The 72,089-nt window shown below is 37.4% G+C and overlaps 1 protein-coding gene and 1 long non-coding RNA gene across 2 annotated transcripts; both read right to left on the bottom strand.

The window, feature by feature from the left end:
- Positions 1–15,367: 15,367 nt before the first annotated feature.
- Positions 15,368–53,420, bottom strand: LOC132639894 (receptor-like protein EIX2). The gene is made up of 6 exons (XM_060356279.1): positions 53,274–53,420; positions 52,136–52,340; positions 50,056–50,170; positions 44,501–44,646; positions 40,830–40,919; positions 15,368–17,973 (listed from the first exon to the last, which is right to left on the bottom strand). The coding sequence occupies exons 1-6, from the start codon at positions 53,418–53,420 to the stop codon at positions 15,368–15,370; spliced, it is 3,309 nt and encodes a 1,102-aa protein (XP_060212262.1).
- A 1,611-nt stretch (positions 53,421–55,031) lies between these two features.
- LOC132642814 (uncharacterized) lies at positions 55,032–64,326 on the bottom strand. The gene is made up of 4 exons (XR_009583348.1): positions 64,103–64,326; positions 61,642–62,438; positions 60,259–60,362; positions 55,032–55,307 (listed from the first exon to the last, which is right to left on the bottom strand). It is a non-coding gene; the product is annotated as an uncharacterized LOC132642814 (long non-coding RNA).
- Positions 64,327–72,089: the final 7,763 nt, after the last annotated feature.

Genomic DNA, 72,089 nt, shown 5'->3' with positions numbered 1-72,089 from the left:
GACAACCGGAGACATCGCATGGCTACACGGCCTCACCTGCATAAGCCAAACGGCTATACACTTATTTTACTCCTTACTTCATTTCTTTATTTCATCATCTACTTTGCCTACTTTCATAATTTTACCTTAAAATTCGCAGACATCATCAAGTCCCGGAAGACAGCCGGAGGCCTTATCACTATCATCTTCAAATGCAACTAGAGATATTATTGCATCCTCGGCATACGCATCACACATTCATTCAAGTCCCTGAAGACAACCAGAGACAACATTGGCCACACGACTTCATTTTCATTCCCGCACTCATATTTACTATCATTTACACTCTTTATAATTTCAACTTTGTTACTAATTTTGACATGAATTTCAGTTTTGGCAGAAAATACAACCTGCGGGGACTCAACACAACGTGGAACTTTATCTTACGCAGTGAACTGGGACAAATTTGCTGAAGAGGAATACCAAACTCACAAGCAAAGGTCACAGATCTATTCTCGAACTCAATTGCGCCTATGTCCCCAAACACGTGATACGTAGGTTAAATTCTCCTTTCACATCCTCCGCTAAAACTCTACTGAATCTACTCTTTTCACAATCTCATATTCCTTTCTACATCCCCAGCGTTTCCATAACTCAACACTGGGGCATTTTTGGAGAATTTACATCGTGTCTAGTAGATTCCTACTTAAAGGTGTGTTGCGCAATTAGGAGGCTATAAGCATATGTTCAATTCTTGAACGTTCTCGTCACCTGTCTACAACCCCCCGCTAGATTATGAATCCACAAAAACTTTCGAACTACACATGGCCTGATTCTCGTGCAGCCCGAGATATGTAGGCAACTCGAAACTGAGATTCGGCCATAATTTTTCCATAATTCCTTCGATCCTCACAATATTTTCCATCAATTTTCCTAAACCGTACTTTTTGATAAATTCATATTCGTCGGTCCAAACAAAATTGGCTATTGCGTCAACTTCTTCGCCCGAAGATTCTTACATCATCTCCAGTCGAAGAGGGGCATCTGTTGACACCCAATTTTGTCTCTCTTTTATTTAATTTACTCGGGTTTCTAAATTTACTTAGGAGCTAAATACTTTATTTTCACTACTATTATTGACGCTACATTTTATTTTCAACATTACGAGCATTACTTTATCACAAATTTTAAATATTCGTCATCGTTTCATTTTCGGGTGTGGAATCGTTAAATTAATTACAAGACAACATTTTTTGCAAAATCTTTATTTCTTCTACATATTAATTATTAATTACATAGTATATGTTATACTGGTTATCAAATCTGAAACCCGAAAATAATTAAATAGAAGAGGAAGGATCAATAATTTTCAGTCAATTTAATGACCCGAAATACAAATACAATATTATTTTCCTATCCAAATAAACAACCCACATTTTAATACCCAACCCACATTTTCAGCCTAAATTATTGGCCCATACTCTAATTAATTCAACCAGCCACATTATTTCCCTACCAGCCCATTACCTAAATCTACCCGGTCCAGTCCAACCATTTACCCAACAAACCAGCCCATTACCCCTAAAAACTTTCGGACCAACTACCCGCCTAAAATTACCTAGACCAGCCCAAATAGTCGTCCACTACCCGGCCCACTTATCCTTCATCCGGTTGAAAACAAATAAAAACCCTACTTCTATTTCCTTTTCCCCTTTCTCTTCTTCTTTTTTCCGCCTCCTTCATCATCATCTCTCTTCTTTATCCTCCTCTCTCTTCCACCCCCACACCCACGTTCCTCTCCACCACGCCTCTGCTCCCACTCTCCCCTGTCTCCTTCACGTTCTCTCCACTCACCTCTCTCCCACGTTTCATCTCTGCCACATCCACGCCTGTCCCCCACGCTCTACCATCCACTCCTTCTCTCATACGCTCCTCTATCTCCTCACTCTATAAAGGTACAAGAATTTTAGGTAGAAAGGGGGGGGGGGGGATTTTTCGGATTTTGGGAATTGATTCAATGTTTAGGGACGCTCACCATATTCTGACCATGATTTCACATTTTTCCGGTGAACTTTAGCTGGATATTACACTAAATCACCCTATTTTCATACAATCGAAATTTCGGATTTAATCGGAGCATCCACTGTTCGTCGTCTCCAAACGTCGATTCGAGACCCGAGCCCCTGTTCACAGCACACAAAGCAGGTCGGTGCTACCCTCCTCTTTTCCCTTTAGTTTCGATCTAATTCTTATCTGCGTCGATGATTTTTCTTGTTTGCATGTTTAAAGTGTTTCTAGTTTCAAGTCGGGTGCTGCGATAAAGTTTTGTATGTCCGATGTCACAAAAATAGAAAGTTACATTTTTTTTTCTTTTGATAATGGTTGTTTGCTCATTTAGTATATTCAGTGTTTCACTCGAGAGTATGGCTTAAGACCTCTGTTTGATATTCATATGAATCGTTTTCTGTGGTTAGTGAAGCTTAATTTAATTTTTTGATCAGTGTAGCCCTATGCTCGTTTAGGGTATTAATCATGTTGTTTGCTGATAGTTGGTTCAGATGAGGCATCGAATCTTCTTATATGTATGACTAAGTGTATCAGGTATTAACTAGTAATGATAGTCTTGAAATCATGTCGCTAGCTGATAAGTTGGTATTTTACCAACTTATCTCTTCTTTAATCTTATATTTTTGCTATATTTGCTTGAGAAAATAGTGTATTTAATATCATTTACATCTATTTTACAGGTCTTATGTGATTTAGAAGTGATCAGAAGAAACCAAGCGAAAATTTAGTCAAAAAGAGGCCAAATGGGACAGTTTTGCAAAACTGTCCAAACTGGACAGTTTTGCAAAAACGGGACAGAACTGTAAAAAACGGGCAGAACTGCAAAAACTGAAAGTTGGGGCATATTTTGTCATTGTTTTGACTTGGAAAAATCTGGGCATAAAGAGAGGCTTAGGGCAACAAAACATGATCATCTTTGGCAGCTTTCACAAAGTGGAGGCTAGGGTTCTACAAAAATGTTCTCTCTTCTTTTTAATCCTTGTTGATGGAAATCTCTTGGTGACAATTAAGATTGACACTCTTGTTGTGCTTATTTATTCATTTGCATTGTTCTTAATCAAGTAAGTTTTTGCTATTTTAATTATTCTTGTTCTTGAATGTTTTCAATGGATTAGCTAACCGTTGAACTCGCCCATTTACTTTGTTTGAAACTCGGAAGAGGAAGAACGGAGTTGGGATAGAATAATTAACATGAATTTGGGGCGTTAACCCTCATCTAATGGAATTTGACCTAGGAATAGGCAATACCACTTGTAGCCATATTCGGGTGTTCTTAATGCTCCTAATTGCTTGAGGGATCTTCAATTGGGTAGTCTAGTTAATCTTCGGAAGAAGTTAATTTAGAGTCATTATCCGAGGCTAAATAACATAAACTTGCTATTATTTATAATTCGTGAAATAAATTGGATCGTTACTTGAGAAGTAGTTTCCTTTATTCCACTCTTGTTGCCATTGATCAATTTTACTTGCTTTCTAGATTAGAATTTATATTTCCATATTTTATCAAAAACTTATCAAAAACCACCATTGATGCGTTCGGGCATAGCTATTGTTAGTGATAATTCCTAATCTGCTTAAATCGCATACATATTGTTCTCTGTGGGATTCGACCCCAACCTTGTTGGGTTACTATATTTGACAACGTCCGCGTTATACCATTAAGAGGTGTAATTTGAGCGTATCAAATTTTGGCGCCGTTGCCGGGGAACAATTTGGCGTATTCGGGTTAGTTTGGGATTTAAGCTAACTTGCTTTGGTCCAAACTTTCTTTGCTTTATATAAATAAATAAAAAAACTGATCAGTTTTTGCCAAATTGCACAGTTCTGCAAAACTGTCCAGTTTTTTATTTTGCAAAACTGTCCAATTTTTGCTAAAAAAAAAAAAAAAAAACTGTCCAGTTTCTGAAAAACTGTCCAGATTTTGCTTCTGCAAAACTGTCCAGTTTTTGCATTTGCTAAAAACAAAATGGCATCATATAATGAAAATTGGTTGGATGGTAGTTGTTCATACTTTGATGACCCATGTCCATATTGTGGAGGACCTCACTTTTGGCAAGATTGTGAAAATGCTCCCGGGAGAGAGATGTGTGCACCGTCTCAATCCTATGATGGGAATATTTGTAATATATGTGGTGGTCAAAATGGACATTGGAGTGATTGTCCTAATTATTTTCCTTCCCCTCCCCCAAGTTGTTCTAATGAAAATATAGTTGTGCTTTTGAGTTTGATAGGAGCAATGATATGGCAAACAAAGGGCAAAGTACCGGATATGAAGGTATCATGGAATTGCTCCAAGCATACTTTGACCGGGAAAGGGAGGAGGAGCGAGAACTCGTCGGGCAATCCATTTTGGAAATGAACAAATCACTTGAGGATGAAATTTTTTCAATTTCCATGGATGTGCCTATTCCTCAAAATGAAGTAGTTGAAGAAGAGGTTTCAAATTTACAAGATGAGCCCGAAAATTCTTGTGACCCCAACAAGAGTTGTGAAATTGAAGAAGTGGTTCAACTTGAAGAAAATGAGCCAAGTCATAAAGAAGAAATCTCCAATACTCGAAAAGAGGAAATTGAGGAAATGTTGAGTGGCATTATGGGGAGAAATGAAAAATATGGGAAAATTGTGGCCAAATGGTGGGAAGTAGTTCAATATGGAGATGATGAAACTATTCAAAACATGGATTTCACCACGTTAGGATTTTTACAAGCTTTGGACGATTCTCACTATGAAGACAAACTTGACAAAGTGGATATTATGAGCCAAGATTGGCTAATGAATCAAGCTCAACAACTTGAACTCTATGGGGATCACCGTGATGGCTTTTCACGAATGATAGAAGAATTGCTAAAAATGCATGTGGAGCAAAGTCAAGAAGTGGAGTTACTTGAAATTGCTATAAAAAAATTGGAGGCCGAATTGAATGCAAAGATTGAGGCATGTGACGCTCAACATCAAAGGCCATGGATAGTAGTTTTAAGTTGATTTCCAATGAAGAAGTGGTCACTATTGATTTTCAAGAGCTAATGATAAATTACCAACCAACAAATCCAAAAATAGTGAATGATGCCGAGATTGAAGAAATGATACTAGAGTTGCATAAAAAAGTTCATAAAATCGTTTTTGAAGACTCTAGTTCATTTATGGGTAAGGATGTCAAAATTCATGCAAATTTGAAATTTGAGCGCGTTGGACCACATTCGAAACATTTTTCAACATTGTGCTTGGTTGATGATATGGAAGTTGAACCAAACAAGCCAATGGAGAATTTTGGATATGAAGAAGAAAGCGTTTTTATTTTGAAGTTTGCTATGCCAAGAAGACAAAAGGGCATTCCTCACTCAAAGGCCAAAAAGTGCAAAATGCGACATCCGAGAGTTGGCCTCTTTGCTTTTCTACCACCGCCTCATGAGCATCACCGGAATCTTGATTCAAAGTTGGGGCGCAAATTCATATCTTCCAAATGGAGGGAAAAGTGGTAAAAGGTAACCGTCGTGCCGCGACATTAACTTAAGCGCTTGGTGGGAGACAACCCATCGTTTTAAAAATTTTAAATTATTTTTGAAATTTGATTTTTTAGAATAGTTTTGTTTATGGTTTTTGACTAATATGCAAAGTTTCAGAATTTTTGGAGTTGTTTTGAGCAGGTCGAATTTTCGGACAGCCCCAAACCAGTAGCTGCTGAAAATTGCAGAAACTGTCCAGTTTTTTTGCAAAGCTGTCCAGTTTCTGCAAAACTGTCCAGTTTCTGCAAAACTGTCCAGTTCTGAAAAAACTGTCCAGTTTCTGCAAAACTGTCCAGTTTCTGCAAAAATGTCCAGTTCTGAACTGCAAAACTGTCCAATTTTTGCTTCTGCAAAACTGTCCAGTTTTTGCTTGTGCAGTAAGGACACTGCAATGTTTTTAGTTGGGGGTGGCATGTGGTAGCACGCTATATTTTGGTTATGCTTGATTGTGTGCCCTTGTCGGGTTTATTTTGTGACTATTGGTGTGACTGTGGATAAACGTTACAAATGGAACTTGCTCAAATTCTTGAAAATTTCGTTCTTTTTGCATGTTGTGGATTAGTCACTTTTGTTATTTTATTTCCGTTCTTAGTTAGGTAGTTTAGGAGTAAAAATGGTGTTGGGATGTGATTTTTTACCCCTTGGCTAATTTTTGGCTTGCTTGGTACCAACTTATTTAAACCTTAACATATGAACTCTTGATTTTGGAAAAAGAAAAATGATTGAAGTAAGGTTTCTTGTTGTGACTTTTAGATTTAATTTTTTTGCTCTTACTTTCACTAATTAGTCTCTTTAGGCTATGAGTGACTTTTTGAGTTCATTTGTTTCAATTGGTTCTTGGATACATATTCTACTTGAGTTTTCATGTGCCATGTGTGATGAGGTTTATTTGTGAGTTCTTTTGCATTATTTGTGGTCTAGAACTTGCCCGGAATGAGTTTCAAGGCGAAATCCTAGACTACACTTGGTTTGAAAAATGATGTTAGGCCTTCCTTGATCCGCTTTTGTTGCCTTAAATTTCCTACCCTTGCATATTTTCCCTAGTCAACCCCTTTTGAGCCTTTAACCTTTTCTTTGACAACCATATTGCAAGCTTTAACATTCTGTTCTTCATTGATCCAACTTTTGGTACCCTACCTCCTTAAGTGCGTTGAAAGTGCAAACGTAGGCTAAAAGCCTAAGTTTGGGGGTGATAGTTGGAAAAAGTTGTGATGTGGGAGTTACTTTAAGGTGAAAGAAAAAAAATGAAGTAGTAAAAAAAAATGGAAACTTCCTTGTTATTTTGAAAAAGAAAAAAAAAAGGAAGGAATAATGAAGAGTTGTGAATAAAGGGAAGACTAGTTGGTGAAATGGAAAATGAAGAAAAGGGTGGAAAAATTTCAAAGGAAGTGTGCTTTGATTGTTGAAAATTGTAGTGCTTAGGGAGGTTTTTGAGTCACTATTTCCAAATTATGTTCCTACCTTAACCAAAAGCCTACATTACAACCCTTTAAGTCCTAATTGATTTTGAACCAAGTGTGTCTATATTAGTGGAGAAATACATGAAGGGCAAGCTTATGGTACTACTTGTGCAATTGAACATCTTTGTGAGAGAAGAGAGTTAATTCTTTCTATTTAATATCCCATTGTGTTTTGACTTACATTTTCTAAATGTGGGATTCTCTCTTGAGTGTGAGGGCACATGAGAATTTAAGTTGTGAAATTGTTCCATTTTCCAATTGAGAGGAATGAACAAAAGAAAATTGTTTTGTGATAAGGAGTCAAATTTTGAAGCTTTAGTGTCATGACTTGATTGCTACTTTGATCAACTTGGTGTTTGAGCACTTGAAAAGAAAATGAAGTTTTTAAGAAGAAGTTGGTGATTCATATGTTTTGAATTAATTGTTGGTACCAATCAAAGTCATGTTTTTGTGCTTAAAGTAGACTTTTTAATTTGGTATGATGTTGGTGCACTATTGAGTCAATTCCTTAAAAAGATATTTTATGTTTTGAATTGCTTGAGGACAAGCAATAGTTTAAGTTTGGGGGTTTGATAAGTTGGTATTTTACCAAATTATCTCTTTTTTAATCTTATATTTTTGCTATATTTGCTTGAGAAAATAGTGTATTTAATATCATTTACATCTATTTTACAGGTCTTATGTGATTTAGAAGTGATCAGAAGAAACCAAGCGAAAATTTAGTCAAAAAGAGGCCAAATGGGACAGTTTTGCAAAAACGGGACAGAACTGCAAAAAACGGGCAGAACTGCAAAAACTGAAAGTTGGGGCATATTTTGTCATTGTTTTGACTTGGAAAAATCTGGGCATAAAGAGAGGCTTAGGGCAACAAAACATGATCATCTTTGGCAGCTTTCACAAAGTGGAGGCTAGGGTTCTACAAAAATGTTCTCTCTTCTTTTTAATCCTTGTTGATGGAAATCTCTTGGTGACAATTAAGATTGACACTCTTGTTGTGCTTATTTATTCATTTGCATTGTTCTTAATCAAGTAAGTTTTTGCTATTTTAATTATTCTTGTTCTTGAATGTTTTCAATGGATTAGCTAACCGTTGAACTCGCCCATTTACTTTGTTTGAAACTCGGAAGAGGAAGAACGGAGTTGGGATAGAATAATTAACATGAATTTGGGGCGTTAACCCTCATCTAATGGAATTTGACCTAGGAATAGGCAATACCACTTGTAGCCATATTCGGGTGTTCTTAATGCTCCTAATTGCTTGAGGGATCTTCAATTGGGTAGTCTAGTTAATCTTCGGAAGAAGTTAATTTAGAGTCATTATCCGAGGCTAAATAACATAAACTTGCTATTATTTATAATTCGTGAAATAAATTGGATCGTTACTTGAGAAGTAGTTTCCTTTATTCCACTCTTGTTGCCATTGATCAATTTTACTTGCTTTCTAGATTAGAATTTATATTTCCATATTTTATCAAAACCTTATCAAAAACCACCATTGATGCGTTCGGGCATAGCTATTGTTAGTGATAATTCCTAATCTGCTTAAATCGCCTACATATTGTTCTCTGTGGGATTCGACCCCAACCTTGTTGGGTTACTATATTTGACAACGTCCGCGTTATACCATTAAGAGGTGTAATTTGAGCGTATCACTAGCTTACATGTGTGTCCTACTTTGAAGAGTATGATAAAATCATGTTCGGTTAATAATCCTTTCATGAATGCAAGTCTGGTTAAGGGAGCTGTTTGGCATGTTAATGATGTTATTACCCCAATCAGGTATGCGTATCTTGAAATTAGTCTGTCCAGATTTTGTTTTATTGGTCGAAAGGTCCAAATTTGTTTGCAAAAGGTTCTGTAGAATAAATATATGATCATGATGGCCTAAAGTATAATTTGTGTAACCGAAATGATCCTATATGTTTGAGAACTAAGATTTAAAGAGAGCTGTGAGTCATCATATAAAAAAATGAGACTGCAAATGATGTATGCACAGTGTGATATCCTACAATTTCCCTCTTCATCTCTGTTTATCTATGCCCAACAAATTGGTCCTGAAATCCTTTGAATTGTCTCATACTTGGATGTTGGTTTGTTAACAGTTAGCTTTGATTCAACCCTTGCATTGTTTTAAAATATCTTACTCTACATACATTCTATGTGTATCACATTGTATGCCATTATCCATATCATGTCTTCATCCACCAAACTTCCATTTCCTGTTAACAATATAGCTATATCTTATGCTCATGGTATGATTATTTGGTCTATTTGAGGGCATGCTATCTCTCTGGTAACCTCATCAGCAACCCTGTCTATCTGAAACACTCCCATTTTACATGTCATTTGGTTTGTTTCTGTTCCCCTGCTTATTTCCTTGCCTGCATCACAACCAGATTTATGCCCCCTCCCCTTGTTAGTTTGATTATCACATTTAATTCGTTTAACCTAGTTGTCATGTCGTCTGGTATAATTTGGTCCTTGCCATCGCTCAGCATGATGCTGGCTGCTTGTTCAGATTTCCTGGGATTAAATTTGGGTTCTAGTTATTCAAGTAGTTGAGTTCTGCATGTCTAATACCATGTCCAAACTTTATGACTTCATTTTAGCTCAAATATTTGATTGATATATTACTGTTTGGCAACTGGATTCATTTGTACTATCATGTTAAAACTAATGTATTGGCAAGAAGTTCCAGCCATATGTCCAATACCTGTTCATTCTGTACCATCTTGTCCTATTTCAGAGGATTAGTTCATTTCTTTCAATGGTCCAAAACATCTAAAGTAAAAGAGAGCTAAGGTTTCCCTCTCTATCGACCCAAATTATTAAGCTAAACACGGTGTGATAAGCCCATGTGGGTTCTATATGTTTTTTCTGTGAATCATTTACTTTATACATGTTTAGTCTTATTTATTGGTTACACACTAATCCTTTTCTTTCTATTTCTTTTTATGCATGAACATCGCATACGAGTTCGGGGGACTCGTCTTCTCTTGTATTCGGCGTTGGGCTGAAAGCCCAACTAAATTATCCTCCTGTGTCAGCCCAGCCTGCAGCACAAATAGAAAACAAAATTTGGGCCAAAGCCCAACAACAACAGTAACGCAGCAGCAGTCCCTTGAAATGGGCTGAGCCCATTTAACCTATTTGCTCCTCCATTTTATTTTTTGTGCATTTAATTGGTAATTGTATGATTGATACTTTTACTTGTTTATTTGCTTAGATTAATTAAACCTTAGCGAAATTAAGGGTTTTAGTTTAGTAATGGGTAGTTAATTTCACAAATTACATTCAATTCTATTTTCTAAATTATTTATAGTATCTATAATATTTACTTGGAGTAATTGATTTTTCAAAATGGTATGCCTACATATTTTCAAGCTAAAAGAATCAAGATTCACTCTTACTACCTTAGAGGTTTAAAACGTAACAAATCTTACACTAACGTTAATTTATTCTAAGAAATAAAAGCCAATTAGTTTTAACGGATAGCTTTTTTCACTTTAATTCCTTTCCAACACTTGAAATACATATTTGTTTGAAACAACCTTAGCGCAATATACATTAAACTATTAGTCTTTATATGAAACCTTTAAAATTTATTTAACGTCAATCTCACAATAACTCTTTTAATTTGTGAGTCGGCATAACTCACTTTTCCTTCAAATACACATAAACATCACATGTCCTATTTCCTTTTAGTTTAAACTAAACTTTTCTTTTATACAACTTATTATTTTTACATGTCTTATTTCTAATAACATTATTACCTTTTACTTTAAAAACTTTAGCTATATTTATAAGTTATTTCCCAAACATTTATAATACTATATTTACCCTTAGCCTAATTAATCATAAGTCCGGTCGGTTAACCATTGTTAATGGGTCTTAAAGGGTGCCTAATACCTCCCCTTTAGATTAATTGAACCCTTACCTAGAATCTTAAGTTTTGCAGACCTTAAACAGAGTTAACTTTAAACATAACTTTAATAAACTTTAGGTGTCCTAATTCACCATAAATAATTAGGTGGCGACTCCTTAAAAACAACAAAAACAGGAATCTCCAATATGTCGTACTTCTTACTTTAACTCGAGTTAAAATGGGGTATGACAACTTATATATATATATATATATATATATATATATATATATATATATGTATGTATTTTCTCATACTGCGCCGCGCTATAGTCGGCCGGGCATGGCACGTAGATGTGCACACCACTGCAGTGGGCATGTTATGATATTGCCCCGGACGCGGACTAATGATGATAACACTGAACCTCAATGGCCGGGCATGATACTATATATGACACCGAGCCTTAATGGCCGGGCATGATACTATATATATGATACCGAGCCTTAATGGCCGGGCATGGTACTATGTATATGTATAAAATGTTTTTTTTAAGGCTAAGCATGCATGGCATCCGCCTTATGAGGCATCCAGATGTACAGGTTATCTCTCATATTCCATGTTACCTTTCATATCTATATTATGTTGTTATTCATGCCTTATATACTCAGTACATTATTCGTACTGACATTCCTTCTTGTGGACGCTGCGCTTATGCCCGCAGGTAGGTAGGGAGACGGATCAGACCCGTAGGTCTTTTATCAGCGGATTCTCAGGAGCACTCCACTTACTTTAGAGCTGCATTCTATTTGGTATTGTCCTTATGATCATTTGTGTTCTATGTAGAGGCTCGTAGATGTGTGTGTACAGTTAGATGTTTTATAGCTTCACCGGTTCATATTGTTGTATAATATTTTGGTGGCCTTGTCGGCCTTATTTTGAGCTCTTGATACTTTACTGTTAACCTTGCCGACTTTATGATATACGTTATGTTGTGGCGACCTTGTCGGTCCGCATATGTACATATGTGCTGAATGAGCGGATATTCCTATTTTGGGTCTTTTCTGCGTGCAGGTATTTTTTGAGTTATGATTTATAATGTTCAAAGTAACGGATAAGTCAGGTCGTTCCCAGCCTACGGGTCGGAGCCCGTCATACTCATGATAGGGGTGTGACAAATTGGTATCAGAGCAGTTCGTCCTAGGGAATGTCTACGAGCCGTGTCCAGTAGAGTCTTGTTTATGTGTGTGAAGCTCGCCACACTTATAAACAAGAGGCTGCAGGACATTTAGGAACCATTGACCTTTCTTTCTTATCTTAGATCGTGACATAGAGCTAAATCATAGGATATGAAGTCCCTGATTCTAACCCCAAATGTTTTGATCATGGATAAACAGTTGATTATGCCGCTACGAAGAAATTGCTGAGAATTGAAGTTGTTCATTCGAAAGGTATGTTTCCTGTTTTTTTAATATGGATAGACGTTGATATAAGAACTTGAGCAAGATATTATGGGCATTTGTGATTGCTCTATGAGGCATTGGATGAATGAGGTAGTAAGAATTATAGAGGAAACTCTGCCGAAATTTTTACAAATTGAATTGTTTGCATGTCTATAGAGAAAGAGTAAAGGGAAAATATCACCATCAGCCGTTTGGTAAGTCATGATTAAAGGAACAACTATGCGATGCTTTCAAAGAGAAGTTTTAGAGTGATTTTAATTTAATTTAAAGGAGGAACCCTGGAGGAAAAAATGATTAGTAGTTACGAAATTGGGATGAGTTGCATCCGAGATTTCGGAGGATTGGGACCTATTAGAAACATAAAGAAAGTTGACATTAGGAACTTAAATACAATATTACGATTTATAAATTAGATTGGTTAGTAAGTGATAACAAAGAGATATTGATATGGGAAAGGAAGTTAACGAGTACGGGAAAGTTCCACCCTAGAAATATATATATATATATATATATATATACACACACGATGCTGATGGAAGTATGCTTCCTCATTTCTTATGATTAGTCTTGGAACCATTACCTTTTGAGTTGTCTAGTGAATGAGTCAGTATGATACCAACCGATATTGATCCAAAGTATGCCTGCTAGTTCGGGTGGGGTTACAAAGCTAAAAATTCCACCCCTGGATTGTCACTTTAGGACCAGAAGGTCCAGACCATTTTCTATTCCAGAAGGATGAGTTTATATATTAGACAGAAGGAAATAAGTGTTTCCTAAATTGAAAGAAGACGAGAAGAGCTATTTAAATAGAAAGAAAATAGGATGTCAAGACAAACTTTGAAGCTATACAGAGACTATAGACTAAAGCTGTCCAAGCACTGTAGTTCATTGATATTTATTTCAACTTTTCGCCTATATAACATGCACCTTTCTTGAAAAAAGAGGTACCTTGTCACCAACCAAAACTCAGATTTTGTAGGAGAGTTATTAGAAGTTGGCTGGAAAATATAAGTTTGCCAAATAATATCACTGGAAAATGCGAGTCCAGACAACGCGTAAAAACTAATAGCGAGTTTGAGATTCAGGGACAAAGTTAATAGGGACTTGCCAAGGCTACATGGACTTCAATTTCTTGCTTTTCTGGAGCCTAATTTTCTCTTTGGTATAAATTATTCAGTGGTCTCTTTATGCATCTGATCGTCGTCTCTATTCCCTTAACTGGATGACCAATTCATTGACATGGTCTACCGTGCTATTTTGAATGCCATCATACATGATAAATAGAGGAACCTTTGCGCTTCACTTGATGAAATCTCATTAAGTAGTGTTACTGGCAGAAAGATTGCATCAAGTTTATCTCTGTTGGGTTCCTACTGTTTATAGTCTTTGAGACTCACTTTGTATAGTATTTTAGGCCTTTTAGTTTTACTAGTTTAGATTTGGTATTTTACCTTATATACAATGTTTGTGGTTTTTTCCATGTGCTTTCTGTTCACTAAGCAATAAACAATCATGTGAAAGCTGGTGGGAAAATATTGTCCTTGCATTTTCAGACTGGATCAAGAATCTGGTACAGTAGAGAGCAATGGTATTATTATTGTTTGGGAGACAAAATAGTCTTCAGTTCATCAATGATCTTTTCGAATAGTTTTGGCTATAATAATAGTCCTCTGTTCACTTTTATTTGGTCACGATGGATTTTGTACTCCCCTGAAAAATAATAAATGAAGTGCATATTTACCATGATATCCATGACTATTAAGCATTTCAAAAGGCCTTGGGATGATTTGGGGAATGGACAGTTAGTATTAAGGGTAAATGTTTTACCGTAAAATAGGATTTTTTTTCCTTTGATATGCTAAAGTGAATAAGTAAAAGTGAAAAACTATATTTCAGATAGTGAACAAGTAAAAGTGAACGTAAGAAGTATTACAGTACTCTCTTTCTTATTCTATGTGATATTTTTTTCTTTTTACTTAGTCCAAAAAAATGACACATTTATATTTAGTGCTCTTTCTATTCAATTTATAATATGTTCTTTCCTTTTTAGTCAGTCTCAAGAAAAATGATGCCTTTCATATTTAATATAAGTTTAAATTTTTAACTTTTCATTTTACCTATAATGAGGTGATTTATTGTCATATAAATATTTGTTGCTCATTAAATTAGATCACAAGTTTCTAAAGTATTCTTTTATTTTTAAACTTTGTATCAAAATCAATTATCGTCACATAAATTGGGATGGAAGGAATAATAATTTAAGTTTAAACTTCTCATTTTACCCTTGAAAATTTATGACTTGTTTTACTGTAAGTTTCAAAAATATTTCTTTTATTTTTAAAATTTTTCTAGTTACTCGCTTAAATTGAGAAAAAGGGAATACTTATTTATGTAGCTTTCTAATATATAAAATTTAATGCAAGAATTTAAGAAATAAACATCTGAATTGACTTAAATATTTCCTTCTCTCATTTTGGTTTTTCGTTAGGAAAGTTCAAACTTTGAAATGAAGTTTCTTCCCATAAGAAGTATTTTATTTCCTTAGTAGGTCATTCAAACACAACCAAATCAACTAGGACAAATATTGGTGAATCTATAATACTCCGAGAAAATCTTAAATCTGAAAAATTGTTTTGTTTCAAAATATCGGTAGAGCGGGAGATCGAGGGACACTATTGAATTCGTTGGCTTAATTCTGAAAATTGAATGATAAGAATTTGTTTTTCAAACTTATTGAACTACCTGTTAAGCTAATTCTATTAAATTGAAAAACCTGATATTGTATGACAAAACACCTTAACAGTTGTTCCATTGTGAGTTTTGAACACAAAATGAAACAACTTGATAACAAATTTGTACATTATTTATTGAAGAGAAGTGTAAGTAAACAAACTAATTTTTGAGAATAGTAAAATCCTTGGCCATATCTATCAACATATCGGAGCCTTTGCAAGCAACATTTCCCAGCTACGGTCTAAGAAGCGAAAATAAGCATGTCTCCACGATCTCTTGAAAAGCAGTGATCCACTTACACCCTAAAAGCTTAGTGCAAATCCTATTGCCATTGAAATGTAGAACCAATCCACTTCATCTTTGTCACTCTCATCTTCTTCATACTCATGATTTGGAGTTTTACCACCTGAACTGCAATTCACCAAGAGTGGAAGCCCGCAGAGTTTGTTTCCTTGAAAACTCGTGGGATCAAAGCTTTGAAGTTGAGTGCTCAATGGTATCATACCTGATAAATTGTTATCAGATAGATTCAAGTAGCTCAAAGTGAACAAACTCGAAAAGCTTTGTGGGATTTGACCATAAAGTTGATTTTCCGAAAGATCAACAGATTCCAATGCTTTCATGTCCCCAATGCCATTTGGAATCCTACCAGTTAGGTTATTTTTGGAAAAATTAAACGATTTTAATCCTTCAAGACGTGTTAGACTTGTAGGAATATCTCCAGAAAGATAATTGCTAGACATATCCATACTTGTAAACAACACCAAAATGGTGTCATACTGGTACATGTTGCCTTTAGTCATCACCATTGCGCTCTCTCTCAAAACTCCAATATAATAGGAATAATTTAACTCATCAAAATAATCTTCCACTTCCGTTTTTCCTTTGACCATTGCACTGAAATTGCTAATACACCTTGGTATGATTCCAGTGAATGTATTGTTTGCAAGGTCTAAGATCTGAAGATCTTTGAGGTGACAAAGTTGTTGAGGCAATTCACCATCGAATTTATTGAACCGAAGGATAAGGACTATCAAGGTTGGAAACCTCAATCCCAACCAAGATGGTAATTTCCCAACAAATTCATTCTCAGCTAAATCTATTTTATGCAGTTTTGTGCAGTTTCCCAAGGATGAAGGAAATGGACCATTAAGTCTATTTCTTCGAAAGTCCAAGGATCGCAAATTACTCAAAACCTTCATGGATCTCGGTATGCCTCCAATCAAGTTATTGTCCCTCATGATTAAAACTGTCAACTGTGGCCAATTCATCCAACAGTCAGGAATTTCTTCTGATAAATCGTTTCCCCCGAGGTTTAAAATTTCCAACTTATAAGATCCATTCTTTGCTTCACACAAAAAGTTAGATAAACCTTTTGAAAAAGAGTTGTTCGAGAGATCTAGCTCAGTTACAATGGTTGAAATCAATGGCAGTGGTCCACTAAAATTGTTGGAACCCAAGTACATCAACCAAGGACCCCCTTGTCCATCTGACCAAGAAGGTGTTGCGATGATTGGAACCTCACCAACAAATTGGTTGTGAGAAAGATTGAGAAATCGAATTTGAGAAGACAAGTTCCAAAACCAAGTTGGAACCTCACCTTCTATTCCACCATCTGATATGTCAACTTCCCATATCAACTTCTGAGTTCGGAGCCACATGGGAAACAAAGGGCCTATATTCCAGCCGCCTATTTGAATCCTCGTCGCTTGAAAAGGTGGAATCCAGTTTTCACTCACTTTTAGAGTCAGATTATTTCTAGAAGCAGAGAAGTATGATAATTGCATTAATTCAGAGAAATGACTTTCTGTTACAACACCTTCCAACCTATTGTTAGAGATGAAAAAGTATTCTAGCATTGAAAGTTGGCCGAGACTTTTTGGAAGAGTTCCGGTGAGTTTGTTGTTTTCTAGTCTCAATTCCCTCAAAGAAGAACTATTTCCAATTTCCGCTGAAATGAAATTACTCCTACCGTTGAATAATTCAGATACTTCTCCATCAAATAAATTATCTGAGAGAACAACATATTCTAATTTCTCCAACTTTCCAATTACATTTGGTAACTTTCCAGAAAGCATATTATTTAAAAGGTCAATACGAGTTAATGAGCTCAAATTTGAAATCAGACTTGAAACTACTCCCTCAAGATGGTTTTCACTAAGGTAAATTGACTCTAGATCTTTGCATCGGTAGAACCAATTTGGTATAGTGGAGTTGAGGTTATTTTCAGAAAGATAGAGATGTTTAAGTTTTGTTATGTTTTCGCTCTTACTCGGTATTGCACCTTTAAGTCCACTCCCACTGAGATCAATATATTCAAGTTTATTTAGATCAAACAACCACGTGGGTAAAAGACAATTGAAAGAGTTATCAGAAGCCCTGAAGGATGTGAGAGAAGTCAAGTTAACTGGACCGTCAGGAAACGGGCCAGTAAATTTACTACTACTGAAATTAAGAGAAACGAGACTGGCGAGGTTGAAAACCCAATTGGGAATAGGAGAACTAAAGTTGTTCCAAGAAAGATCGAGGGTTTCAAGTGAAGAAAAATTGTGATGAAGTAGGGGTGTTATATGATGAAGACTACAATTGTATAAACGAAGATCAACCAGAGAAGGAAGCATGTTAATAACCTGTAACCATTCAGTAGCATTGCTAAGATCCACGTTGCTCATCTCCAGCTTCTCAAGATTCAAAAGACTTGGCAGCCCCTCAAGGCTATTGATCCTTTGGAATCTCGATTCTACCCATATGTGTAGCTCAATCACATGACGAGTTAGATTGTTGCACACGACCCCTTCCCATTCACAACAATCTTTTCCAACAACCCAAGAAGAGGGAAGATCTGAGGGATTATCTACTTCTTTCTTCAAGCTCTCCAACGCTCGTTGCTCACTTTCTCTACAAATGCCTACACAAACAACAAACTTGGTATTTATCAAAATAAGAAACAAGAGAACCCATAGTGTTATTACTAACACTTTCATGATTGATGTGCAATGTTTTAGACTAGGAATTGGAAAGTATGTGTGTCAAGTAGCTGCTTGCTTGTATTTGTTTTACTAGGCCGGGCAATATGTATATATAGATATTAAGAACTGTAGAATTGACAGTTTGACTCGAAGACTTGTTGATTCTAAAGTATTTTTTTTTCTCTTCCTTTTAAATTGTATATATTAATCAATTAGTCAAGAGGACTCCAAGTCTTCTCTACAACTTTATCTAGTGTCTCTGTTTGGGCCATGCCTGTACACCGCCCATATGAAGTAGTTGACGGTTTGCCCTTCAAATGGGGCTGGTCGTTAATTTTATCCCTTCTAATGGGCTGGTTTTTATTCTTTGCCCTTAGAAATCGAATTTATCTGTGCGTAAATTTGGGGAAAGAGCGTGTGTGCCCCCTCAAACTAAAATGATTACCCGCCCATACCCCCATTACTTCCGTACCCCCAAAAAAATTAACTATTTATCTGAGATGCCCCAAATTATGATACCACATGGTATATAAATATACTGAGATGGTATCATCGAAAACTGCTTCAGTCCTTCTCTTAGTTATTCATGATACCATTATAGTATACAAATATATTGAGATGGCATTATGGATGATCATGTCCATTTATTTAAAAAGACACACTTTTCTAAAAATAAATAAATAAAATCTCTATGATACCACCGTCTTATATACTTATACTGTGATGGTATCATGGAGGACTGTTTCAGTCCTTCGATGAGAAAAAATATTAAGAAAATTAATACTTCCATTGTTTCAATATATGTGAACCTATTTTCATATTAGTCTGTGCAAAAAAGAATGACCTCTTTTTATATTTGAAAATAATTTACCTTTATGCAATGATTTATATCCACACAAAATATATGTGACTCATTTATTAGCACAAGTTTAAAAGTCTTCTCTACTTTCTTAAACTCCATGCCTAGTCAAATGGGTTCGCATAAATTGAAATAGAGGGAGTAGTATTTAGTTTACTTTGAGCTGTCAAATTGAATAGTTTTCTCAACAACAAAAAAAGTACGCTAAAAGTAGCAAACCCACTTAATACGCCAAGGTGTAGTCTTTCTGCGAAGTTTCTTGGCAATTTGGTTTGATGAAAGAACTCTGGTGTCCTATTCTTCACGTACAATTGGCCTCTTATTATCCACTTATATTTGGATATAAGTAGTAGTTAGAATGGAAACTTTGTTAGCTATTTGACTAGTTATAACTCTCTTCATTTTATTTTATGTAGCATTATTTTTTTATTGATTTGTTTTTTTTTAAAAGTTATTTTATCTGTTGGAAATTAGAGTCCACTCATAACGGATGCTCTAAAAGTCCACTATAAAAAATAGGGAATTTTTTTTTGTCAAAATAATAAACAAGAGAACCCACAGTATTATTGCTAACACTTTCACGATTAATGTACAATATTTTAGGCTAGGAATTGAAAAGTATGTGTGTCAAGTAGCTGCTTGTCTTATATTTTTGCTAGGCCAGTCAACATGTATATATGGATATTAAGAACTGTATAATAGTTGAAGATTAATGCTTAGTTTTAGAAAGATGATACATGTAGATGTTGACTGCTTGACTCCAAAACGTGTGGATTAAGTCCAAAGGACTCTAGCAAGTCTTCCCCACAACTTTATTTAGTGTACCACATTGATAAACTTGTCCTTGTAAACTTGGGGAAAGATCATGCATGCCCCTCAAATAAAAAAAATTACCCGCTCGTACTCTAGAAAAAATTAAAAATATATATCCGAAATACCCCCAGTTATGATACCAAAATGGTATATAAATATACTGAGATGGTATTATGGAAAATGCTTCAGCCCTTCTCTTAGTCCTCCATGATACCATTTCAATATATTTATATATCATGATGGTATCATGGAAGATGCTTCAGTCCTTCTCTTAGTCCTCCATGATACCATCATGGTATATAAATATACTGAGATGGTATTATGAATGATCATGTTCATTTATTAAAAATGACACACTTTTTTAGAAAAAAAAAAAACCTCTATGATACCATCATATATATATATATATATATATATCCTTCAATGAGACACTCCTCAGGACCATGATACCATCATGGTATATAAATATATTAAGATGGTATCATGAAGGACTGTTTCAGTACTTTTCTTAGTCCTCCATGATACCATCATGGTATATAAATATACTGCGATGGCAGTATTATTTCTAGCACTTTCACGATTAATGTATAATGTTTTAGACTAGGAATTGAAAAGTATGCGTGTCAAGTGGGAAAAATTAAAGAAAATCATCTAAGTGTAAATTGGACAAGGGAGCGAGTCAGGAGCAAGCCATAGACCGCGCTCGGCAAGCCTGGGGGGTCCAAAATTCCCCATGCTATAAATTCAACACTGAACTCGAAATTTCATTTATCAGACATTCCAACTTCGTTCTAAAGCCCTAAGCGGTCGTTTTCCTCCTCTCCTCATCTTCCCACGTCAAGGTAAGATCGCTCTAACTTTTCTTAAGTAATTCTAACATTAATTCATGAATTGTAACATGATTCTTCAACCAAAACATAGGATTTCCAAGGTAAATCCTTGCCAAGCAATTCAAAGCTAGATTTTTTGCGGTCTTTTTAGTTCGTTGGATTTGAGTTTTTACAGGTATGTAGGGTTTCTATCTATGTGTGGGAGCATATTTTTTCTTCCCCACGCCACGTTCTTCCATGATTATGCTAGAGTTCACTAAACTAGGGTTTTTAGCCAAGTTCCTAAAAACCCTAAGTTCATGTATATGATTTACAATGTTTGAACAATATATTTGTTGTTGTATTACTAATCTTCTATTTTGATTATTGGGAATCCGTCCGTAATCCATGAAAACCCATATATTGCATTCCATGGGTTCCCCACATGCAAGTTATTAAATATTATGCTTACTTTCATGAATATCCTACATGTCTACACGTTTTCATGCAAATAAATTATATAATCTTTATCCATGTTATGATACAAGATATCCATGTTATAATACAAATCATGCTCTTACTAAATTTATGGGCTTCTCAACCAACTATATCATGCTCATGTTATTGGGAGTTGCACATATTACCGAGAAGGTTTTATACCTGAAACTACGTATACCAACTTAGGATAAGGATCGCTCCGCCTAGTAAGACGATTCCATCATATATTTCCCATTGAGGGATTTGGATCCATTCATTTCATGTTCACGTCTTGTACACCGGCAAGGTAAAGGACGGCTTAGCTGATCGGGTAGAGATCAGACGCCACGTGTTAACGTGGTGGTTACATGTCGGTTATACTAATGCTTTCCCAAAAATATTTTTAATCATGTTATATATATATATGTATTCTTGTCCATGTTCATGACCAGGTTTCAGTTTCCGGTCATATCATGTTATTTCATGTGCCATGTTTATTTCATTCAGTTGCTTTACATACCAGTACATTCAATGTGCTGACGTCCCCTTTCTATTGCCCGGGGGCCTGCATTTTACGATGCAGGTACGGATTTACTGGACGATGCATCTGCCCAGTAGGACTTTACCCGTATCAGCTTGCTGATGAGCCCCATCTGCTTCTGGGTTTAGTCATTATTTACTTTATGTTAGCTATGTATTTAAGGTCTGTTGGGGGCCTTATCCCAGCAGTTATATTTAGCAGTTCAGATTCATGTTAGAGGTTTTATAGAATAATCAGTTAGTGATAATCAGAATCATTTAGCCATCTTTGGCTCAGCATTTATGAAAATCCACATTCATGTTTTAAACAAGTATTTTTATTTGACATTTTGAAACCTCATGTTTATTAAGGCTCATCATGTTTATGTCATATTCCACTCATGTTATGCCTCCTGATGATTCAGCAAGCCATGTGGTTCGCTCAGCTACATGCAGTAAGGCATCGAGTGTCGTGTTACGCCCAGGATGTGATTCGGGGCGTGACAAAGCTTGGCATCAGAGCCTAGGTTCAAGTGTCTTAGGACCATGTCTAGTGGAGTTTTCTTTATATTTGTGTGCGGCCACACATATAAATGGTTAACTACCAAGACATTTAGGATTGACTCACTTCTTTCATACTCTAGATCGTGCAATTAGAGCCATTCATTCAGGAACTTTCCTAACTCGTGCCACAAATCTAAGAACAATAACATTCTCTTCCTATAAAATTCAAAACGTATCGAATGCGCAAGCGACAAGCAGGAAATCAAAGGTCCAAGTGAGGATGATTACCTATCAGGTGATACATATTGGCGACAGATGAGAGTTTAGAGGATATTGAGAGTGGGACAAAATTCATAGTCATTATAGACCAGAACATAACCCTTATCAGAAAGGACCAAGGTAGTATCATGTTTTATAGTTATCAATTCACCTCAGTTATCAGTTATACAGTCTTGCAGTTAGTAGGGTTATGGTTATTCAGTACACCAATATTCAGTTATTTGGCTATCAGATCTTTAATTTTCAGTGTATCTGGATTTTTTTTTTTTTGTGTGTGGCATGTGAGTATACAGTGATTCCTATGGGTGCAAAGTGAAAGTCTTTCCAATGATTACTACAACAAAGTCTCCCCATGTTTTAAGTCCGGATTAAGACCCAAGACTCGCCAAATCACGCATGAAGTAATTTACCTAGTGGTAGTACCTACTGAAGGGCAGGTTTTCGCACGGTAGTATATATGTATGTTCTGTACCTTAAGGAATAAGTTTATTTTGATTTTGGCCATAGAACGACAAGTATGAGGATGATAGATCAGATTTGAGACCCTAAGGAATAATAGGTTATGAAGTTGGCTGCAACAGGCATGAACTGCTTGCGATAGTTTGGACAGAAAAGGGCCTAATGACAAAAAAAATATTCATAAGAGTCAGACAAGTTTGATGTTGCAGAGGACGTGATTTCAGTTGGTTCAAGTTTAATCAGGTTAGAACTAGAAAGTACTACGTTAGTAAGTTACTACAACAAGTAGGTATTACTATGAGATAAGAATAGCTGACAGTTCCCTCTCAGGTCGTGTGATTAAGTGTTTGCCCAGATGTGCATAGTTTGACATGATTTTAAAGTGTATAGAAATCTTGGGGTTAGGTATTTCAATATTTTATTTAAGAGAGGCGTGATTTCCCTAAGATTGATCCATGACAATAGTCAGAAAAGATAGTATGCGATCGCAGAATAGGTCAGAGGATGAGGGAAATTAGAAATAACCTTATGCTTCACGCTAGTTATTCAAAACAGAACAATAGAACATGATGATTAATAGGTGGTTAGTGGAAAAATAGTAAGTTGTGAATTGATGTAGTGAATTACCAATTCCATCAGGGCTAGTAGAAGTACAATTTGGTATCCTTGGTCAGGTTAACGCTAGTAAGTGGGTAACAATTAGAGTACACCAAGTGCGTGTTAAAACCCAATGAGTTAAAGTTTAACTCGGCTAAAATATATTAAATATCGTACAAATCCTTTCTATACTAATCTAATGTAGAACCTTACTCTCTCTATTACATTACTCTATTTATTTTTTGTTGTTTTCATATTTCATCATTAATTTTTGTATAAGATAAGTTGATTGAAGAAGTTTTATTTAATTAATAAAATTTCCTCTCTTTTTTTGTTTGTCCACCACGTCGTATATTATACGTAAGGGGGGTAAGGTAAAGGGTTTCTGATACATCTGGAAAAATAGAAACCAAGACTAGGAATTTTTAACAAACAGGATCAAGAATCATTACTCTTTCAATTACAGTGTCAGTGGTAGAAGAAAACCAGTTAGGCAAAACCAACATAATGATCAGATAGCGACTTATTACTAAACTTAAGGAATCCTCAGGCTTAAAATGTCAACTTTTGAATTAAGGGGGAGATGGTATGACAAGGTAACAAGGTATCTCATGTGTTTCTTATAGTAATAAGCGTCGAGGTAATGTTATGTTCCCAATCCTACAGTAATTCATGTACTAGGTGGTACTTATGCCTAGAAGTACTCTATTCATACCTTATGTACTATATCGTGCCTATGTTGGCATTTTACACTCCATGAATATGATTCAAGAATGAAGACCCCATCACGATAATGATCTATGCAAAAGAAGTGTTCTTTCATGTTTTGCATATCAGGTGGTGCTCATATCTAAAGCAAAAAAAACTGTATCCATGTCTCACGTATCCATCGTGTTTGTATACCCATGTCTATGTTCTAGCTTGTGAGTGCTTTCCAAATATGATGATGATTTTGTAAGGATCAGAGAGACGGTTATATGAACGTTTAAAGACAAAATGTCTGATGTAATCTGCACTTATAGCTTGAAGAAGAAGAGAAAAATGTCAAAGGTAAGTAATTTTTTGACCCTAATGATTATGCTATCCACATTCCCACGTACTCGTACCTCAGTCTATCCTTCATGCACCCCACTTATAACGGTATCGTAACAATGATGTTGGTAGGTAGTGATGAAACTAGATCAAGATGGATGCCCTGCCCACGATTCCAAGTAGCTCGTGCTTATGTTCCTCTGGCTAATGTTTTACAATCATGATAAAAGGATTCCCTTTTCTTTCACTAAGTACCTATGCCTTGTTTATATTCAAAGTGACTTTCTGCTCATGCCTTAGGTGCTCGAGGAATGAATTATTAATTCCTATAATCCCTCTCTTCATGAACCTTATTTTATAACGAGGGAGCCAACTTGCAATGATAAGAGTAAGCTATGTTGAACCATGTACCATTCCGTAAGTACATCTAAGTTTCAAACGTGATACCTTATCCGGGCCCTATGTCTCAAAGTACCCAAGAGTGAAGCCTACAATTGTACTCCATGTGTTACACCCCGGAAATTTTTCCGTACTTGTGTGATGAGTAGAACAATGAAGGGCTTGAGTGTATGATGTTTACTAAGTCGGGAATGGCTAATTGTGAATTTTTGGGAAATAAGAAGGTTGCGAAAAAATTTCAGCTCAGTGGTCGTAAAGGACACTATACGGCCCGTAAAGTGATTTACGGACCGTATAGTGCAATTGTCCTCCAGCTTTCCAAATCTCAACTTTCTGTCGATGATTGAAATGGTTAAAAACGACTTGGAGGACGTCCCGTAAACTGCTTTACGGACCGTAAACCTCAGTCGTAAATTGCCATGTCCCTCAACCAACCTCTCTGTTTTAGGAAATGATTAAAAACGATCATGGGGGACGGACCGTAAACCACAATACGGTCCGTAAATTGTGGTTTACAACCACTGTTCATCCCGACAATTTTTCATTAAAGATCAGTTTTGTGATTATTAAAAGGGCCTTAGGCTTCATTTCATTTCATTCTTCTTCCATACAACTCAAGAATGCTCTAGAACCCTCCAAATATTTCCTCCACAAGAATTCAAGAGAATCAAAGGGAACATTAAGATCAACACCACTAAACTCATGAAATCAAGTGTAAGAACACATCAAAAGATCATCTAGGTCAAGAATTTCCCAAGAAGGTGAAACTAGGGTTTGGTCCAAGTGAGGTATTGCAACTCAAGACTTGTCCAACCATCAACCAAGGTAAGTCTCATGATCAATTCATGTTGTTTGAGGCATTAGAAGGCTTAGACACTTAAAGTATACAAGGACATAGAAAATGGGTCTTGCATGGGTGAAGAGTGTCATCATGGAGTAGTGAATGGATGGGATTATGAATGTAGATGTGTTATGATTATGAATACATTATAAATGACGTATAGATCATGACATGGGTATGAGGTATGCGAATTCATGGTAATGGGCCATGAACCATGAATGTGAGTTAATTGCAAGAAAATGGTGGATTTTGCCATTTGTGCATAAATGATGATCTTTGATTGTGATATTGTGGATGTTGGGAGTTGATGTAGAATAGGGGGAAAAGTAGTATAAACAAAGGAAATGCCGCCTAGTTTTCCTTAGGAATAATGATGTGATTTCGTAATTCGTTAACTAACATGAGCCAAATTCTCTCGTGAAGGTGGTGACGTGATATTGAAGGGGAACAAGTGAACGACGACTTGGCTGAGCGATCAAGGTATGTGAGGCTAGACCCCTTTATTTCGATGGCATGAATCCCTCGACATGATCCCCTCCCTTTCCATGAGTCAAAAGATACGATATGACGTTCTTAACGTAAATGATGTTGGTCCTTGTGTACACTCACCTTATACCTTGATTCCTTAGAGGTGGGGCAGAACAATCATGTATGTCCATAATAGAATCGAGGGTACATGACCTTACGTCACCTCGATGGGATACAGCTAATCTAGAGTCCTTATGCACGTATAAGAACAAGCATATTTTTTAAATATATTACTATAAGTATTTTACTATGAGCATGTCATGATTGCATTTACACCGGGCCTAGTTGGCCGGGCAGACACCACTAGTGGGCGGCATGAGATGGTACCCCGGACGCGGGAGGCCTGGACGTGGGCTTACATTATCGATGATCACACCGTTCCGACATGGACGGGCAGCTTGCATGTCATGCATTTATGATATCATGATAAGTATGAGTAAGATAACATGCATTACTTCTCTTATGACTATCATTCAGATTCAGATGTTTTTATTGATGCTTACACTATATTATTGATGTCCTTTTTTCACTAATCATGCCTCTCATACTCAGTACAATATTCGTACTGACGTCCTTTTCTTTGGACGCTGTGTTCATGCCCACAGGTAGACAGGGAGGCGAGTTGGATCCAGATACTTAGGAGTTGTCAGCTGTTGAGAGCACTCCATTGTCCGGAGGTGTTTATGATTTCTCTTTTGGTACATATGTATGTATATATATATTTTTGGGCACGACGGAGTCTTGTTCTATCCATTGTATAGTATGTCAATAGAGGCTCATAGATGCGTAGTGTGGGTAGCATGGTCTCACATCTTTCATGTATATGTGTACTGATTATTTTGATGTACTAAACTTTTATACATACAAAAGTATTTCTATTATCATATAGATTATAATCTTCTCCATGATTTAAGTATCAATGTGATAGTAAGGCATTAATCAAGTAAGATGGGCAATAGAACGAGCGGTGCTCGGCGGCTAGCTCCGGGTACCCGTCGCGGCCCCTAGCTGGGTCGTGACACCATGAAAGTCACACTTATGCCTTATTCTTACTTCTATTCTCCTGAAATCATGTCCAACAGCCCTGGTATGCATCTTCGATGTACTCATGTAAATCTCATGTTGCTCATGCTCCTATGCATCGAGTCATTCTATCCACGTATTCACACTTTATACTATATTATTCATGTTTCCCAGTTTTCATGTTCCATGTTCCATGTTCCGTCATTCTTGTTCGATATACCTATGTCATGTCTATGCTTTTTAAACGAAGTATCCTATATGATTCATACCTATAATTCATTTTCCCTTAATCATTCATGATCCTCCCACGATAATAATCAAGATGACCAAGGTATTAATATTTATGTTTCAGAGAGAACAAAGTAAGGTTCGAAGTAAGGTACGTTCCAATTTCAAAGTAAGATCTTTCCAGGTACTCTATGGTACTCATCTCAAAAGTATTCTACGCAGATTCAACGTATTCATGTCATTCCCACGATAGAGCTTATGATATATGTTAGGATCATATTTCTGTTATATGACTCAAGACTATCTCATTCGCACCGAGTTGCGCTTATGTTCAAAGTCCAAGTAGTAATCCTACCTAATATGTCTATTATAGTGATATATGAACATCAATGATCAAACCTCTTCTAAGTGTTCGGATCCCATCTCCGCTTAGCATACATATCTCTTGTTGTAACATAACATTTATGTTTTTCAACACTGAGGTTTCATGGTATGATATCCATGTTTTCATGCATTCAGATCTCATGCCAGTTTAGTTCTCCACATCGATTAGTATTCATGTTCCATGTCATGCTCCTCACGTCCATTTAATCGTGTCATGTCTATGCTAGTGTTCAGTACTAATGTCATTCGTGCCTACGAATTCTTCGCAAACCTCGTGTATAGTATTCATGTATTCTTTCTCTTCAGTACCTATGTGTTCATGTCAGACCGGGATTCATGAAAATTATCATTCACATATTCATGTCAGTCCAGTATTCATGTTAGCCACATTCATGTTCCAATACCCTGTTATGCCATGTCATGCATGTTATGATGCCTTTTGCAGTTTCTGTTGTGCTCTGGGTAGCTGGTAGGGGATTGAGTTGTTAGGGTCAGATTTGGTCCATCAGGCTATGGAAAAATTCATGTTGATCCAAAGGCATTTGGGAACGGCTCAGAGTCTCCAGAAGTCCTATATCATTGAGAGGAGAAGTGACTTAGAGTTTCAAGTTGATGATTGGGTGTTTTTAAAGATTTCACCTAGGAAAGGTGTGAGGAGATTTTGACAAGAAAGGGAAGCTTAGTCCTAGATATATTGGACCTTACAAAATCCTGCAGAAGGTTAGTCAAGTAGCTTATAAACTTGATTGCCACAAGATTTGGCAGCTGTACACCCAGTATTTCATGTATCCATGTTGAGGAAGTGTGTGGGCGACCCTTCATTGGTTGTTCCTATTGATGCTATTACAGTTAAGGATGGTTTGACCTATAAGGAGATCCCCGTAGCCATTCTTGATCGTCAGGTTTGCAAGTTGAGAACTAAGAAAGTTGCCTCAGCTAAAGTTTTATAGAGAAGTCGGAAAGTTGAGGAGGCTACATGGGAAGCCGAAGAAGATATAAAATCCAAGTATCCGTACTTGTTTGAGGAGTCGGCAGAGAATGCTCAGGGTAACTAACTTTCATATCTATGTCATGTCCCTTACATATTCATGTCCCATGTTTCACGTTCATGTTCATATATTCAACAGTCATGTCTCATGCTTTAGTATTCATATTTCCATGTAATCATGTCATGTCATGTCAGCTCGGTCCCTATGTCTCATGTCATGTTTCCTTCACGTTCAGGTATTCAAGCCATGTCCAGCCATGTTCTTAACCATGACCCATCATTCGAGGACAAATGATCCCAAGGGGTAGATAATGTTACACCTTGTATCTTAGAACTAAGGTTATAACCGTAACGTTAAAGTTTTAGCGAAAAATTTGAAAGTTTGTACGTATTGAGAAAGTGGTTGACAAACCTACTTCGGGCACCCATAACCCCTTGATTCGTTGAGGATTTTGAAAAGGTTCCTTAATGAAAGTTGTAGTACGTAGAAATACGTTTTCAAGCATATAAGGATTAGGTCAATTGGAGTTCGGATCAAGGAGATATGATCGTCTAAAAATGGCTAATAGAGAGCTGCTTAAGATTCGGTAGAATCGACTAAGTTTTCGATACGTCCGCCTTCCAGCCCAATTACAGAAAAATGCGTTTATAATATGAGAAAACTTAAAACATGAAAGTTGTAGACCTTTGAAATGTCTTTCCAACGGTATATTGTGGAGCTCGAACGGAGATATGTGCTAGGAGTCATGCCCATTTTACTAAACATTATTGACTGAGTGTAAAAGTCGTAAGGGAGCTCGCTGAGCTCCCCCAAAAAGAGGCAAGGGCTCGCCTTGGGCCGCGCTCAACTAGGTAAGGGTCCGAAAGTGGGAAAAATTCAAGAAAATCTTCTAAGTGTAAAATGGACAAGGGAGCTCGCCGAGCTCGCCCCAAAGCGAGGCATAGGCAAGGCATAGACCACGCTCGGCGAGCTTGGGGGTCCAAAATGTCCCATATTATAAATTCAACAGTTAACTCAAAATTTCATTTATCAGACATTCCAACTTCATTCTAAACTAAGCAGTTGTTTTCCTCCTCTCCTCATCCTCCAACGTCAAAGTAGGATCGCTCTAACGATTCCTAAGTAATTCTAACATTAATTCATGAATTGTAACATGATTCTTCAACCAAAACATAGGATTTCCAAGGTAAATCCTTCCCAAGCTATTCAAAGCTAGAGTTTTGGTGTTCTTTTTAGTTCATTGGATTGGAGCATTTACAGGTATGTAGGTTTTCTATCTACGTGTGGGAACAACTCTATTCTTCTCCGCGTCACGCTCTTCCATGATTATGCTAGAGTTCACTAAACTAGAGATTTTAGCCAAATTCATGATAACCCTAAGTTCATGTATATGATTTACCATGTTTGAACAATATATTCGTTGTTGTATTCCTAATCTTCCATTTTGGTTATTGGGAATCCATCTGTAATCTATGAAAACGCATATATTACATTCCATGGGTTCCCACATGCTTACTTTCATGAATATCCTACATGTCAACACGTTTTCATGCAAATAAATTATATAATCTTTATCCATGTTATGATACAAGATATCCATGTTATAATACAAGTCATGTTTTTACGAAATTCATGGGCTTCTCAACTAACTATATCATGTTCATGTTATTGGGAGTTGCACAGATTACCGAGAAGCTTTTATACCTGAAACTACATATGCCAACGTAGGATAAGGATCGCTCTGCCCAGTAGGACGATTCCATCATATATTCCCCATTGAGGGATTTTGACCCATTCATGTCATGTTCATGTCTTGTACCCCGGCAAGGTACAAGACGGCTTAGCTGATCGAGCAGAGATCAGACGCCACGTATTAACGTGGTGGTTACATGTCGGTTATACTAATGCTCTCCCACAAATATTTTTAATCATATTATATATATGTATGTATTCATTTCTATGTTCATGACCAGGTTTCAATTTCAGTTTCAGCTCTTATCATGTTATTTCATGTGTCATGTTTATTTCATTCAGTTGTTTTACATACCAGTACATTCAATGTGCTGACGTTCCCTTTCTATTGCCCGGGGGCCTACATTTCACGATGCAGGTACAGATTTACTAGACGACGTATCTGCTCAGTAGAACTTTACACGTACCAGCTTGTTGATGAGCCCATCTTCTTCGGGGTTTAGTCATTATTTACTTTATGTTAGCTATGCATTTAAGGTATGTTGGGGGCCTTGTCCCAGTAGTTATTTAGCTGTTCAGACTTTCGTTAGATGTTTCATAAACTAGTCAGTCAGTCATGTTATGTCAGATAATCAGAGTCGTTTAGCCATCTTTGGCTCAGCATTTATGACAATACGCATTCATGTTTTAAGCAAGTATTTATATTTGATATTTTGAAATCTCATGTTTATTAAGGCTCATCATGTTTTATGTCATATTCCGCTCATGTTATGCCTCCTGATGATTCAGCAAGCCATGTGGTTCGCTCGGTAATATGCAGTAAGGCACCGAGTGCCGTGTTACGCCCATGCCATGGTTCGGGGCGTGACATGTATAATGTTTTATACTGGGTGTATGAACATAGTTATACAACATTTCTATACAAAATAAAATAAGTGTATATGTTGCACTATGTTCGCGATTTATGTTCAACTTTGGTTTAAGAATTCTTCTTTTATCAGTGTATAGGAACGAAGATCTCAATTGACTTCAAGGGAATGTTCACTAATATAAAATTTGAGATTAATTTCGAAATAACTATTGTTGGGTTTGCTTGGAAACATTATTGGGTGTTGTTCCCATCAATTGGAAACATCAAGAAGAGTTCAAAACTTATAATTTGAAGTGATTTGGAGCAGAATTTGAGTTAGATTTGAGTCAAATTTTAGAAGAGGCTCAAGAAGAAGAAGAACATGTGAAGCTCCATTGATAGGATTTATTAGTATAATCTTGTATAGTGTATATTGGTATATAAACACCTCTTCTACACTATTATACAAGATTGATACATTGTTTCATTATATTCCATCCATATCCCAATTCCATTCATTTAATATCCCTTTGGTGCCATTGATATAACAGATGTCGTTTCTACTCTTTCTCTTTCTATTTCTTTTCTATATATGGAAAGTTCAAAAATCACCATATAATAATCCAGAAATTTCAATAGAAAAGAAATAAGGGAGGTTTGTGATGATTTTTCAATGTTTTCTACTAGGTAATCTAGTATCCTTATGCATGAAAATGATCAATTCGGTCATTGTGGTCGGACTCTATTATGGATTTCTGACCACATTCTCCATAGGGCCCTTTTATCTCTTCCTTCTCCGAGCTCTGGTTATGGAAGAAGGAATCGAGAAGAAGGTATCAGCAACAACTGGTTTTATTACGGGACAACTCATGATGTTCATATCGATCTATCATGTGCCTCTGCATCTAGCACTGGGTAGGCCTCATACAATAACTGTCCTAGCTCTACCATATCTTTTGTTTCATTTCTTCTGGAACAATCACAAACACTTTTTTTTATTATGGAGCTACTACCAGAAATTCAATGCGTAATCTCAGCATTCAATGTGTATTTCAGACTAATACCAATCCAAGCCATTTCATGAATAAAATGTGACCAATTAACCAACGAAGAAAACCACTTGTTACAAATAAGATCTTGTTGTTGCATCGACAGAGATAAATGTTGACTAATCTAGTTAACATTGAACTTGGAAAATGAAATGGTTGAATAATTGAAAAATGTGTCAACTTTAGATTTACGCAACAAGTCAAAAACCGCATGTTGGTATTTTCCAAGATTACGATGGTTATTTTCATCATAAATATATACCAAATCATTGGTTAGATTGTAATAAAAACTATGTAAAAATAACGGTGTTTAGAATGAGATCGATAAGATCCATAAGATAAATATTCAAAGTTCTATGATACATTAGATACATGCTTGATTTTCTTTTTCAATCGTAAAGATATAACCCGGTGACCCTTTTTTCCCTCACCCGCGCCAAACCCGGTTGCCCTCTTAGCTAGTATATAAATGTATCATATTTAGAACTCGGAGGAGAAATGGCTCAGGGACAATCACGAGTAAGCTTGATTTATATCCTAAAGAGTCACTTCAAGGTGTATATCCAGACAAAATTGATGAAACGGAAGAAATCCGAGTGAATGGAAAGGACAAAATAAACCTCCACGCTCTTTAGCACAAGATTTTGAGTATCGCGTGTCTACCGTTTCACCACCAAGGCGTCTTTATTTGATAGGACTTCTTCCTATACCTATGAATTTCATTGGACCCAGAAATGATACATTGAAAGAATCCGTTGGGTCTTCCAATATCAATAGGTTGATTATTTCTCTCCTGTACCTTTCCAAAGGTAAAACGATCTCTGAGAGTTGTTTCCTGAATCCGAAAGAGAGTACTTGGGTTCTAACAATAACTAAAAAGTGTAGCATGCCTGAATCTAACTGGAGTTCACGTCGGTGGAGGAACTAGATCGTTTACAGGTATTTGGTGGATTTCTCACATTTTCTTCTACTTCTTCTTCTTTGTTTTTTTAATATGGTAAATTTAATGTTGAAATTGAGGTGTAATGGTGGCTAAAAGGTGTTTTCTACTGTAAATTTGTATTATCCTTATTTATACATACTTATACAATGTGGATACGTTGTTTAATTTGATATACAAGGGTATATATATTGTTTAAATTTGTATTAGTGTGTATAATGTGTATATTATTAGAAACAATTGAAGAAGTTTGGCATGTAATGGAAATGGGAATCCAAGGATTGGAAACTTTGTTTATGGTGAATAATAATGAAATTAGATATTAGAAAAAGGTAGATTTTTTTGCAGGAAAAGAAAATGGAAAACTTATATCTGTGAGGATTATGACAACTTTGTTTGTGTTTAGCTAAATTTAATTAGTGGTATACGAACGGAGACTACAAACCTCATTTTTTTAAGGGCAACTTACATAATAACTACCTTTTAACGCTTGCTTTCAATCTGTAGCTATCTTTTCACTATTTACAATTCGTAGCTATATTTAGGCAACTTCGTTGTATTTAAATGTATTTCAGTGTATTTTAATACACTGTTTACTTGTAGTCAACCTTATCTGATGTCACATGTATTTGGCTGTATTTGAATACATACAACCTTAATTTCTCTTAATACATGTGTAATCAAAATGATTATATTCCAGTGCATTTAAATACACGACGGAGCTGTGTATTTTAGTGTATTTATATATTGATCTATCCTTTTGTTTTGACTGTATTTGAATGTATTTAAGATCCGATCAGTAAGGTTGTTGCCGGACGTCGCAAGGTTGAATGTATTCGACTATATTTGAATGTAGTTACACTCAAAAAAATTACGAAATGAAAAACACAGTCAAATCGCCGGCAAAAATACAATATACATTGTATTTAAAAAGCAAGAATACAACCAAAACCGATCTGGTTTCCGACGAAATACAAAATGCCATTGTATTTACACTAAAAAATTGAAGAAATACACAAAATACCACTACGTATACAAGCACCAATGGATCCAAAAAACATCAACAAGTAATCATAGGCATTAGCAAAAGAAGAACAGCTTCAACAATGGAACTTTCTTTATAGGCTTTTTCCTTTCCTCTGTATCTTTCTGCTTCATTTTTGAAACACCAGAAGCCATGGGTGGGGCTGGACATTAGTTGAGTTTGGAACGGAAAGAATAGATGACGTGAAAGGCGTATCTAGCCGAAAAATAGTGTGGTGATGCCAGAAAAACAGTGTCACAGTGTTGTGTGTTCTCAGATTTGATGGTGTCTCAGATCTGGCGATGTCGCCGTAGTGCTTTACATGGTGACCGACGAAGATGACCCGCAGCGATGGAGTTCCGGCAGTGGGGCGGCAACGGTTGTATTAGTGAATAGGAAGGAGAGCGAGTTTTTTAGGGTTGGAGAAGATGAAAAATCTGAAATGTGTAGTGAGGGAGAATAGAGTGAGGTCTATGTATTTGGTATATCTACCAATGGTAATATAGAAAATTAATTTAGCTACTAAATATAAATAAATTACTCCCTCTGTCCCAATTTATGTGACACTTTTCGCTTCTCGAGATTCAAACTATATGAACTTTAACCAACATTTTAAAATGTATTTTTTCACCAAATTGATATGAAAAAAGTTGCAACTTATAGTACTTTTCATGTAGTTATCAAATGCATAAATTTTAATCTTAAAATATTGAGTTAATCTAATCCAATTTAGCTTTAAAGTTTGGTCAAATTGACTCTCGAAAAATGAAAAGTACCACATAAATTGGGACGGAAGGAGTAAAATGTCACGCCCCGAACCATGGCCTGGACAAAACACGGCACTCGGTGCCTGACTGCATGTGACCGAGCGAACCACATGACTTGCTGAATCATCATGATGCATAACATAAGCGGAATATAACGTGAATGCATGATGAGCCTTTATAAAACATGGTAAGTCATAATACTTAATAAAATACTTGTTTAAACATAAGTGAGCCAAAATGGCTATACGACTCCAAATGTCTGACATGACATAACTGACTTGTCTAGTCTATGAAACCTCTATCATGAGTCTGACTGGAAAACATACTTACTGGGACAAGGCCCCCAGCATACCTTTAGATTCATAATTAATCATAAAATAAAAGTTGACTAAACCCCGAATGAGATGGGGCTCACCAATAAGCTGATACGAATGTTGTCCTACTGAGCAGATGTGTCGTCCTGTATATCAGTACCTGCATCGTGAAATGCAAGCTCCCGGGCAATAAAAAGGAGACGTCAGCATATTGAATGTACTGGTACGTAAAGCAACCGAGAGAAACAACATGGGACATAGAACAACATGATAAGAACTGAAACTGAAAACTTGGACATGAACATGTGCATGAGCATGAGTATATATATATTTATAACATGAGTAAAACATGATAAGTAGGGAGAGCATTTCATAAACCGACACATGATATCACCACGTGGATATGTGGAGTCTGGTACCTCGCCGGACCAGCAGAGCCCCTATACCTTGCCAGGGTATAAGGTAATAACGTACCTGATGGAACCATTCAGTGTGAAATTAAGGTATCGTCCTAACTGGGCGGAGCGATCCTTGTCCTATGGTGGCTACATAGTTTCAGGCTATCTGAGCCTTCTCGGTAATTCGTGCAACTCCCAAAAACATGAACATAATATAGTTGGCTAAGAAGCCCATGAATTTCGTGAATTTACTTGTACTTGTCTTGAAATCATGATTTCACGAAATAACTTGTAAACATGGTTTCATGAGATAGCTCGTAAACATGTTCTTGACTTATGAGTAATACAATAGTTCAAAATCATATATTTGTAGTTGACTTGAAAACATGTTTATAATTTGCAAAATAACTCATGCAGTTTCATATGAACATAATGAGAACACATGAGGAAGAATTCATATTTCATGGATTAAGCTAGGATTCCTAATGTCCGTAATGGAAAGTTAGGAACACAATAACGAACATATATACGGAATTCATGTACATACATACATAATTACGGGCTACCAATATGTTGGGTTTAATGTCCTAGGATTTGAACTTCATAGATTTTACGAAACGGATCATGGGGAAGAACGTAGAGATTCCCACATGTGGATGGAAGTTCTACATACCTTAACTTCCCGCTTTTGAGCGTATCACAATGTCCTTCAATCCCTTCAACTTCAATCTATAGCAATACAAGCCATAGGGATTCTATATTAGCAACAATATCCATTTTTCGTTCATCTAAGCATTTTATCAAACATTTAGTGGGCATGAAGCTCTATAACCCTCATTAATGGTGTTTTCTTCACCCAATCCCCATTCTATTAATTCTAGCTAATTCTACAATCTCAATTAGATGTAATTAACATCATTCTTCTTCAACCATATGAATACAACAATCTCAAGTCAACAATCCAACAACTCTAGCATAGTTCATATAATTCTCTTCATCCAACCCAATTATTATTCTCCTAAGAATTCATCAATTCACAATCATAAATGATTAGGGAGTAGAAACATTACCTTTCAAGAGTAGAAATCACGAAATCAACACCCCCAAGTTCGATCCTTAGCTTAGAATGACGGCAACAACTTGTACTACACTTTATCCTTCACGAGCTTCGGGATTCGAGGCCTTAAACTTGGTTGATTCTGTACTTTCTCTCTCTAGCTCTCCTCTCTCTCTCACTTTCTCTCTCTAAAAATCTGAAATTTTTGGATATGGAGGCTGCTAGGGTTTTCATTTTCCTTAAATACTAAGGGGAAATGGGTTTGACCCAACTTGAAAACGGGTTGGGACCTTTCTGTCTTATAACATCCATATCTCCCTATCCCGATGTCTCCTATGAACCCACAACCTATGGTTGGAAAGGTGTTTCAATTATATACAATTTTCATTCTTTGAGTTTTCCCAAATTCCCAATTTATGATAGGGTTATGTCTTCCCGAAGTCAGGTGACCCGAAACGTACATACGGACCAAGATACGGTCACTGTTACGGTCCCGTAACACAAAGGACGGACCGTAACTTGGTACCGTAACTTGGTGAAAATTTCCAGTGAGGTTATGGAAATTTCTGGTGTGTTACGGTCCACTGTTACGGCCCGTAACACGAAGTACGGCCCGTAACGTCACCGTTACGCTGGCAGAATTTCCAGCGAGCAGGCTTCAGTAAAATGGGCATAACTCTTTGTACAGATGTCCGTTTGACCCCTGTAAGATACCGTTGGAAATATATTTCAAAGGGCTACAACTTTCATCAAGGAAGTTTTCTCAAATTCCCAACTTATTTTCATGAAATTTGACTGGAAGGCAGACGTATCGAAAACTTAGCCGATTCTATAGGATTTCAAGTGCCTTACTATTAGCCATATTGAGACGATCATATCTCCTTGCTCCGATCTCTGATTGGATTGGTCTTTACATCGTTAGAAAGGTATTTCTACATACTACAACCTCATTGGGGTTAATTTCCTAAATTCCAAACTGATCAAGGAGTTATCGCAGCTCAACAGGTGAGAGACGTCTCCTTAGGGAGGACAAAAGGGTGGAGGTCACGGGTTCGAGGCGCTGCAGCATGCTATCTCGAATTGTCTGTGGTCTTTGCTCATACAATACCAGAGTATGTCATGACTAGTCAGCAGGGCGCAGATGCCACAGCAGTCAGTTATGGGGTCAGATACCCAGAGGTTCACAGTATGGTTAGCGCCCAGTTGTGGGTCCTCACAAAAAAGACGCCTTTTTTTGTGAGGACCCACAACTGGGCGCTAACCATACTGTGAACCCTTGTGCCAGCTGGGCGCTAACCATACTGTGAACCCTTGTGCCAGCTGGGCGCTAACCATACTGGACACCATGAACATACATGTGTACATGACATGACATGACATACTGAGGTATTGTATGAGCAGGTGCCAACAGACAGTTCGCACACTCTGCAGAGCTTCGAACCCGTGACCTCCCCTCTTTTGTTCTCCCAAAGGAGACGACTTTCACCAATTGAGCTGCACGTAACACAAAGGACAGACCGTAACTTGGTGAAAATTTCCAGTGAGGTTCTAGAAATTTTTAGTGTGTTACGGTCCACTGTTACGGCCCGTAACACGAAGTACGGCCCGTAACGTCACCGTTACGCTGGCAGAATTTCCAGCGAGCAGGCTTCAGTAAAATGGGTATAACTCTTTGTACAGATGTCCGTTTGACCCCCGTAAGATACCGTTGGAAAGATATTTCATAGGGCTACAACTTTCATCAAGGAAGTGTTCTCAAATTACCAACGGATTTTCATAAACTTTGACTGGAAGGAAGACGTATCGAAAACTTAGCCGATTCTATAGGATTTCAAGTGCCTTACTATTAGCCATATTGAGACGATCATATCTCCTTGCTCCGATCTCTGATTGGATTGGTCTTTACATCGTTAGAAAGGTATTTCTACATACTACAACCTCATTGGGGTTAATTTCCCAAATTCCAAACCGATCAAGGAGTTATCGCCGCCCGAAATAGGCCTATCAACCATTTTCGCAAAACGTTCAAACCTTCAGTGTTTCCACTAGAACTCTAATGATATGAGCTTAAACTTAGTTCCAAGATGCGGGGTGTTACATAAAATATAGTTATTATTAATAATTACCTCTTAGAAGAAGCTACACCAAGTGATTTGCCCTTTTTAAAAATTTGTCCCTAATGTATTAGGGCTATTGATTCTTTTTTTTTTTTTTGCGCGGATTGTCCTTCAAAGGCACTGGTCTTTAATTTTGCCCCTCAAATTGGTGGTCTTTAATTTCTACCCTTCGCCTAATATCCCGAAGTTCAAGCCGATCCTCGGCTCAGTCGAAAAAAAAAATTCGCAAGGTAGTGGGTCGTAGCAAAATTAAGTCTATTCGTGAAAAAGCTAAGCATTAAGGCAGAGGTTTGCCTTAAGGCAAACTTTTACCTAAAATTAAGCCTTAAGGCAAACCTCTGCTTTAAGGCCTAACTTTTGCCCCAAATTAGGCCTATTCGGGCAAAAGTTAGGCCTTAAGGTCTAGGTTTTCAAAATTTCAGCTAAGTGAAAAAAAAAATTGCCTTGAGGCAGAGGTTTGCCTGAAGGCAAAACTCTGCACTCTACCTTAACTTTGACGGTAAAACTCTGTCTTGCGAATCCAAACTTTACCTTGTGACTTTTTTAAAAATTTTTGACTGAGCGGGGATTCGAACCCGGAACCAAAGGGCTTTTAGCAAAGGACAAAAATTAAAGACCACCAATTTGAGTAAAGACCACCCCCGAATAAGGGCAATCGTGCAAATTTCCCCTATAGATTTGCAATGTTAAATTTGGATCATTATGTGGCAACATATATTTATGGGTTGTATTATGATGAAATTACCCCTAAATTCTATTTTTAGAACTTTTTAACGCATAAAGGTAGACACTGTCATTTCTTTTTCAGACAACCGTACTCTACTCTAAAAGTTCCCGTTGTTGAAGAACCAACGTATAAGTTGTGGCTAAGGGTGAAATGCATTATGAGAGATGTTGAAAGGGGTTGGTTGCCCTGTTATCACGGGGCAAGTATGTTTTCGTTGTGATTCATCTTCATATTTTTCGTGAGCTATCTCATGTCAGTTAGAGCAAACCCAGCGAACTTACTTGGTTAAAAGCCTCCATTTTCACCCCCTTAATCAAGACTTTATCTTCAATTTCCTAATAAAGACATCAGCACGACATTGTAGTAATATAATATTAAGGATAGTATTAGGGTATGGGGCAAACTAGTTCACCTGTTTACTTGTTTTGGTGTTTCGATTCGAAATATGGCCTTTCAGTATGCAATATGTAAACTTTGAACATGGAAAGAGCCATTTGAAAGCAAGAAAATTACTACAAATAACCTACTTTTGTAAGTGAACTCAACATGAAATTACCGGTACTTGAAAAGATTCTCTAACAAAGCAGAACTCCTGCATCTTTCTCGGAACATAAGTACATTCAATCTGTCAAAATTGACGCCTTGCGTCAGCTGGATTATTAGTATAGAACTCATAATTCTATCAGAGAGGTCGGCTTCTCAGTAAACAAATGACTACGGGATACCTACTGAAACAAAATATGTGGAACTTTTCCATCAAATGCTAAACCTTTATACTACGACACATTGAACCACTGATCAATAGGGAACAACTTAAGGTTACAAAAAGTAACGTCTGCTTCTTGATTCACAAGCGCCTGATGCAGAAATGTCCTGCTTGAGGACTCAAGCGGTTTTAACTTTCCGTGATGGGGGACAATGGAATAGACTAATAAGATTGTCAAGACCCTGTCGAACAATACCATCAGATTGGTTAGATGAGCTCACACTTTCTTTTCTTTGTGTTTATATTTAATCAAGGACATTTTAGTCTCAGTTTGGTATAAATTGGTAGTGTTTGGTTACGGTAGAATTTGTAAACCAAAATAAGGGAATCGGGATTGTAAACCAGAAGACATACCCTGCTGGTGATAAAAAGAAAACTGAAAAGTGTAATCAAGTATGATCCTAGAACCAACAACAAAAGCAGATCGAATGTCACACTGGCAACCTGCAAAGAGAACATTTTAAGCAGTTAATTGCACAAGTAAATAAATGGAAAAAGATTTAACAGCATATAATTAACAAGCAAATGCAGTTGACAACATGACTATAAATATTGGTTTAAAACAAAAGTAATGGGCCACTCAAGCTTAAATCAACAAGCACTGAAAGAGGAAAACTTAGGTCTGAATGTTGAAATCACAGTGGTCAGAGATACTTTTTTTTTTCTGCTGAAAATAAGTGGTCGGAAATTCTCATATTCATCACCCCATGAGACATGGTATGACCCCTTTTGTCCATACAATAAATTCTTCACGTCTGAAAATATAGAGTGAACTATGCGAACATGTGTGTACTACTGTAACTACTATCATCTGCAAATATGATTATGCTTTTCTGCTCCTGGCTATAAATGTGTCTCTGTGTATGAAGAAATTTGTTAAACACACGCTTGCAAAACCATTGTAGTCTGCATGAAACAAATGCTTGAAACAAGTCCGATCACATAAAAGGATGTCTACCATAATTTGAGTCTCACCAAGCTGCAGAATATAGGAGAAAGAAAGCATATACAAAAAACACTTTGATTATCTAAAACTCTGAACCAACTGATCAATCACCGATTCTTCAGAAGTAGTTCGGTACAGCAAAATTATTTGTTCGCTATAACAAAAGACAGGCAAAACAAAATCCTACATATACAAATGCAAATGGGCTCTGACATACAGTCCCCCACCCCAAAGAACAAATACTACAGAAGATGCATCCATATTTCCCTAACCATAATTTGTCACTTACACTTGGGACTAAGCAATGTAATGAGGAAAATAAATAAATCTTTCATAAAATCATTCTCGAGAAATCTCAAATAGTATACTGACACTCTGACATAACAACTCAAAATTCAATCCTTTTCTTATAAGGTAAATAATACTCCCTCGGTTTAAAATAAAAAAGGGTAAATAATACTCCCTCCGTCCCAATTTATGTGACCCTCTTTCCTCTTTTTTTTTTTTTTTTTGAGTTCCGAAAAGAATAAAATATTTAACAATTTCACTTTAAACTTCTCATTTTATCCTTAATAAGATGATTAATAGCCACACAAATATTTATAACTTATTGTAGATAAGTTTCAAAAGTCTGTCTTTCATTCTTAAACTACCTATCTACTCCAACTATTGCACCACACAAATCGGCACGGAGGGAGCATTATTAATGATGGGGTACCCCCGTATAAAAGCCGCTACTCAAAATTCAATCGTGTTGCAAATTAATTAATTAAAGGAAAGGATGCACAGAACTAGCAGTAAATAATACTCATGAAGCAGCAGGAATTTCAAGAGTTCTTTTTTTTTTTTTGAGAGAGAGAGAGAAAATGTTATTGTGAATTTCCAGAGTATTTAGTCCTGATCTTAATAGTAGACTTGGGAAGGAATGTCGAAGAAGATCAATTTTGGGATTATTCTTTATTAAATCATAAACCAGCCAATTATGATTTAAATTGATTTTATTAGATATATGCTCACTCAGCTAGCATATCATCAGGAGATTCCCCAAACCACAAGGAAAACTGAGACTACAAACACTATCTGCCATAGTCCCAGCAAAATGATATAACAACATACCCAATGAAATCCCACGATGTAGGGTCTGGGGAGGGTAAAGTGTACGCAAACCTTACCCCTACCTTGGAAGGTAGGGAGGCCGTTTCCAAAAAACTCTCGGCTCAAGAGAAAGCATGGCAAATAAAGGTCAGACAAGGACAAGCAATTTAAAACAGTATGCAAATGAAAATAATGAAAACGAAAAAGCCATGATAAAAAAAAAGTTATGCTTTTGGTGTTGAAAAGAATATGTAGCTTCATTGAAAAACTACTTGATTGAGAATAAACTAGGTCTCAAAAGGAGCAGGCATGACAAGACCTATAAGAGGCCAAAAAGCACTAGTCTTCCTTTCTAGGTTCACTGTTCTGCTGTCATTATTTATTTCTCATATAGAAAACAATGTCATCATTGGAAGTTTAAGGTTTTATCAATTCATGAAATCAGCAGTGCAATGTCTTAGACAATAATTTTGTAGTCCAGGGGCGAAGAAGTAGGCTATAGTCCTTACTGCTAGACTTTCAGCAACAAGTTTGACACTTCGAATGATTGAGGCTTCACTGGTAAACTGTCTACTGATACGCTCAAATTACACCTCTTAATGGTATAACGCAGACGTTGTCAAATATAGTAACCCAACAAGGTTGGGGTCGAATCCCACAGAGAACAATATGTAGGCGATTTAAGCAGATTAGGAATTATCACTAACAATAGCTATGCCCGAACGCATCAATGGTGGTTTTTGATAAGGTTTTGATAAAATATGGAAATATAAATTCTAATCTAGAAAGCAAGTAAATTGATCAATGGCAACAAGAATGGAATAAAGGAAACTACTTCTCGAGTAACGATCCAATCTATTTCACGAATTATAATTAATAGCAAGTTTAAGTTATTTAGCCTCGGATAATGACTCTAAATTAACTTCTTCCGAAGATTAACTAGACTACCCAATTGAAGATCCCTCAAGCAATTAGGAGCATTAAGAACACCCGAATATGGCTACAATTGGTATTGCCTATTCCTGGGTCAATTTCCATTAGATGAGGGTTAACGCCCCAAATTTATGTTAATTATTCTATCCCAACTCCGTTCTTCCTCTTCCGAGTTTCAAACAAAGTAAATGGGCGAGTTCAAAGGGTAGCTAACCCATTGAAAACATTCATGAACAAGAATAATTAAAATAGCAAAAACTTACTTGATTAAGAACAATGCAAATGAATAAATAAGCACAACAAGAGTGTCAATCTTAATTGTCACCAAGAGATTTCCATCAACAAGGATTAAAAAGAAGAAAGAACAATTTGTGTAGGAACCCTAGCTTCCAACTTGTGGGAGCTGCCAAAGATACTGATGTTTTGCCCTCATTTTCTATTTATAGGAACTGGAATGGAAGAAATCGTCAAATCCCAGGTTCTGGTTGAAAATTGCCGAAAATCCTTCAACGCGATCGCGCCATGTGTCTGCGCGATCGCGTGGATGACGTCAGCTCCACTCGGTTCCTTCAGCGCGATCGCGTGCATTTTCAGCGCGAACGCGTGGATTTAAATTCGCGCGTGTGCGCGATCGCGTGGACTTGAAGCGCGAACGCGTATAGTTAATATCGCGCGTGGGCGCGATCGCGCAGAGTATTTTTCCACAAATTTTTCCAGAACCTCCAGTTGTTTCCAGTGATCAACGTTTTGTGCTCTGTTTTGCTTGTTTTCCACACTTAGGCTCTAGGGACCTTGTATTACCTGAAACATGACAAAAACTACGTAAAATGACATAGACTTGCTTAAAAACAAGTAAAACTTATAGTTAAAAAGCATCGATTGTGGCGTAAAATCACGCCACATCATCTACACAGGAAACCAGGAGTTCAACAAATGGCCGTCAGAAGTTTAATAAATAGTACAAAGAGATATTATTAGGATATAGACCACAACCTTTCTTGATCTAAAAAAAGAGAGAGAGAAAAAAGGAAAAAGAGGAGCTAACCACTACCTGTTATTAGCCGGACCCCCGTGCTTTCCAGTAATTCAGGTGCTGCAGAAAGTTCAGAAAGTGTTGCTGCAGTGACTCTCAACCTTGAAAATTGTTCATGCTCCCAGGCTACTACAGCGTTTAGTAGCTTTAGCACAGTAAAAAGACTAAATGCATACAAAGACAATTAAATAAGTAAAGATAGGTATATCTGATTGCTTTAGCAAACATTAAGAATAAGCAAATTTAACAGGAAGAGCATTGAGGTTTAAGTGGGAGGTGTAATTTCTAGTCTACAGAACATGACTGTCACATAGTAGTCAATAAAATAGCTTAGAACAAGCTCTCCAACTGGTTACACAACAAAAACTGAAACTGTCAAAAACTTCTATGCAAATTACATCACTGAGGGCTTAAATTCTATCCATGACAAAGTTACAGATTAATGATGTATAAAAATCATAAACGCATTTCTAGTTACTAAGTGACAAGGAAACATGACAAAAGACTTCCATTTCCTCAACTTCATGCAACATTCTTCATCCAAATCCAAAGACTTCCGAGGCAAGTGACAATTGTACACAAAAAGGTAACATCAATAGTTTGACAACCACGAACTGGAATTTCAAACTATCCTATGTAAGTCCCATAAAATCTAATAAGAAGTGACAACAATCTATAGCTTAAAGGATTGACGGAAAAACCATTGATGGAGTATACGAAAAAGGTACAACCTTAGCTATCTATGATATTATTACCTCCGTATCATAACAGATGATCTACCATGTGCATCAATTTAAGCAGTAGTTAGTTGAAAGATGTCAAATCAAATTTTGAATTACTAAATGTAGTATTAGTTTAAATTAATTTATTCTAATAAAGGCATATGCACTGTTGGAGCGAGCTAAACTCGTTATTTAAATAAACACAGATCAAGTGTATGACAAGCATTCCAGAACTAACATTTTAGGCAATTAAGTCAAATCAATAATCCTAAAACAAACATCAATTCAAGAATTATAGTAAATCCTCCTGTTCCTATTATTTTAAGGAAAAAACAAGAGAAAGAAAGAAGGTGAGCTGGAACCTGAATATTTACAATGTTGGCAGAAGCAATTCTCTTAGGATCTGAGGCAGCAACAACAAGGTTATAGCTGTAGACATGTTGTCACGCCCCGAACCATGGCCTGGACGTAACACGGCACTCGGTGCCTGACTACATGTGACCGAGCGAACCACGTGACTTGCTGAATCATCATGATGCATAACATAAGCGGAATATAACGTGAATGCATGATGAGCCCTTATAACACGTAATAAGTCATAATACTTAATAAAGTACTTGTTTAAACATGAATGAGCCAAATGTCTATGCGACTCCGATTGTCTGACTTGACATAACTGTTTGTTCTAGTCTATGAAACCTCTATCATGAGTCTGACTGAAAAAACATACTTGGTGGGACAAGGCCCCCAGCATACCTTTAGATGCAAAACTAAATAGAGAAATACAATTTTTAAACCCCGAATGAGATGGGGCTCACCAATAAGCTGGTACGAACAAATCCTAATGATCAGAAGCGTCGTCTTGTAAATCCGTACCTGCATCGTGAAATACAGGCCCCCGAGAAATAAAAAGGGGACGTTAGCACATTGAATGTACTGGTATGTAAAGCAACCGAAAGAAACAACATGGGACATAGAATAACATGATGAGAACTGAAACTGAAAACTTGGACATGAACATGAGCATGAGCATGAGTACATATATATATATATATATATATATATATAACATGAGTAAAATATGATAAGTAGGGAGAGCATTTCATAAACCGACACATGATATCACCACGTGGATACGTGGAGTCTGGTACCTCGCCGGACCAGCAGAGCCCCTATACCTTGCCAGAGCATAAGGTAATAACGTACCTGATGGAACCATTCAGTGTGAAATTAAGGTATCGTCCTAACTGGCGGAGCGATCCTTGTCCTATGGTGGCTACATAGTTTCAGGCTATCTGAGCCTTCTCGGTAATTCGTGCAACTCCCAAAAACATGAACATAATATAGTTGGCTAAGAAGCCCATGACTTTCGTGAATTTACTTGTACTTGTCTTGAAATCATGATTTCACGAAATAACTTGTAAACATGTTTTCATGAAATAACTTGTAAACATGTACTTGATCATGAGAAATACAATAGTTCGTAATCATATATTTTTAATTGACTTGAAAACATGCTTGTAATTTGAAAAATAAAATTTACAATTTCTTATGAACATAATGCGAACACATGAGGAAGAATTCATGATTCATGGATTAAGCTAGGAATCCTAATGTCCGTAATGGAATGTTAGGAATACAATAACGAACATATATATGGGATTCATGTACATACATACATAATTACGGGCTACCAATATGGTGGGTTTAATGCCCTAGCATTTGAACTTCATAGATTTTACGAAACGGGTCATGGGGAAGAACGTAGAGGTTCCCACATGTGGATGGAAGTTCTACATACCTTAACTTCCCGCCTTTGAGCGTATCACAATGTTCTTCAACCCTTCAACTTCAATCTATAGCAATACAAGTCATAGGGATTCTATATTACCAACAATATCCATGTTTTGTTCATCTAAGCATTTTATCAAACACTTAGTGGGCATGAAGCTCTATAACTTTCATTAATGGTGTTTTCTTCACCGAATCCCCATTCTTTTACTTCTAGCTACTACTACAATCTCAATTAGATGTAATTAACATCATTCTTCATCATCCATATGATTACAACAATCCTAATTCAACAATCCAACAATTCTAGCATAGTTCATATAATTCTCTTCAACAAACTCAATTATTATTCTCCCAAGAATTCATCAATTCACAACTATAAATGATTAGGGAGTAGAAACATTACCTTTTTGGGTAGTCACCACGAAATCAACACTCCCAAGTCCGATCTTTAGCTTAGAATGACGGCAACAACTTGTACTACACTTTATCCTTCACGAGCTTCGGGATTTGGGGCCTTAAACTTGGTTGATTTTCTACTTTGTCTCTCTAGCTCTCCTCTCTCTCACTTCCACTCTCTAAAAATCTGAAATTTGAGGGAAATGGAGGCTGCTAGGGTTTTCATTTCCCTTAAATACTAAGGGGGAAATGGGTTGACCCAACTTGAAAACGAGTTGGGACCTATCTGTCTTAAAACGTCCATATCTCCCTATCCCGATGTCGTCTGTGAACCCACAACCTATGGTTGGAAAGGTATTTCAATTATCTACAACTTTCATTCTTTGAGTTTTCCCAAATTCTCAACTTACGATAGGGTTATGGCCTCCCGAAGTCAAGTGACCCGAAACATAATTGCGGACCAAGGTACGCCCATGTTATGGTCCCGTAACACAAGGGACGGACCGTAACTTGGCTTCGTACCTTGGTGAAAATTTCCAGTAAGTTTCTGGAAATTTTTCCTGTGTTACGGTCCACTGTTACGGTCCGTAACACAAGGTACGGCCCGTAACACAAAGGACAGACCGTATCTTGGAGGAAATTTCCAGTGAGTTTCTGGAAATTTTCTCTGTGTTACGGCTCACTGTTACGGCCCGTAACACGAGTTACGGTCCGTAACGTCACCGTAACGCAGACGAATTTTTCAGCGAACAGGCTTCAGTTAAATGGGCATAACTCTTTGCAAAGATGTCCGTTTAATCCCCATAATATACCGTTGGAAAGTTATTTAATAGGGCTACAACTTTCATCAAGTAAGTTCTTCCAGATTCGCAACGGATCAAGGAGTTATCACTGCCCGAAATAGGCCTATCAACCATTTTCGCAAACGCTCAAACCTTCAGTGTTTTCACTAGAACTCTAATGATATGAGCTTAAACTTAATCCCAAGATACGGGGTGTTACAATATCTCCCCCTTGGGATCAATCGTCCTCGAATGATGGGTAATGGTTGAGAATATGGCTGGACATGGCTTGACTACATGAACGTGAAGGAAACATGACATGGTTGTATGGAAATTTGAATACTGCGGCATGAACATGGGCACTGGATAGCTGACATGAGCGTGGAACATAAGACATAACATGACATGGGACATGGAAACTGACATGACGTATTTTTATGAAACATCAGTGCCCAAACACGAGACATGAATAGTGAATATATGAACTTGAACATGAAACGTGAGGCATGAATACATAAGGGACATGACATGAAAACTAAAGGTATTTACCTTGAATTCTATCTGCCTGCTCTTCAAACAAGTGAGGATATCTGGATTTCATGTCCTCTTCGGCTTCCCATGTGGCCTCTTCAACCTTCTGGCTCCTCCACAAGACCTTTACTGAGGTTACTTCCTTAGTTCTCAACTTGCGAACTTGACGATCAAGTATGGCTACAGGGATCTCCTCATAAGCCAACCCATCCTTAACTGTTATAGTATCAGTAAGAACAACCAACGATGGGTCTCCTACACACTTTCTCAACATGGACACATGAAACACGGGATGTACAGCAGTCAAGTCTTGTGGTAACTCAAGTTCATAAGCTACTAGCCGACCTTTCGTAAAATTCTGTATGGTCCAATATATCTGGGACTGAGCTTCCCTTTCTTGCCAAATCGCATAACACCTTTCATGGGTGAGACTTTAAGGAACACCCAATCGTCAACTAAAAATTCTAAATCCCTTCGTCTCACATCTGTATAAGACTTCTGACGACTCTGAGCTGTTTTCAAACGCTCCTGTATTAACTTGACTTTCTCCATAGCTTGATAAACCAAATCTGGTCCTAACAACTTTGCTTCACCTACTTCGAACCAACCAATTGGTGATCTGCACCTTTGCCCATACATAGCCTCAAATGGTGCCATCCCAATACTAGTATGATAACTATTATTATAAGAAAACTCAATGAGTGGTAAGTGATCATCCCAATTACCTTTGAAATCCAAAACACATGCTCTCAACATATCCTCCAAAGTCTGAATAGTACGCTCTGCCTGGCCATCTGTTTGTGGATGGAAAGTTGTGCTGAGGTTCACCTTGGTACCCAATCCTTTCTGAAAGGATTTCCAGAAATTCGCTGTAAACTGAGCACCACGATCTGAAATAATGGACACTGGTGTCCCATGCAATCTGACAATCTCATTAACATACAGCTTGGCATAATCTTCTGCTGAATATGTGGTCTTGACTGGCAAAAAGTGAGCTGACTTAGTAAGCCGGTCAACAATCACCCAAATAGAGTCATGTCTCCTAGCTGAACATGGTAAACCTGATACGAAATCCATATTGATCATTTCCCATTTCCAGACAGGAATATCAATATTCTGAGCCAAGCCACCAGGCCTCTGGTGTTCGGCTTTCACCTGCTGACAGTTCAGGCACTTAGCCACAAAATCTGCCACATTCTTCTTCATGTCGTTCCACCAGTAAATCTCCTTAAGATCTTGATACATCTTAGTGGAACCTGGGTGAATGGAATACCTGGAATTGTGAGCTTCTGACATGATTCGCTCTCTGAGTCCATCTACATTTGGAACACATAATCTGCCTTGGTACCTTAAGGTACCATCATCTCCTCCTTGTTCAAAAGCCATTGTCTTATGCTTGGGAATCCCTTCCTTCAGCTGTAATAAATAGGGATCACTAAATTGTTTCTCCTTGACTTCAACGACTAAAGCGGAAAGAGCACTATTCTGAACAACCACACCACCATCCTCGGATTCCAAAAGTCGAACTCCAAGATTGGCCAAACGGTGAACTTCTTTTGTCATAATTCTCTTATCCACGTCCACGTGGGCTAAAATCCCCATGGAATGCCGACTAAGAGTATCAGCTATAACATTCGCTTTTCCTGGATGATAAAGAATATCCACATCATAATCCTTAAGCAATTCGAGCCATCTCCTCTGTCCAAGATTTAGCTCCCTTTGCTTGAAAATATACTGCAGGCTTTTATGATCTGTGAAAATATCAACGTGCACCCCATACAAATAATGTCGCCATATCTTAAGTGCAAAAACTACAGCTGCCAACTCTAAGTCATGAGTCGAATAATTCCTTTCGTGAACCTTGAGCTGACGGGATGCATAAGCTACAACCTTACCATGCTGCATTAAGACACATCCGAGACCAACTCCCGAAGCATCACAATAAACCACGAATCCTTCAGTTCCCTCTGGTAACGTCAAAACTGGAGCAGAAGTCAATCTTTTCTTCTACTCTTCAAAGCTTTTCTCACAAGCATCTGACCATTGGAACTTAACTTTCTTCCGTGTCAACTTAGTCAACGGAGCAGAGATAGAAGAAAATCCTTCTACAAAGCGTCGATAATAGCCTGCCAGACCCAAGAAACTTCTTATATCAGAAACTGAGGTGGGCCTGGGCCAACTCTTTACGACGTCAATCTTTTGAGAATCAACTCTAACACCTTCACCCGAGATCACATGGCCTAAGAATGCCACTGATTTAAGCCAAAACTCACACTTTGAGAATTTTGCAAAAAGCTCACGATCCTTAAGAGTCTGCAATACTATTCTGAGATGTTCTGCATGTTCGGTCTCATTACGAGAATACACCAAAATATTGTCGATGAAGACAATGACGAATAAATCGAGATAAGGCTTGAAGACCCTGTTCATAAGATCCATGAAAGCAGCTGGTGCATTTGTCAACCCAAATGACATAACAAGAAATTCAAAATGGCCATATCGGGTCCTAAAAGCTGTTTTCGGAATATCAACTTCCTTAACCTTCAACTGATGATAGCCTATTCTGAGGTCAACCTTGGAATAACATTGGGCGCCTTGCAGCTGGTCAAATAAGTCATCTATTCTGGGAAGAGGGTACCTGTTCTTAATAGTGACTTTGTTCAGCTGACGGTAATCTATACACATACGTAAGGAACCATCCTTCTTTCGGACAAATAAAGCTGGTGCACCCCAGGGCGAAACACTAGGCCTAATAAACCCCTTATCAAGTATATCTTTCAACTAGACTTTTAACTCTTTTAACTCTGTTGGAGCCATTCTGTATGGCGGAATAGATATCGGCTGAGTATCGGGAAGTAAATCAATTCTAAACTCAATCTCCCTGTCAGGAGGGACTCCTGGAAGATCTTCTGGGAAAACTTCCGGAAATTCATTTACAACTGGAACAGATTGGAGAGTTGGAGTCTGAGCATCTGAATCCTTGACTCGAACTAGGTGGTAGATATAACCTTTGGAAATCATTTTTCTGGCTTTTAGGTAAGAAATGAATCTACCCCTGGGTACTACTGAATTTCCCTTCCATTCTATGACTGGGTCATTAGGAAACTCGAATCTTACCACCTTAGTTCTACAACCTACCGAGGCATAACATGAAGCTAACCAATCCATACCCATGATCACATCGAAGTCTACCATTTCTAATTCCGCTAAATCAGCTATGGTTCTGTGGTGGTAGACTAAAACTGGGCAACCCCTATACGTATGTCTAACTGTGAGTGATTCCCCAACGGGGGTGGACACCTCAAATGGTTCATATAATTTTTCAGGTTCAATACCAAATTTCTTAGCAACAAAAGGGGTTACATAAGATAGGGTGGATCCTGGGTCAATAAGGGCATATACATCGAAAGTGAATATTGTTAGAGTACCTGTAACAACATCTGCTCGAGTTTCTATATCCTGACGGCCTGTCAATGCATACATGCGGTTTCGCCCCCCGCTGGTGTTTCCAGACCTAGCTGCATTGTTCCCCTGCTGGGCCTGATTATTACGAGGGACTGCTGAATTTATGGATGGCGTAATATTACCCCCAGTACCCTGCCTGGCTGACAGACAGTCTTTCAGAAAATGGCCCTTCTAACCACATCTAAAACAGGCATCTGTACCCACACGACAATTACCTAAGTGTCTCTTATTACACTTGCCGCACATCGGATAAGTATAAGTCGACTGACCCCCACTAGCTTGAGAGTACGAGCTTGATGGCCTGAAATTCGGCTTCTTATCATTGCGAAACTTAGGAAGTGGGGCACTTGCCGTGGGCAGAGCAGGTACTGCTGACCTGTTCTTAAAGAAGTTCCGGTTTCGGTTCCCGCTGAACTGTCCGGTAGACTTGACCCTCTTGTTGAACTCTTTGTCTTTCTCTTTTTGTAAGGCTTCTTCCTCCTTTAGCCTTGTTTCCTTGCTCTGCACAAAAGCAACCATCTTGGAAATAGTCATTGTCCCATTCTGTGCAACAATATTGGCTCCGTCATACAAATGGGAATCAAGACCTCCCACGAATCTTCTCGCTCTTGCCCTCATATCAGGTACCATGTGTGGGGCATGCTTCGCCAGGCTAACGAACTCCAAATAGTATTCTTGAACTGGCCTGCCATTTTGCTTGAGCTTCAGGAACTGTTCAGCCTTAGCCTCTCTGAGCTCTACTGGCATAAAGTGGTCTAGGAATGCGCTAGCAAATTCATCCCATGTAGCATCAGGCGCATTCTCACCTCGGGACAATTCCCAAGATTCATACCACGTGTTAGCAATGCTCTGTAGCTGATGAGCCCCAAAAGTAGCTGCTTCGGTTTCGGTAACTGTCATAATCCTGAAGATCTTTTGGAGAGCATCAATGTAGTCCTGAGGGTCTTCATCTTTCTTCGTCCCCGTGAATACTGGGGGATTCATTCTGAGAAAATCCTTCGCCTTAGAAGACTCTCCATTACCTCCTGAACTTGACCCAGATTCCTGACGTTGGGCCTGAGCTGCTACCAGTTGGGTGAGCATGTTGATAGCACTCCTAACATCCCTATCTGAAGCATTATGAGGTGTAACGGTAGAGGCGGTTGGAGCTGTTGCCTGAGTCGGAATAGTATCTTCGTGAGCTACTTCGGCAGCAGCCCTTTCGCTGGTGGCTGTGTTTTTCTTCTTGTAAGTTCTTTTGTAAGGCATTTTCTGAAAACACGTACATGCACGAATTAGGAAGCCATCCTAAAAATACTGTTCTAACTGCACGATCTTGATTATGAAAGAAATGAGACAATCCTGAATGTCTTGGTGGTCAACTGTTTATATGTGTGGGGCCTCACACATAAAAAAGAGACCCCACTAGACACGGTTTCATAGACTCCCTAAAGTCACTTGAACCTAGGCTCTGATACCAAGCTTTGTCACGCCCCGAACCATGGCCTGGACGTAACACGGCACTCGGTGCCTGACTACATGTGACCGAGCGAATCACATGACTTGCTGAATCATCATGATGCATAACATAAGCGGAATATAACGTGAATGCATGATGAGCCCTTATAACACGTAATAAGTCATAATACTTAATAAAGTACTTGGTTAAACATGAATGAGCCAAATGTCTATGCGACTCCGATTGTCTGACTTGACATAACTGTTTGTTCTAGTCTATGAAACCTCTATCATGAGTCTGACTGAAAAACATACTTTGTGGGACAAGGCCCCCAGCATACCTTTAGATGCAAAACTAAATAGAGAAATACAATGTTTAAACCCCGAATGAGATGGGGCTCACCAATAAGCTGGTACGAACAAATCCTAATGATCAGAAGCGTCGTCTTGTAAATCTGTACCTGCATCGTGAAATACAGGCCCCCGAGAAATAAAAAGGGGACGTTAGCACATTGAATGTACTGGTATGTAAAGCAACCGAAAGAAACAACATGAGACATAGAATAACATGATGAGAACTGAAACTGAAAACTTGGACATGAACATGAGCATGAGCATGAGTACATATATATATATATATATATATATATATATATACATATATATATATATATATATAACATGAGTAAAACATGATAAGTAGGGAGAGCATTTCATAAACCGACACATGATATCACCACGTGGATACGTTGAGTCTGGTACCTTGCCGGACCAGCAGAGCCCCTATACCTTGCCAGAGCATAAGGTAATAACGTACCTGATGGAACCATTCAGTGTGAAATTAAGGTATCGTCCTAACTGGCGGAGCGATCCTTGTCCTATGGTGGCTACATAGTTTCAGGCTATCTGAGCCTTCTCAATGTTCTTCAACCCCTTCAACTTCAATATATAGCAATACAAGTCATAGGGATTCTATATTACCAACAATATCCATGTTTTGTTCATCTAAGCATTTTATCAAACACTTAGTGGGCATGAAGCTCTATAACCCTCATTAATGGTGTTTTCTTCACCGAATCCCCATTCTTTTACTTCTAGCTAATACTACAATCTCAATTAGATGTAATTAACATCATTCTTCATCATCCATATGAATACAACAATCCCAATTCAACAATCCAACAATTCTAGCATAGTTCATATAATTCTCTTCAACAAACCCAATTATTATACTCCCAAGAATTCATCAATTCACAACTATAAATGATTAGGGAATAGAAATGTCACGACCCGACTAGGGGCCGTGACGAGTACCCGATACTTGTACCGAGCACCCCTTGTCTATCGTTTTACCTCTACCTCTTAGCAAGACGTATGAACAGTGCCATATATATATTTTTTTTAACATTAACATTAGCAGCGTCAATTATGAACATAGACTAGTAAACTTCGTTATCACTTTATACAACAACATTAAAATGCCAAAACACCATATATCTAATTGTACTTGACTGACTGGGCATATATGTCTACGAGCCTCTAGACATAGTACACTTATACATAGAAAGGGCTGGGTACTGCCGTGCCCGAATATACATACACAAAATAGTACCGCGGAAGTGAGGCTACGGAACAACTGGAGCGCTATCAAGGGCGGCTGGTAGAGCTTCTAGGGATCAAATCCACCTGTCTGCTGACCTGCGCGGCATGAAACGCAGCGTCCATATGAAGGGACGTCAGTACGAATAGTGTACCGAGTATGTAAGGCATGGAAGATAACACAAGCAGTAACATAGAGTATAATTAATAATATCATGGAGTCACAGGACATATAATGAGGCAAGAAGGTAACCTGTACGCGAGAAGGCCCCTTTTAGGCCGGCTATCATGTAGGCTTGTCTTTCCCTTTTTGAAACATTCTTTTTCGTGGACATAGAAAATAGAACTTATATCATGTCATGTCTTATCATATCGTATCATGTCGTATCATATCTTATCTTGTCATGTCGTAGCATATCGTGTCATAGTATTTCGTGTCATAGTATGCCAGGCCATAGTATATCATATCATAGTACATCATATCATAGCATAGCATGTCATAGCGTATCGTGTCATAGCATAGCGTATCATAGCGTATCATATCATAGCATAGCGTGTCATAGCATGTCATGTCATAGCATATCCTGTCATAGCATAGCTTGTCATAGCATATCTTATCATAGCATAGCGTATCATAGCGTATCATATCATAGCATAGCTTGTTATAGCATGTCATGTCATAGCATATCAGGTCATAGCATAGCTTGTCATAGCATGTCTGGTCATGACATGGTAGGTCATATCATAGCATAGCGCCGAACGATGCCGGCTCACCCACATAGCGCTGATATACACCGGCTCACCCATATATCCCGCGTCCGGGCACCCCGCGTCCGGGATGATAAGCCAGCTGATCAGGTGGCAATGAAACATGTTTCCCTTCCCACTCCCCCATATATCCCTTCCCCTCATCCCAGGGTCATATACATATCTTACATACATATACATGTCTTTATATTCATAAACATAACTTATATACATATACATGTCTTATATACATATACATGTTTTATAGACATATACATATCTTATACACATATACATGTTTTATATACATATTCATATCTTATATACATATACATGTTTTATATACATATATCATATAAGCATGCAAGGGAGCCCAAAGAAAAATCATGTAGCCATCGGAGTGACGTAAGGTCGGTGACCTCCGATTACACTATGGAATACTCGTGATCGCTTCGTCTCACCTTGAAGGGACGAGTATTTTAAGGTGAGACTATCAACGGAGAATAATATTAAAGTAAACGTAGAATGAAATCGAGGCATCATAGATGTCAGTTCATAGGCTTTGAAATCCTTAGAAAATAATGTCATAGCTAAGGAATATAAATAAGATTCGAAAATTAGTTTATTACTTTCATGCTCACATTGAATCCTTAGCTTAGAAATCTTAGCCGTAGCATCGTTCCGGTCGTACTTATCATAGGCATATTCTCTTGTCTAACATCGTCGTTATCATTATCATCATAAAAGTATTCTCGTTAGAGTAGTTATAGTACTTATCATTTAGTAACAAAATCGGGATCAAAGGCCCCCTTTGGATTCAACCTCAAGTAAGTCAAACAGAACTATAAGGAAAATCCGAGAGCAACGGGCCCACCTCGGCCCGAATGAGGTAGCGTATACGATTTGCATATGTTACATGTCATGGCGTTGCTTGTGAGGGTTTTAGGGTAGTCGGGTCCCATCTATGCAAGTTCTAGGTGTTTAGGAAGGTTTTCCAACATTTTACACAATTTCTAATTCAATTTTACTGAATGAAAAAGGGGAAACTTTAGGTGCGGATTCCGGAGAATAGAGTTGTCCCCGAGGCTCGTAACCAACCTAGTATGCCTAAGACATGCCATAGAAGGAAGGGTGAAGCCTTACATACCTCTTTCCGCTCCTTATGCTATTCCAAATTCAAGTTGCAAATTCGCCAAAATCTACAAATTGGTCACATTTACCAAACTTTGGTTAGAACATTTAGAATTGGAATCTTAAGATAATACTTGGCTACCGAAATTTCGGCAGCACTTCCCCTGTAAATACTCCATCCCACCAAGTTCAACTTGGCCAATTCCAGTCAACAACAATCCCGGGAATTCAACCCGGCCAAACTATCAACATAATTTCAACAACCACACTAACAATTTCCATATTCAATCCAAGGTACATTATAACAACTTAATCAATTTACTACTTCTTTCAAAACCTTCCAACTCCAATAAAAGCAATAACAACCTTATAATATATATTCCAACAACATCATACTAATATCATTATCTTCCATACATGTAAGAACATAATATTCAATTTACATAATCTTCCAAGACAAGCCTCCAACTACTAATACTTCACTAAGCTCATTAGGCTTTTATTTGCAACATAAAATCCACAACACAACAACCAACACACCAAATAAAACTTGCTCACATTCCTTCATGATTCACCAAATATACACGGTTATACATCATGTATATACAACTACAACCTCTCCAAAATCATTCAACTTCCATTATCAACATAACATTCACAACAATAACAACCAATTACTAGATAAAATAATTAAAACATGATTTCCACACACACACATATAGCACACCTCACGGCCACAACATAGTTTTTCTCTTCCATGAATTTCACTCACTTTTGCATACTACAACATGCATAAACATCCATAACATATAAGAAAGAGTTTCACCTTACCTTTTTCTCCACTTCTTCACTTAGACTAAAATTGGTAACTTGCAAGAATATGGAATCTTCTTGTTCCAATGAACTCTCCACCTTACTAGGAATCCTTGAATTGGTAGGAAATGATTTTTGAAAAAAAAAAAATTTTTTTTTTTTTTTTTTTTGGTCTTGAATTTGGCCGAAAATGGCCTTGGAGATTTTTTTTTTTTCTCCTTCTTTTCTTTTGCTCTTGCTTCTTGAAACTTCTAGGAAGTTATGGAAAAATAAGATGACTTTGTCATCTTTTATTTGGTTCATTAAACTCCATGTGGGCTTAAGCCCACCAAGAAGTGGATGGCCAAACATGGCCCATTACCAAGCCCACCCCTTTTTTTTTTTTTTTTTTGCAATGCATGAAAAATTATTTTCCAAATTTGCCCTTTGTCCTCCTTATATTTCCACTAGTCATGTTGCGAATTTTCCCTTTATACCCTTGACCTTTCTTAATATTCCCACTTCAAAATTTTCATAAACAACTTATGCACCCAACAAGATCAAAATTATAGTCTTGCTCTTGACCTTTCGCCACTATCTCGAATTATCCAAATACGCAAGAATGTGGGATATAACAAGAAACATTACCTGTTTGGGTAGTCACCACGAAATCAACACTCCCAAGTCCGTCTTTAGCTTAGAATGACGGCAACGACTTGTACTACACTTTATCCTTCACGAGCTTGGGGATTTGGGGCCTTAAACTTGGTTGATTTTCTACTTTCTCTCTCTAGCTCTCCTCTCTCTCACTTCCTCTCTCTAAAAATCTAAAATTTGAGGGAAATGGAGGCTGCTAGGGTTTTCATTTCCCTTAAATACTAAGGGGGAAATGGGTTGACCCAACTTGAAAACGGGTTGGGACCTATCTGTCTTAAAACGTCCATATCTCCCTATCCCGATGTCGCATGTGAACCCACAACCTATGGTTGGAAAGGTATTTCAATTATCTATAACTTTCATTCTTTGAGTTTTGCCAAATTCTCAACTTACGATAGGGTTATGGCCTCCCGAAGTCAAGTGACCCGAAACATAATTGCGGACCAAGGTACGCCCATGTTACAGTCCCGTAACACAAGGGACGGACCGTAACTTGGCGTCGTACCTTGGTGAAAATTTCCAGTAAGTTTCTGGAAATTTTTCCTGTGTTACGGTCCGTAACACAAAGGACGGACCGTATCTTGGAGGAAATTTCCAGTGAGTTTCTGGAAATTTTCTCTGTGTTACGGCTCACTGTTACGGCCCGTAACACGAGTTACGGTCCGTAACGTCACCGTAACGCAGACGAATTTTCCAGCGAACAGGCTTCAGTCAAATGGGCATAACTCTTTGCACAGATGTCCGTTTAATCCCCATAATATACCGTTGGAAAGCTATTTAATAGGGCTACAACTTTCATTAAGGAAGTTCTTCCAGATTCGCAACGGATAAAGGAGTTATCACTGCCCGAAATAGGCCTATCAACCATTTTCGCAAACGCTCAAACCTTCAGTGTTTTCACTAGAACTCTAATGATATGAGCTTAAACTTAATCCCAAGATGCGGGGTGTTACACATGTGATCAACTGAATCATTGACAATATATTTATCACAAAGAAACAAAAAGAAAAAAATGAACCTTCGTCAAGATGACAAGATAAAGATTTCAAAATTCATATTGACATCCAATCTCAGAAACGATACATCAAATACAAAAAACTTGTTCTGCCCCATGTCATTTGACACTTTTTCCATGTCGGGTAATCATAAATGTTTGGTACATTCAAAAAAATAATTATCTAAAAACCATTCAAAACTTTGCAAGAATGTAGATACATCAAAAAGTACACATCAAGTTATGCTTTCTCTTCCATAACGAGATTATATACGAACTCCACTTGTTTTACTTAAATTCTACTATACAAAATAATATTCAACTCAAACAAAAGCCTATATTCATGCTCAACAATCATTTGCCAAAATTATAGGTCTGTTTTCTTTTTTGCTACATTTTGGTGAACAAGCACATTACCAGCAGAGTCAAGAATAATATTTAGCTCAAATTGACAAAAGAAATTACCAAATGGGATTAGTTCAAGAATAAAATCGAACGGAATCCTTTAACTATATGATAATGATTAAAGATGGCTTAAGAAAATCACAAGCACTTGTATACCAGACCCCACTTATGAATCACACTGGGTATACTTTTGTTGTATACTAGACAGAACGTTGTCTGTCTTAAGAGATCACTAAAACACATTATAATCTTTTAAAGTCATGGCGTACATACACCAAATAAAAGAGGCAACTTCTCGAAAACAAAAATGATATTTGAACTTACCCGCCTGTAGTAGCTGTTGCAGGTTGACCACTAGCATCATTTCTCTTAACTTCAGCTAATCCAGCATTGATATTGTCATCCTCGCATGCAAAATATACAGGATACTGGAACAGAATTTCAAAAGGTTGAAAATTCACTATTTTGTCATATACGATAAAAATGAAAAGATTCAAGATGAAGGATATTCACATAAACTGGAACTCTCATTCAAACAACAGAAGTAAGGCAAAGTCAGTACCCTCATTAAACAAAGACAGGTGGTAAAAACTATCTCAAGAGAGAAAGAGACAATTACTAATTTTGTTCTTTCTTTGGAGAGGTCTCACCACTAAATTAAATGTGAACTACACACACTCATAGCTAACATGTCAAATAGTAACTAAAATAGCTCAGGTTGCTCTTCATCACTCTGGGGAAGGATGCAACAGTTAGACAACTATAGGGAGGTTGGACTCAAGGGCTGCCACTTTACAAAATATTTGTGTTTATTGTTTTATCTCATCTTTAGACAGCAAAGGAAACTTCAAAGACAATTTCCAAAAGAGAAACAGAAAAGACGTTTCCCTACATTCAGCTCTGAAACAGAGTCTACAGACATCTCCATGCTCCTCCTCGATTGAACTCTTTTTCCTTCTTTAGAAACTAACAGAATCAATGTTTCAGCATTTTCTTCTACCATTAGGAATCACAGTAATGACTCCTCTGGCCTAGATTATAAAAATTGTCACATTATTCAGAAAAGTGATTGCAAGGAACAAATTGTCATTTAAGAATAATTACCTTTACGGCACTAATAGTTGGTTACTAGTTCCTGAAATCGAGTTTTCCATACAGTAACCAAACATCAAGGTTTTGATAAGCAGTAACCAAATATCAAGTATACAACAACAACAATAACAACAAACCCAGTGTAATCCCACAAGTGGGGTCTGTGAAGGGTAGAGTGTAACCTTACCCCTACGGCCCTACCCAAACATCAAGTATGACTAACAAAAATATCTAATAAAAAATTACTCCCTCCATTTCAATTTATGTGAACCTATTTTCTATTAATCCGTGCCATAGAGAATGACCCCTTTCTATATTTGAAAAACAATTAACCTTTATACAATGATTTGTAGCCACAAAAAATATATGTGTCTCATTTAACACCACAAGTTTAAATTCTTCTCTTCTTTATTAAACTCCGTGCCCAGTCAAATAGGTTCACATAAATTGAAACGGAGGGAGTATAATTAATTCAGGTAAAATAATCTAGCCTAAAAAGCACTAGACAAATAAAACCCATGTAACATGATGAACGATGTGCTCGTGCATAATATGCATTGTCACAGAAAGATATACCGAAAGAACAACACAACATGGAGGATTAATTGCACTCACAGGGATATTAGACTGTGTAAGCAACCATTCCAACTCGACCAATTTGTTCCTCAAGCTGTCAATATCCTCATCAGCACCAAATGTGCTGTCTAGGTTTTCTGGACTAAATTTGAGGGGCGGGGGGGGAGGGGGGGGAGTAAAAGCAATAAACCCCCTAATAGCTTTTTCTGTTCAACATATTCTGCAATAACAACCAATAGGGAGGGCAAGCCCATAAGAAGAGACAATCTAACTGCATATTGCATGAGGAACAGAGAGTCGTCCTCTAACATGATCACCACAAAAAAGGTTAGTAATTCGCAAGCAAGGAGGGCGCTAGAATAGTAATAAAATCTGTAAAAGAAATGTTTGTTATATGGAGACACCACCTTCCATAACGTCCTAACCAAGAGTGGCCTTTCCACTTATTCTTCCTTGGTGACACGAACCGCCAACCTTATTGTTTGAGGTGGAGGGTATCCTTACCACTACGATATCCCTCCGTTGTCAAGAGTGATATAATCTATACTCTGACCATATTTCTTATCTAGGAGCGGATAGTTCCATTACATCCCGCAAAAGAGTAATCAGTATTAGAGCTCCTATAAAGATGATTATAGAATCTGCATGAACATAGACTACAAAATTCAAAGAAAACACTTGGCCGGATTACTTGACTATCGCTTGAAACCTCAAGGTTCCCTAGAGATTATGCCGGAGGCTGCTACAGTCCGTTGCATAGAAGCTGACTTGATAAATTGACTTGAGCATTTATACTTTCAGTTATAACTCATGAGGGCACTTGTTCAAATGTTCTCCTACAGTTGTGCATAGATAACAATTAGAAAATCATAGTAACAGCAAAAATATTTTTGTATGAGTATAGCGTAAGATCATAAATGAAAAAGACAAACAACAACATCCGATTTTTTATTCAAAGAATCCATTTGCCATGACTTCACTTGCTGGTTTCATCGTCAATAAGTGTTGCAACAAACTAATCTTTACATCCAACAAGTCTGTATCACCTAGTTCTATCAAGCGAGTCTGTGTCACCTAGTTAAAAAAGAAGTAAAAAAAACCAAGATAAAAATGAAATTCAAAAGAAGTAAACTAAACCACATTTTTAATGAGGGTGAGGTTTCCTAAAACTCAAAATTATCCCTACCTGAACCTAATGTAAGTAGAAGCTTTAATTCCCACTATTTAATTTCGCCTAGTTGAAAAACCAAAGATCCCAACAATAATGAAATTCCAGAACAGTAAGTCATTCTAGTACTAGTAAGTACAAGTAAAAATAAAGCGGAAAGAATGATAGGTGGAAAGAAAAGGCCCATGGAATTTGAAGCAAAGAGTGAGAAGTCAAGCACACTATTCATGTAAAATTAACAAATGCCAATCATACATGAATTTCGTATAATAATAATCAAATTGCAATTAGATAAACTAATTTCAGCATTCAATAAATAATAATGTCAATATTCCAACTCGTCAAAGTTGAGGTTCAAAGAACCACTGCTTTTCTGTTGGATAACTTTGGTATATATTATTTGAAGCGCATGGCTTCATCAACGATAACCCCTCACTTGGATTACTTGAGCGCTTTAAGCGACAAAGCAATGAATTTTAATTAACACTATGTAAGTAACTTCTCTTTTAAGGCAAATCGAGACTCTCTTAGCATAAGCAACAAACTAAGCTTTTAATCCAATGAGTCAGTATTTCCTAGTTGAAAAAATATTTGAGACGAAATAACACTTTGAAGTAGTAAATGGAGTCACAGCTTTAGTGAGAGTGAGCTTCTCCAGAATCTCACACTAAACTTTAATTCCAACTACCTTTTTTATGACCATGGTATCCGCAATAGCTTATCCGCACCTCTACTAATCCCAAATAATTATTGTCACCTAGTCGAAATAATAAATATTTAATGAAAATTAAATTCCGAATCATTAAATGAAAGCCACATCTTTACTGAGAGTGAAGGTTCTCTACTAAGCTAGCGTTTGGCCATAGATTTTGAATCAGATTTTGAAAATTTATCTTCAAATAACTGTTTGGCCATGAAATTTGATCAGATTTTTAAAATTCATCATTTTCCACTTAGAAAACTTCAAATCTTTCCAAGTAAAATGCATGTCCAAACGCAACTTGAAAAATTCAAACTATCAAGTATCAAGTTTCACCTTCAAAATCTATGGCAAAAAATCTCATACATATCCTAACATAATAATAGCACCAACAATTGAGCTTTTAATTCAAGCTAAATCCATAAGTTAGGATCTCTTACTTATGGCTTTTTGCTTTATTTTTTGTTATTTTGGCTTAAAAACAAATAAGCCAATTCAAACAAGCTCTAAAGGGCACTTTGGTACATTCTACACATCTCATTCTTTACTTTCTTTAAACTCCGTGCCAAGTCAAAAAAACAGACAAACAAATTGAAACAGAATGAGTAGCAAGATAATTAATCCCAGCATACCTTAATCTTCAAACGAAACAACCCCTTATTTGCCATTGACGAGAATTTTGGTGTAGGAGTGAGTGTGTGAGTGTGTGTAAGTTGGGGGTTTTGAATCTGATTTGATTGATGAATTGATCTCAGAAAATATGTTAAAATAATGTTCGACAGTTTGTATAATTGATGATATGGTGTTTGTTTGGTTTGAAGGGGGGAAATTGTTGATTATGGTTAAGATAAACAAATTGTTTTTCTAATTTGATTACAAAACGGAAAGAAAGATATGTACAAATTGAGAAATTTATATTGAATTTACGACCGAGTACTCCTTAGTGGTTTATTTAATTAAAATAACGTATATGCAAAATAAAAAAAAAACTAGGTTAATCAAATAATCAGCCAAAGTATTTCCTTCACTATAACACATGTTGTATGGTCACATTGTGACAATCCTTCATCACTTTTATTCTTTCCACCAATGTGGCAATACACAAAGTAATCTTCCAACTTCCTTCCACCGAGAAGCATAGAGTCGATTTCAATTGTAACTGGTAGGAAATTGTTAGCTACACAGCACATCAAACCCTCTACTATAACTCTAGCCTCAGCAATTACATTTGTAGTATTCTCAACCTCCTTGCATTGAGCATAAACCAGATCTCCCCTCCAATTCCTCACACAAAACCCATAGGAGTTGTGACCAGGATTCCCTTTTGAAGCCCCATCTATGTTACACTTAATACACTAAGCTTGAAATTTGAAATTTTATTATCATTTTTAAATAAAACTAAGCTTGAATTTTTTTTTTAAATGTAAGAGTCTAAGCATAGGTAACTAATTTAGTTGTAGGGACGGCTGGTTGGCTACCTGACCTTTCATCTTATTGGTGAGGGTTCAAATCCCACGTTTATGTTAGTGGCTCCGAATTGAAAGATTGTAGTAAACTGGATTTCATTATTACTACTTCAAAGTTATGATAAATTTAATGAAATTTGCAAAAAAGTAAGATTATATGATAGAATTACAATTTGTAAAATTGTTCCTATGAAATTATGTAAATTTTTCATGTTTCACATAAATATCAAAATCTTAATTGATAGTGATTGATCATGATCGAGTAGAAAGTCGAGAACAAAAAGAAACACCAGAGATATCATATTGAACAAGCTGGTAAACTTCGACAGCAGTGACAGCATCAAAACTCAACACAGACGTGCGATGAGTAAAGCAATCACTAGGTAATATATCTGTTACACCTCGTATTTTCATACGTTGAGTTTCGCTGAATGCTAATTGTCCTAGCCTTGGGAAGTAGGACAAATTTTTCGAGGTCATGGGGATAGATATGTCCATCTTGAGTATATAATGGAGTAAAACCATGTTTAGTAAGCCTCGGGAAGGTTTAAGACTCGTCGGATCATCGGAGTTAAGTTTTGGTGGAAGTTTGGTAAAATGTCACATTATGGCGCACTTTGTGGCGCAACATGCGAGCAGCAAAGCGCTCTTTGTGGCCACGCAGTTGCGCAGCAAAGTGTGACAGTGAAATTTGGTGATGTTGTGTGAGGACCCACAGTTGGGCGCTGACCATGCTGTGAACCTCTGGGTATCTGACCCCATAACTGACTGTTGTGGCATCTGCGCCCTGCTGACTAGTCATGACATACTCAGGTATTGTATGAGCAAGGACCACAGACAATTCGAGAATACACGCTGCAGCGCCTCGAACCCGTGACCAATGCCCTTTTGTCCTCCCGAAGGAGACGTCTCTCAGCTCAATTGGTAAGAGATGTCTCCTTCGGGAGGACAAAAGGGCATTGGTCACGGGTTCGAGGCGCTGCAGCGTGTATTCTCGAATTGTCTGTGGTCCTTGCTCATACAATACCTGAGTATGTCATGACTAGTCAGCAGGGCGCAGATGCCACAGCAGTCAATTATGGGGTCAGATACCCAGAGGTTCACAGCATGGTCAGCGCCCAGCTGTGGGTCCTCACATGTTGCGAGGTTTGCGACACAACATGTGGCTAGCAAAGTACGCTTTGCGTCTAGCAAAGCTTGCAGCATGTTGTGTCGGTCTAGAATTTTCTGGACCACTATAAATAGACCAAATTCGACCCTAACTCATTATTTTACCATTTTTGGACATAGAAACTCTCTCAACAACTCTTCTTATGAGCTAAGACCAAAATCAAGAGCAAATCCAAGAGAAATCAAATATCAAACAACAAGAATCAAGAGACTCAAGTGCAAAGAGGCTCACTAGGGTTAGTGGAAGTCAAGAAAATCCCATGGTATTGGAGTTGGGGGTTTTTCTTAAGCAAAGTATCTTCATCCAAAGATCATTCTTCTATTATCTAAGGTGATTTTTATGATCATTCCATGTTGTTTAAGGTAATAAGAGGTTGAAAGACTTGGATTGTAGAAGGAAATAGAAAATGGATCATGAATGTAGAAATAGTGACATTTTGAGTAGTAGTTTGGAATGAGTCATGAATATTGATATGTTGTGATTATAAGTATGCTATAAGTGACATTTAGAACAAGGGATAAGTATTATATGTGAGAAAAAGCAATAGTGAACAATGACCATGATCATGGAGGAATTAAAGTGAAATTGTGAAATGTGGATAATGTAGATGAATGATGATTGTTGTTATAATATTGTGAATGTTGTTATGGATGTTTGGGAGTTGATATATAATATGAGTAAAGTGGTATAAACAAAGGAAATGCTGCCCAATTTTTTCTAACATTAGTAAGCACGTTCACATAATCGATTAACTAATGTTGATGTGAATTCTCTTGAAGGTAGAAACGCGAGCATCGAAGGAGAATGATCAAACGATAAAATAGCTAAACGAAAGAGGTATGTAAGGCTAGTCCTTTCTTTCTAAGGCATGACTCCATGGCATGAATTCTCCTATATTTCCTTGACTTTCCTACACATCGGAATTTATGAGTCTAAGCCTAAAGATTCTAAAGCCCATGATATGATGTTTCTACGAAACTAATGATCCTTATATGATTCCTATGATATTATTTTCCCTACTTCTCCATGAATTTCCTACATTCCGGAAAACTAAGAGTCTATGTTTATGAATAGCCATATGAGTTAAAGATAAGAGATATTATGAATATGATGATGACTATGAGTTGAGCCTAAAAATTCTGAAGTTCATGATATGCTAATTCCATAAAGTTCTTGCTATGAATACGATATGATGTTTCTGCAATTTGATGACCCTATTTACGATCCCTTGAGGTTGCTCGTTGTATTACACTCACCTTAAAATGTTAGTTCCTTCAAGGTGAGATATGATGAATATGATCACTCCATAATGTAATCGGGGGTTCTCGACCTTATGTCACCCCGATCTTGTTATAGATTGTCTATAAGCTCTAATGCATGTCCTATGACCAATGTTCCGACAGACTTCGAGTCTATGTTCATACGGGGTTTCATATGAGATAAAGGTAAGAGATATGCCATAGATACGATATTTTTATGAAGTTCATGCTACGAATATGATATGATTTTCATAGATTGTCTTTAAATTCAAATGCATGCTCTATGAAGAGTTATGATAAGCTTATGAGATGTACGTGATGATAAAAGATTTCCGTAGTGAAGGCAATGATGATGATGATGAGATATACCGAGCCTTGTTATGACCGGATACGGAAGACATGTATGTGATATTGTCGAGCCACTACGTGGCCGAATACGGATATTGTCGAGCCACTACGTGGCCGAATACGAATAATGTTTAATGTGTATGAGCAGATACGGTACTATGATATGTATAAGTATGTGCATTCCGCGACCCTAAAAAAAAAGTAAAGTAAGCATGGCAAACATCTCGAAGAGGTATTTGATCTTTTATTTTATGCTGCCCTTCACGTTTACTTATGTTACTACTCATGCTTTACATACTCAGTACATATATCGTACTGACGTCCTTTTATTTGAACGATGTGTTCATGCCCACAGGTAGACAGGGAGGAGATCCAGACTCGTAGGAGCTACTAGCAGACTTTGAGAGCACTCCATTACTTCGGAGGTGCTATGTTTAATTGTTATTTTGTGTATATATTTGGGCACGACGGGGTCCTATCCCGTCTTTATGTTAGTACTCCAGTAGAGGCTCGTAGATACGTATGTGTGGCTAGTATGATCTCACGATGTCCTTAGTATATGTACATTATTTTGATAGCCGAAGGTCTTATGTATATAAGGTAAATACATTTCAAGTGAAAAATGGTTTTCCTACAATTTGAGTATAAATTAATGAATGAACGCTTGATGTGTACGATGGGTAATGGTACGAGCGATGCTCGGTGGTTAGTCCTGGGTACCTGTCATGGCCCCTAGTGGGGTCATGATAAAAGTGGTATCAGAGCAGTTCAGTCCTAGGAAGTGTTTACGATCCATGTCTAGTAGAGTCTTGTTTATGGTGTGTTGCACGTCACATCTATAAACAGGAGGCTACAGGGCATTTAGGATGGTTACACTTCTTTCATCTCTAAGATCGTGCGATAAAGCTAAGCCATAGGAAATGAGATTCCTTATACTAACCCTTGATTGCAGCAGAAGAAAGTGATTGATGACATTGAAAGTTACGGAGGTAAGCCCCTTCATTGAGGCTACGTTATCGGAATATGTATTTATATGATAATGGATTGGTTGTCATAGAGGTAAGTCGGTGTAAGTACAATAGAGGAATTGACTAAAGGTATCTCTTGATGATAAGTTCAGTTATAAGATTGTGAACTAAACAAATTGAATGAATCAGGACAAAGGTAAGCGACGGTATGAAAGATGTGTGACGAGTAAGGTAAGAATATTGAGGTATGATTGAAATGTAAAGCTGAAGGATGAAAGGGAAAGTAAATAGAAAGGGATAACAGGGCAGATCGCTAAAGGATCAGGTACATCTCGAAGTGTGATATATGAGGTAAGTTTCGACATCTTTGTGATTTTGGGAGCCCTGCGTGGCTGAGATATGTCGTACACATATATTGGCCCTGTAAGGCCTTGTTGGTATTTGTTGCGTGCAGGTTTTGGGATAGTAAGAAATATAGAGGAAACTCCGCCGAAATTTTCCTAGAATTTAAAGGAGATAAGACATAAGCTTGTAATATGTCCTAACGGGAAAAGATGTTGTGCAAAAAGTAATGGCACGAAGAGATTAAGTTAGGAGTATCATTAACAACTACAAGAGATGAGTTAAATACTATTGAATTGATAGTAATGGTAATTATAAGATCGACATTGATACGGTAAAGAGAAATGCTAAAGTAAATTAGAGAGACTGGTAGTGGCTAAACACGGCATATGAGAGGAATGGTAACTCCAATAGAGCGCGATATTGGAGTATTGATTGGATGGATAAGCACGAGTAAGATACGATAAGTCTATTAGCAAAATAAAGTAACAATATGACTGAGGCAAGGGTATGAAATACGAAGGGGTATTAGTTGCGCATGATACTTAGGCCCTAGAAAACAAAGATGACGTTACAAGTGAACATTGAGCACCGAGGAAGAGGGCAAGTGACATTGCATGGATGGCATGGATAACTAGACATACTACTATTGTGAGCATCCCTATGGGACAAAAGTTGTTAATTGGAGCGGATTTAGACATTGACTCATAACTACCAGATGAGCTAAGTAAAATACAACCTTGTTCAGATTGCTATGTCGGTTGTATTACTTGATTACAAAACTGCAAGATGAGTATGTTAAGACTTCACACATGAATTATCGTAGCTATAAATTATGGGAAACGGAATGAATAAGATGTAGTATAGTAAGGGATATATGAATTCAAGATTTGAATGTGAGGCAATGGATTTGAGAATGGTACAAGTAAAACCCTTAAAAGGGGGAAGCGAGTAAAGAGAATACAAGTGTAGAGATTGAGACGATGGACCCTAAGATATGACAGATATAGACTCTAAAACAAAGAGTAAGAGTTACGCAGAAATGAGTCTAATAACTAGTAAATAAACGAACACGAATTGAGCAAGCATCTGAGACCGTACTGGAAATCATTCGCGAAGACCTCGAACCACGTGGCATTGAGAGAAAATAACTCAAGGGATATTGTAAAAGATAGCGGTGCTATATTAGAATAGAGGCAAGGGCACTAACGATAGAGTCGTTGCTAATGATATTGCAATTTATAAGCGACAATTAAGAAAGGGACCTAAGGTTTTCTATAGTAGACCATAAGATATGTTAATCAAGGGAATAATAAAGGAATGAAGAGAGCATGATGAGATAAGTTACTACAGATAGACAAAAGAGTTTTGGTATGTATGACACCGAGCCTTGTCGTGGCCGGGTATGCGAAAACCACCGAACCTTCAAGGTCAGGTATGCTATGGGTATGAATATGAACAAGAATATGTATACGGATATGGATATATGTATATGTATAGATATGTATGTACACGAATCATGCAATAACGGTTATGCAACTTGCAAGTATTGACATATCGCAAATGAAACCAATTAGGTACTTAAAAAGAGGAGTAAAAGGTAAGCAAGAATAGTGTGGTCATAATACTCTGGGTCATATTAGGAAAGTGACTCACTTATAACTCCTGAAAGGATATTTCGGAGGAATCGGGGAAGTATTGCACCCAAAAGTCATTACTAAGAAGAAAACTCATTTTCAACTATTCAAAGGGAATGTTATAGATAGTGCGTGCTAGAGGACTAAAATGATGGCTCCCAAAGGAGGTTCAAGATGAAACGTTGTTGACCCAGGTATGCAATGCAATACCTTACTGTTAATGCTTTTGGTCGTGTATGGCCATATTGTGTGTTGTGGTGTTGTAGCCCTGAGTGGCAGTGTTATTTGGGACTGTTGTGACAGGATGATAGTGGCATGTTTACAGGAAAAACTCTGGCGAAATTTTTATAGGATTCCTGAGAGTCTAACATTCGAGGACGAATGTTTCCAAGGAGGGAAGGATGTTACACCTCGTATTTTCATATGTTGAGTTTCGTTGAATGCTAATTGTCCTAGCCTTGGGAAGTAGGACAAACTTTTCGAGGTCATGGGGATAGATATGTCCATCTTGACTATATAATGGAGTAAAACCATGTTTAGTAAGCCTCGGGAAGGTTTAAGACTCGTCAGATCATCGGAGTTAAGTTTCGGTGGAAGTTTGGTAAAATGTCACATTATGGCGCACTTTGTGGCGCAACATGCGAGCAGCAAAGCGCGCTTTGCAGCCACGCAATTGTCACACCCTGAATCATGGCCTGGGCATAACACGGCACTCGGTGCCTTGCTGCAAGTGACCGAGCGAACCACATGATTTGCTGAGTCTACATGGGACATGAACTGATGCGGAATATAAAGTAAACATACATGAATTGTGAAAACATGGAATTCAATAATCACAAGTCTGAACATATTATTATTATTATATCATGAATGCAGAATTATGGTAATGTAGCCATTAAGGCCAACTCAACTGAACATGACAACTGACTAGTTTATGAAACCTCTGACACAAATTTGTCTGCTAAACTGTTCACCGGGACAAGGCCCTCGGCATACCTTAAATGCATAACTGACGTAAATAGAAGTAAAGACACAACCCGAAAGGAGATGGGGCTCATCAAAAGCGGATACGAGCAATGTCTTAACGAGCAAATCTGCTGTCCTCTCAATCAATACCTGCATCGTGAAATACAGGCCCCCGGGCAATAGAAAGGGGACGTCAGTACATTGAATGTACTGGTATGTAAAGCAACTGAAAGAAATGACATGGGACATGGAATAACATGATAAGAACTGAAACTGAAAACCTGGACATGAACATGAGCATAGGTGTATATATATATATATATATATATATATATATATATATATATATATATATATATATATATATATATATAAGAGCCAATATGGGCTTTTTGTCGTCCTCACATGAAGGTTTGTCCTATAATACTGCACCACGTAGCTGTTTTTGACCCTACATATTTT

The sequence above is a fragment of the Lycium barbarum genome, chromosome 5, assembly GCF_019175385.1.
Source record: "Lycium barbarum isolate Lr01 chromosome 5, ASM1917538v2, whole genome shotgun sequence".
Lineage (NCBI taxonomy): Eukaryota > Viridiplantae > Streptophyta > Magnoliopsida > Solanales > Solanaceae > Lycium > Lycium barbarum.
This window is presented reverse-complemented; position numbering and strand designations above follow the sequence as displayed.

Bases quoted from the DNA above. Each gene is read 5' to 3' on its own strand.
- LOC132639894 (XM_060356279.1), bottom strand. From the start codon at position 53,420: ATGCCTTACAAAAGAACTTACAAGAAGAAAAACACAGCCACCAGCGAA. The intron at 50,171-52,135 runs GTACTCTAACAA...TTTCCGCTTTAG, and splicing joins TCGAGCAGATGTTGTTACAG to TCGTTGAAGTCAAGGAGAAA. The intron at 17,974-40,829 runs GTATGTCTTCTG...TTGTTTGTGTAG, and splicing joins TTCTTTTTATCACCAGCAGG to GCATTTGTAGAGAAAGTGAG.